The following is a 72,089-nucleotide window of genomic DNA, read 5'->3' as shown; positions in this document are numbered from 1 at the left end:
TGTAACAGTTCCGTGGTAACGCGTCAGTTTACTTAAAGCAACAGCAGCACCTTAGGTGATCTAGGTTCAAAACAGGGGTACCGATAGTTCTCTTCATTCTAAAGCTCAACAGTACTTAACAGCGTTTGAGACAATGCGAAATTTTAGAGCATATTTAGAACAAAATAGAAACACTTTTTCTGTCGTTTTGAAAAAGGTAGCTGACAAAAAAGTTCACAACTAACTGATGGCCCAAGTAAACTAACTTTTTCAAATCCGGCTTAAAAAACAAGCACTAAAACCGCACCGAATTTCTGATTCGTATGCATGTATAAGTGCTAGAAATTTCATTCTCAATATTATCGGAATCAACGATTTTCCTTGATGGACGCGGGGTGGCCGACATAGTCTCGTGTCTCCCCCCAAAAGTCCAGACTGTTTGCTCGTACGTGTCTTCTTGAAAAATTCTTCGTTTTCCTTAAAAGTTTTGATTTTTTATTAGATATTTATAGAATGCACAATGTTCTACTCTTTAAATGGTTAATTCAATGGCAGCATTACCTAGCATTTTTGCAATCAATTGAAAATAACGAGGTCTCTTACCATGGTCCGTCACAGTGGTTATTCAGTGTAAATCGCTAAGCAATTGTATGCTTCGATCTTCAGGTCCTTTTTCGGTAAAACTAAAGATTGCTTCGAATAACCTCGGGATGTAAGATAGGTCTAAGCATCACATATTTTCATGGTACGGTGTCTACTTAGTGATAATATAGAAGTCACACCACAGCAATCCGGTTGGTTTAACAGTTGCATTAAGAAGCAGACCGGCAACAGTTCGCTGTACAGTTTTAAGTCTTAGGAAAATCAAAAGCCGATAAAATTGGACGAGTCCGTTAAGAACGTTTCGTAGGAAGCTGCTATAGTTACTCTTAACAGATGACTCTAGCTACCCCCAGTCGACTAAGTCACTTCACTGCTATGCAGCACTAAGGATATCTTCAACATTAGTAGTTAACATTGAATTAGTCTTTGCCGTACACGCAGACACTGCGCAAAGTTTTCGAAAAATGTTTGTATTTCATAAATTTTCTCAAAAATCTCCGAAATTCCCATATTTCATAGATAACTTCATTATGGATGTCGGTACAAAAACTGGTTTATCATACTTGCTTTGTTAATCGAATTCAGCTTTCAATGAACATATCTTCCTTGTAGTTTTTTCTACCTTTTCCTGGTTTCCTGGTGTTAGAACACTACTTAGTATTAACCTCGTCTCCATTGACTAATAAGGAATAATCTAAAATAGCCAGACATCCCGCCATTGACGACAAGTTATATAAAATAAGTAGGTGTCAAAATTACTATTACTACCAGCTAGCTTTCATCGTTAAATGAGTATGGTGTATTTCGTGATTGTTCAGGCCCCGTCAGAGTTCCTGGCTATAAAATTTTGGCTAAGCAGCTGAACTCATAGCCACGGGTGGCAACTTGTCGACCTCAAAATACTGCAGATCATTAAAAAGAACATATTTCAGTTTCAATATACCACTTGTGTAGTTGCCCTGATGTCACACACATCTAGTTGGCATCTAGTTACTAGATACCAACTGCTAAGTAATAAAAGTTTTATTTAAGACTTAGGTCTAGTGAAATCAGTCAGGCAAGTATAATTTTTCGTAAGCAGAGGCGTCATTGCGCATCCTCCACGTACTAATGAACATTAGATGAGTGCGTTAGTTAAATTGATGATTCATTTGCTTTACTTATTACCAGAGATAAAGTCAACTGCGCGCTTGTTCCGCCTTAAAAACGGTACTAAATTCTAATAGGTCATTATTATTCCTGTCCATTTCACTGCACCGATGTCTATTATTATGAATAATTCAGCAGTCTATTGGCTTATTGGCACTGGGCATTATCGTTAAATATAAAAATATCAAGACATGACCCGCTGATCAGCAATCCACATATTGGCCCATGTCAGGCTTTTCTATGCAGACAAAGTGCTAAATTATAGCCGTGTTTACGACCATCTCGTACTTGAAGAGGTCTCTTAAAAAGCGTAGCGGCGTTGAGACAGGTTTAGGCATTTTATGTATATGTATATGTATATAAATATATATATATATATATATATATACATATACATATACATATACATATACATATATATATATATATATATATATATATATATATATAGAGAGGGGAGGGACAGTGCTAAAGAAAACTCTTTATTTACACGCAACGGATGTGATAAACAATAATGAGATGCTCAAGCCAATTAACACGGTACGCGAACTTTATTGTAAATAATCAGAGAACCAAACAGCGCTCACGTTGACTTGTCCGCTAATTAAAATTCTGACTACTATTACGACAGACCATATCCATTAAGAGAAATTTCAGGTGCCTATACAACCTAACAAACATCAAAAATGCTTTTTTTTAACGTATTTTGCACGCTAAGTATGCTCTGACCGATATCTGGTTAAAGGAAAGCTTCATTTTAACTCAGATCTAGAGAAGAGTCAAACTGTAATTTTACATTTAGAAAAAATTGTCGTCTCGCATTATAATCATCCATGAGGAGCTGATTGTTGGAGAATCACAACAAGACTCGTCATGCGATGTATGCTATCATGACCCGCACATAAAGATTCAAAAACGACTGCAACAACTGGTCAGAGCTCCAGGGTGCAAAAGTGAGTCACGTTCTGACTAGTACATCGTTTACTGCGTTTACTCTACTTTAGAAATTTCGTTGCTGCTATTTATGACGATAAGTACACTTCTCCTAAAGGAGAAGTGTACTTATCGTCTTGGGAAACGATGCCTTTAAAGACCGCAAATGTCGAAGTTCTTTCATTCAGAAACGAATCTAAACGCCTCCAAATTTAGCGCGGAAAGCTTATGCATTATATATTTGACTGACCTATCTCCCCTACGTGTACAGCCTAACATATGTTTACCTTATATCAGACTAATTTGAACGAGTGTTAGGTTAATAATATACTAATTTATGTGACTACTAATAATTTTCGAATGGAAGTTCCCGGGGCAACTACCGTACGAATAGGCAAGGCCAACGGTAATATATGTTTGAGCTCCAAAGAGCATTTGTACGGGAAGTTGCTCTCAATTAGACGCCTGCAACGTCCTGCATTGTCAGGCACATCCGCAAGCAACTTAATCAGCACATCTATGTATGTTCTACTATTTATGAGCATATGACGTCTAGACAACAACACGCTAACGACGCACGTACCTATATGTATGCGCTTATGTTCACATGGATGGTTACTTGAAAATGTTCTATAGATCACAATATTGAAATATATATCAGATCATATTGATGATTGTCTTAATTCTAAAGCATTATTTGGTCCTATGTGAAGGACGCTGAGAAACTGAACCACCTCGAAGTAAAATGAGGACTATGACGTAATCTGCTTCATGTTGCTTCCTGAATTTAAATTTGACTACATATGATCTCTCCAATTACGGCCCCAAAAGCCTTTTCCAAGTATGAAAGACTTACTCAAAAGAGTTTACACAGAACGCTAATTTTCTCCATCTATAAGCCATTTGCTTCTTGCGTAATATCAGAATATAGACTTTGCGATGGCGCAGTGGCAACATATTCTTCTATAAATAGTAGGGCCACAAAGTAGTTTAGGTGCGTATTTGGGCGTAGACCTACTCCGACTCTCAGCGAAAAACTCGACCAACCAGAAAGGCAATGAATATAATAATTTCTTTTCCTGCTTGGCTTTTCCGTATTACTCATACTAAGCTTCCTCCTATGACAAATCTATGAAGCGATATTGAGTAACCGTGCAAAGATTTGTCGTAAAGGGGATATCTAAGTCAGCTAAGGACAAAGAATGTAAAAATTTACACATTTAATGTTCGGTGGATGCTCTCAAAGTTCTTCGGTAAGTCTGCTGCGTCTTATAAAGCGTTCTTACTGATTTGAAGGTGTCGAAGATAAGATTCCAGATAGCATCTCGTCACTGGCTGAAATATTAAAACGCATGCTACTAACGTATCATTGGAATATATAAAAGCAGCAACCTTTAGCGACTGAAATATATGAACATAATAACCTATAACATTTCAAAAACAAAATAGAAACGTTCAGTAGCATTGCAGTTATTTAAGGGTACCAAGACATAAAATCATGTTCTTATTACATCCTAATGTGGTGAAAAGACGTCTGGATGCCATATATATATATATATATATATATATAGTTCTTTAAAGAACGTATTGTAAAAATGACATATGCCTTATTCAACAGCTTCGTTGAACCTCAGAGGCTTCATGTTAACTTTCGTACAACAATTACGCTGTCACTACAAAGATTTCCTAACGCTTAGCATTTGCACTCACAAAAGGAATGGAAATGTATTGTCAGGGGGTCTTAAATCGGTATGGAACAGAGCGAGTGTCGTGAGTTATAAAACGTAATTTGTTACATTCATGCAATGTTTTTTTCTAAACATCGCAAATGTGTCGTATATTGAAGTTCCAGCCATAGGTGTTATGTTCTTTTTTTAGTATATACGTTAGGAAGCTTTCTGTGTTTCGATTCAACGCCAGTTGAAGACTGCAGGGAAATTATACTCCATCGACTAGGTCGAAAAAATCAAAGACATCGGAGACCAAGCTGCCTTAACAAGGTGTCTCTGTATATCTTGGTCATTCCATATTGATCGGGTTGTTATTTAGATTCGTATTGAATTAATCAGCTGCTTTACAATAGAGATCCTAATAATGTTAAATAGCCGACTTGAAAGCCCCATAAGAGTAAATAGTGTGCTAAAACACTTTCAAATTAAAGAGAAATAAGCATCTTTAGATACGTCTATCGCACCTATTTATAAAAGCCCTGAACACTTGCAAAGTGAGTTTCAGCATGCTTCAGCGTTAACAGTGAAGCTTTCTGTTTCCCTATACATATTAATCTAAAATAATACTTTCAGTGCCGGTTACAAATAGCATCATAAATATTAGCCTTATCTTTACGTGTATGTTTCTGTTTACCTCCTTGAAGCAACCAAACCCGTAACTCTGCGATGATGTTATTGTCTAGCTCAAAGTTCGAGCTCCAGTATTTTTCTTGATCATCCGAATCTCAATTTGGCATTGCCCTCAGCTTTTTCGAGAGGCGTTTTCGATCTTTACCTTTTTATTGTTACTCTTAGAGACAAGGGCAATCTTTGACGTTCCGCTCCTCATGCTACCTTATTTTGGACGACAAAGGGTTCTTCACGCTGACATAGCATGCTGGCCTGGACGTACCTTTGATTCTACAAATACCTGCTATATCGCCTATGGGCTTTACGGCTTGTCCTTAACCTTATTAGTGGCTCTGGCCTCACTCTAAGGGTTTCGATCATCAGCCGTTAGCTGACCCGGAAAGAAAAACGCAATCAATGTGCTGACATTTTTTCATTTGCTCTTCCAAAAATGTCAAGTTCGCAGCAATACGATACAGCAGATTATTGCATATATTTATAGCCTAATGCGATAGCTAAGATGAGCACCTCAAACTCTAATCAAATTATATTTTTGATGTAAGTATCTCTACACACAGATTGATGGATGAGAGCTATCAGTTTTTTCAATGAATGCTAGATAAACAAGCCTAGAAACATCCGCAAATAGATCTAAAACATAAACATGTTTGTTGCGCTAGACAATAACATCGTACAAAATGGCACGCGGCGCAACAACATTGCGTGACGCAAAAACATTTCAACGAACCAGTCTATCTTCTGGCCTGTAGCAAGAATAAGCTCGTTTTACTGAGTCTCGTTTTGTTATTGTCGATGAAAGCCGGCTATTGACTTTGATTCAGCCAATTCAGCTCAAATTAGCCATTCCTTCTATTATTCCCTTCAAATCACTATAACTTCGTAGTTGACAATCTTTCTCCAATGCCAATCGATTAAAGCTCTTCTTTCGAGCGGCCTTTAAGAGATGGGCCAAACTGACATACGCACTGTTTGCATACTAATACCAAGAATCACACACAGGTTTCTAGATACATGATTTAGAGTACGATATATGAAGACTTTCATAGACAACCACATTAGCAACACGCTATACAACTCTTTAGATCTGATGTATGAATACTATGTTACAGCTTGCAAATAAACATTACATCATAGTAAAATAATAGCAAAAGCAAAACCGTGAATCGTTCAGCTTTGCCCTTTTGTTCATGCGCTATTTCGTTTTTCTTTAAGGGACCTAATTGTCAACAACAAGGGGTCTAGAAAACGTTGTAAGCATAATTGATAAATCCAATGGTGGCAACCGTAAGTGGGTGAAGCTAAGTGCACTACACGGTATCCTATATTTAAATGAGTTAAAGGTTGTGTAAGCAAAAAAAGTCAACAAACTTAATCCAATATTTGTTTAATGTGTAACACATCCTCGATCGCGTTTCGGTCGTCCACATACAGAAGTAAATGACTTTATACAAATTAATATACACGAAAAGCAGGGTGTAGCACATGGAGAAACTACAAAATAGTTTCAAGTAATCCGCAGGTCTCGTACCTCAACCGCTAAATTAGGCCTTAATAAAATATATTAAAGTATCATCACGTCAGAAAAATTATTGACACTTGCCGTAACCATCTAAAATTCGAGTCTACGCGCACAACAAGACTTTAAACAAGAAATCTCTCATAATGAACGTTATCGGGCGACAAGGATTTGAAAAGTCGAGACCCGTCCACGTGCCGACTCGAATGAATCCTTGGCTCGTTTAGATATTAAAAAAATTAAAGCTGTTCTTATTCAATCCGTTGTTCTTTGCGTATAAAGAAATAATTAGGCAGATGTTTTTAGATTTACGTCCAATGCCTTAAGCAATGTTTAAGCACGAAACGGATCGCGTTTAAACAGTCGGTTTCAAAACCTAGGTGTCGCTAAGTTTAATAGGCAAACACGGTACAATTACGGAAAAGTGTATCTATCTATAACCCGTGCACCAAACGTTCTAATTCATTGCGAATAGCTCGTGATTACCCGAATCTTTTTACAGAATAGACCTTCCGTCTGTGACAACCGTCGTATGACAACCGGTGTTGATTGTAGGCTCTTTTATGCAGCTAAGTCTTCATATGATTTCCACCAATTGACGGAAGCTTATTCGTCAGCTCCATTCAACTTGCAGATACGTCGTGATGGGTCGTAGAGGTAAGGTCAGATCAAATAGGTTCCGGGAAAGCTAGTTCTATTGAATACTATGGTACTCAAAATGGAATTGCCTGCGTGATTAAGACATATAGAGCTCTATTCTTCCCAACTAGTCAGTATAACGTTCCCTGCTTGGGTTTGCTTTTCACAGATAAGCGTGTCACGCAAATTACCCGATAACAGCTGTTTAGACACTACAGTGCCATGGTCATGCAAACGTTATTCGGTGTCGTGTGTCCGCTGATAATGAAAGGCCGATTTTGGTGCTAATGTTGGTAGGACTATTAGTTACTACGGTGTAAAACGTTCAAAGGAACGCTTCTTAAAATTAGCTCCTCAGTTCGTACAGCTGTTCTAATCCTCTAGTATAATATTAATGGCTGCTATGCATTTCAGCCTTATTACAATGGCTTAAATTATCGTAAAACAGTTGATCCGAGGCTTGTGACGGTAATGTCTCACCTTGATTTTGTTATTGGCCATTTGTGATAACGGAGTTGCGTTTCTCATATGTCGCAAACTATACGTGAAGTAGCGGTTACAATGTAACATTATGCAGACGTAACAAGGTTAGTGAGCCATTCGTTTCTAACGTCACTCTATTCTTAATGCTACAGAAATTTTGGAAATAATCGAAATGTCGCAATGGGCTCTGCGCGTACGGTTCCGCAACAACTTCCGTACGCCTACGTATGAACGTATCTAAAAAACTAAGTTCATTTATGACTGGATGCCGTACGTATCGACTGAGCGGAATCGTGACCTGCGTAGGTGTAATCAACACGTACCGATATATATACACGTATTAAATTATAGTCGAATGTCTAATTTATATTCATTTTTGTACATCTTCGTAGGATTGAACATTAGATTGCAAGCACTTATTGCGCCTTTTATGAGATGTCTATGTCAAGATGTTCGTTACTTTCATATCGTCCTTCTTATTATAATTGTTGATAGCACAAACCATCGCTGATCTTGCATGAATCGATCTACAGCGAACGATAAAGTTCCACGATGGCGTTGAGAAAATGACCTGATATGACCAGATTTCCATCGTTCAATAAGCATGCGTACCTAATATATACGGGATAGAGCCTAAAGCGAGATCTTTATCCCCTAACGTTTTATAACATAATAAATGACAAGCGAGGAACACTGAAAACGAGAAGACACAAACATCTGTTTGAATAATATAAGCGTAGATACATACATGATGCGCTCTCAATGTTCAGTATGTTTTACATAATCAATATTTGCTAACTAAGGAGAATAACAGGAATGACTTTGGTGTCCTTGTTTTTTATTCTGTCTGAGGTTGAATACTATGAAGCTAATTTTATCCGTTCATCCGTGGTAAGTTTGCACGAGGCTTGCGTAACGACGCCTCTGCCCGGTCCAACTGAACGCTTTGGGATGCAATTATTGTCGCAGTAGAAATGATTAATCTTGTATAACTCTCTAATGATATCTTTTACTGTGACAGATGCTGTTTTGTATGGCATTCGGAAGCAGAGACCCATTCTTACATAGGTTACGAGACGAGATAAATGCTCCATATTAACATTTCAGAGAACATCATCCATACGAGCGTGTTGGACCTTATACGCATAGATGCAACAACTTATAAATTCGCTATTATAGAGGCCTTCTTTTTACAGAGGAAATAACATGCGTCAACAACTGGCGAAGAGACGTTAAGTTCAATGGATGAGGTGCAGTATCCTTTGAATCGCAAAGGACTAGGGAGACCTAGCACGCGCCAAAAACCTATTTAGTTTCTAAACAGTTCACAGTTCATTTGTTAGCAACAGTGTCTGATGACTATTCTCGGAAGCAGAGTCCAGAAGTTCTTTGTATTGCAGATTCACTGGCGTAGCGCCCACGATTGTCGATTTAGCGATTGTCAACAAAGCAACAAAGGCGAGCTCAAAGCCAATCGTATGCAATGGCCTGCTCGTATTTTAGCTTCATCGCAGCCTATGTCACATCGAAACCGCGTATCCCCAACATAGCATAACCTATCAACCGTTGCGGTCTGTGCGGTCTCGCCAGTGGCGCCGCTGCTCGATATTACCGCTTCTCTGACACTGAGGTCGTTCGCCTAAAGATTCGTGGCGTCCCGCTGATTAGGTTATGATCTGCTATTCCCTGCCTCACCCTCCGCCTCTTACCTTCGTTGTAGCCTTTAGAATCGCCTGATGACAGCCACCCAAAATGTGTGCATCAAATTTAACGAGTCCCAGTGGCACTGTTTTTCGAACGGTCAGTTCTGCTACGCTGTTCAAACATGTGGCTGATATTTCTAAACTAGAATGAGAATTTAATGAAAATCGTACTTAAATATTTACGTTCCATCGCTAAACTAAAATTTAAAAAAAATGATTGTTCTGATAAAGGAAGGATTTGCCAAACTCAATCTACTAGACTGCATCAATCTAGATAACGAATACGTAACAACAAATCGACCCGAAGTTTAAAGAGTAGCGAAATATACTGAGTACTATTTCATCATATCTGTGAAGTGGCCTGCTATCACACCGGCAAAGGAAAATTAAACTCAGAGTACAACATTGAGGCCTTTAAAGATACTGGTTCAATAACATAGATAATTGCCAACGGAACCACCGTGACAGAAAGTTACGCGAGCAAAATACTAACTAAGGTGCCATGTAAAGAGATATCCTGGCTGCTAGCGATATTCATTTCGATAACGAAACATCAAAAAATTACCTAAGTAACTATCCGATAAGATTCGACTTTTTGTCGTCGAGTGTCTTATTGACCGTAACTAAAAGATCAGAAATTGATTACGTTATGCAAAACGTTTAAAGGGTAAACTGTTGTCTTCCCTATGGGAAGCTTTAAACAGAGACGTCACCGATTCTAGCTCCGTAGCGCCCGATGTATTTGCAACTGAATACAGTAATTAAAGATATGTTAGACGATCTTAATAATACGCTAACTATTCTGTCTAAATCCCACAGCTAACATTTTGTCAACACCATCATGTGCAGCAGTAATAACAACTGTTCTGGAGGGGTCGTAATCCATTGCTTTCTAGTCTCTCTCGGCAATTTCCCCGGGTTTGTTATCGGATTTATCGAAATTACTGCCCACTCATAGTTCATACAAATGTTACGACTTTTCAGATTGTCATAACAGCATGAAGCTTTAAGCGACACTCGACCGTGTCGGCGTTTCAAGTCTTCGCTGTGAATCGCAAAACAGCCAAAGTTCTTACAACAGAAATAGTCACATAACAGCCAGCACAACGATGCCGATCCGTATACCGCTCTCGGAGGTCGCTAGAGAGGCACACAGATAGCTGTTGGACAAAACTGCGATCATATTTTGGTCAGCAACAGCCTGTGCGACGCTGTTATGATGTCCAAGGCCGGGCTCACGATTCGCGGCCTTCCCCTTGGGCCCCATTGCTGCGTTATCTTGTTTTTCTTTTTCTTCCCTTGTTCCTTCTCTTCCACTTTACTCAATGCCGGCCTAGCCGTTACGAGAAAGATCAACACGATTAGTGATCTCATAATCGCCTCATCTCAATAGTAATACTATCGTCATTAACCTTTTGCTTTTGCCAATAATAATATAACTGTTTACGGTGGTTGCGTTCTAACAGTCATCTTTCAGCCGTTCCAGCCATTCGTTCCCACGCTTCTGTTCGATTTAAAATTTTTTAAGGTAGCGCAGTTGCAGTTTGTGGTTGCGCGACGTTTGATTCGTTTCGTAGCTACCAAACCACCGTCTCTTTAGACGATTCTATGCGAATGAATGGCTGAAGTGAACAGAAATGCCATGAAAAGGAGCTGATTATTGTTGAGGACGTTCTGTGGAAACGAAACACATTAGACTTGAACGTAGGCGAATTAAAGTCGGTTAATGTACATGGCAAGAGGCAACCAGATGCGGTTATAATACTGACTACGAACGTGTGCGTTTACGTTTCGGTACTCGATTACTGTTGCTCCACGTCAGGTCGCTTACTGGATACATTGCTTACTTCTTTAAATGATTAATTTCCTATCAAGACACTTACGTTTTCGAAAACTACAATTTATTACTCGAGGCGGAATGTAATATACATCATCTTCGCGCTTATCCATGCGCATTGTACAGCGTTTTCCAATATATCTTAAATCATTTATTTCATTGCCATAACGATCGTAACTGTTATAATATATTATGCTTAATTGCTTTACTACACTAGTGCTTATGCGCATAAAACATGTTCGGTGATTTCCGATATGACACTCCGGCAGCTCTCTGCAGAGATCGCTAGCTATCACACCGCTTTTTGGCAATAAGTTCTAATAAAATGTGATTTTGAGATTTAGTATTTCTCTCGATCGCATCGAAACTTAAGCCTTCAGTATTTTTTCAAACTTGAATAACATACGGACGTTGCGTCCGTCATGAATGGCTTAACAATCGGAGTTTAAGATGCAGCTAGAGCGGTGTGTTGCGAGAAGAACTATATCTTCAACATGTTTTGTGTATTTTAAGGTAGCTAACATGCCGATCCCTAAATACGTCGATGGTTTTTTCCTGTTTCTAGGTTAAGCCCGACAGTGTGGAACCTGCATGCCTAAAGTGTAGGAGCTGAACATTTCTCAACTGGTAGTTCCGCGTAGAATTTATTGGTCCGTTTTAAAAACTTTAAAGAAAATATTTTCCAACAGCAACCTATTATCATCTTAGTCGATTCTTGCATATTTTTTCGTCATCTGCATATTTCGCAAATACCAGTAAATTTAATATGTACATTATTAAACCAATACATAAAGTGTGCATAAGAGGTCCTAGAATGGTACCTTAAGAACAACCCGAGCTGGTTCTAACAGTATCTGGGTATTTCCCGTTGACTCTGCCGTGGACAGTACAGTCGCTGAAAAAACCTTGAGTTCGCTTGTCAGTCGATCACAAACCTGATATGTGGAAGCATCTTGAAAAGTTTGCAATGAGTAAACCGTTAGAACACTGCTACGAAGTCCAAGTATCCTACTTCGAAAGTGTGGGGCATGTTGATGAACTCTACCCATTAGAGTTGTGTTTCCACTAGCTGCAGCTTGATAATTCGTGCCGGTCTATAGATGAACTCAGTATGAAATGTCAACCCTTACTCGTTAGAAGTTTCGTATATGGCTGTACAAAGAATGCTTTCTAACATTTTCCATGTCTACTACTGTTAGTCATGCTGGTTGATGATAGGCTCAACCTCTGAGTTCCCGTGATAACTGAAAGGGTAACGTATAGGTCTGCTGATCTTTGGGACACGTTATGGGTCTAGGTTCGAATTCCTGTACTGGGAGCCAGCCGTCTGATGGAATGCGAAATAAAGATACCGAACTTAAAGCTCGAAACATATAGGGTCAACTTTTGATCTCCTGTTGTGCACCGAGCACATTATAGGTGGTCAGAATGGTCTGAGAATTCGTAAGAGAGGAATGCACATTTAGATTCCTAGCCTTTTAAATAAATACGACAGTAGTTTGTTCGGGGTCTTATCTGTTTTGAGCTGCAATTCCCTCAGGTACTCGAATATCTCTATTTGGTTTACGCCCACATCATGAGTACTGAATTAGAAGGAATTTTCATGGAGCAACGGAGGATCCCATTGGCTGACAACGGCAAACATTTGTAGTTCGACGGATATGTAGGTTCGAAGAAAGCAGGAAGTATTTGTACTTTTTTGCGACCATTCGTAGATCACGTCCGAGCGCCTAATCTTCCTATTTTACGCGTTTTGCACTGTTATTCCTTTACGAAGACATCTGTGAATCGCTTTGTGGGTTTACAATACTATGCTCTCTGATCACTCGTTGTCTTCCGGTGACTCTGATTATTTTTTTATAAGCACGCAATCTTTCGCTGATTATATTCTTTTCCTGCATAAACGTAGCAGAGATAAATGTTAATTACCCTACTCTCCGCTTTTGTGAAACGTTCTTAACTAGTCAGGTTAAGTTTTCATACGTACTATTTACATTCTTAGTAGTCTTTAAAAATATTTTCCAGTTTATTTGGTCCAGATTAAATTTTAGTGCAGCATAATTTCCTTTTACATAGTCGAGCCTTTGACGATAATTCTGCTCATCATGTATAAGGCCGGATATGCAGGTCCTCACCACAGAGTGGTCCAAGCCGACGGAATTGAGAAGCATCTTAACGTCTGACATTGAATAGTGTTTACTTGGGACAATATCGAAAAAGCATGTAGTATCTGTGGTGCGTCGGTAGTTATTCGTGTCAAATTGTACCAGACGCATGATCGACATAGAAGTTAAGAAATATCGTTTTCTTGGATTCCGCTGCACTTAATCCTTGTATGCTTAGCGTGTACCAGCTGATACGCGACAGCTTTAAATCAACTGATTTTATTATTGTTTCTAGTTCTTCGATTGGTACCAGCATGCGGTGTACAAAGTCGTTAGCTGTGCTTGTGGTCGATATATAGAGCTACATCACTGTATGTAGGAGTCTAATGCTATAAGTAATAATTTCTTCTAATAAAAACGTTCTTATTTCAATTTCGGAAAGCGATCCTTCATTTTTACAAATCAAACAACTCCTGCACTTCGTGATATCCTATATTTCCGAAATACTTCGAAGGAGCTACTACAGTTTAACCCAGCTTAAGTTTTCTGTCTTTCGGGAAGTCACTTTCGGAAAGTTTTTTTTTTGCTGAAGCGATGTCTACTTTTTTCAACTCTGAGACTGATGGAGAATGTCTATAATTCCACTCTTACGATGCAAAGGCAACCTTTTAAGGAAATTTAATTCAATATACTATGCTCTCAGTTTAGCCTTTAGTCATGTTCAACATAAGTGTGTAATGCCTTTTTACGCGCCACCTTTCAGCATGCAAACGTTCTGTAATTAATGCCGCGTTTCAGTCATTACAATACCAATATGCGTTATAATTATTCAGACAGAAGTCTATTGTGTGGACACAAGATTGTCGCGTGCATTTAGCTCTTTAACCCTAAATCAGTTAAGTCAGGATAACGATGCATTGCAGTCTATGGAATACGCCACATAAAGTAGTTCGTGAACGACCAGCTTTGCGGGTTTTTTCCAAATAAGTTTACTTACACGCCAGTAAAGGGTCGCTCACTAAACCAAAGCGACTATTCCTTAACACCGAATGGTCGTTTACCGTTTATCAATAGACGTAACACGTAGTGGACCTCTTGAATGCAGAAGTGCCGTTAGGTACGAATAACGTTTATGTTTGCGAAGTCTGTTTTTAGACCTAAATTATCGACATACAGGGCAGTCTGTGTCTTAAATTTACAAACATTTTTAAACTCGTAATCGCGTGGTCAAGAGTCAGTTCACACATGACGAATATATGATACTTGAATCTGTATAACGTGTACGTTTCACATTAAGACGCAGATACTCGTTAGAATGGTCGAAAACAGCTGCACTTGAGATCTGATCGCGTTAGCTCTTCAAGTGTAAAACCTTCGTTCACAGTTACCGTCCATGATATAATCTTTGATCCATTTGAACCTGAAGGTCGTCGCGTCTGTTTGTCAACATGTACTTCGTAACAGCTCCAGACAGGCCTATGCTGAAATTATGAAGTTCGGCCGATCAGCAAAAGTCGCCGACGCAAACAAGGCCAACCAGCCCTATTTGCAAATAATTTGATTTTTGGCTACAGCGGTAATCTTTCTTTACGTATAACAATGAGTCAGTTTTATTTAACATGTAAGTAGTAAGGATCATAGTATAGTGGTAGTACTGCGCATGATTTAGGTAAACTCACCCATATTATTTAAATATTTTTATTGTCATTATACGAAACGCGCGTGAGCCGAGATAATGTGGTTTTCACTTAAAGCACGCCAATTATAGCGTTTACGTTTCTGCCAGTTTATGAAATACGAAGATATCTAAAGCTTGGTGTAGTCTAGTTCTTAGAAAACGGAGCTGTCTAATTTTTCTGGATTTCGACTGTCTATGCTGGATCCGGCACTGGCGTAAAGGCTAGTCGACTACGACCGCCAAGCGGACTTCAGTCACAAACAGACTTAAATGGAATAGTGACCTGTTCCCCATGACCTAAGTAGAATTCGAACGTTGGCACCAATATCGCCATTAAAAAAAGTTTATAACATATAAGCATCTGTTGTGGCTTATGTAGGAATGGCTTTCTACCTGACTTCGCACGAAAGCAAACGGGCAAGTTCGCAGTATTAGTTTTAAACTTCCCGACCGAATCCAATCAAAAAACATTTTTACTTTGAGAATACAGATTATGCAAACGACTTAAGCAACTGAATTTTCTTCCCTAATTAGAAATTAGATAATATATTTTTCATTGCAGTTGCTCTTAAACCATAGTCCATACCGACTATGGTTTATTCAGCATAGCCCACCAAATGGAAATAACGAAATGCCTCAGATTACTAGCTTGTCAATTTCAGCTTGCTTACAGAGCGGCTCCAGTCGGGATAAGCTTGGGCAAAAGTGAAAGCTATCATGTCATGACGTCACAGCCCAAACTAATTACACGATAACCTTGGTAAGAAATGCGCGTTTCCCGAAACCTAGTGTCGAGACAATTCCAGTTTAGTTACAAGTTACGATTAGATACAAGCTCAATAAAAAGACATAATCAAAATATAAAATGTTTTTTTTTCCATTCTTTAAAATAGGACTGATTTTTTTTTATTTGATATTGTTTTCGATTGGATGTCCTTGCTTTCCCTTATGCCGGAGTCGTCAGCGATGAGTAATAGGCAAAAAAAACATATTTGTGACTCAAGTTAATATGAGAAACTCTGTTTTTAGGCGCGATTAAAATTTCATTGTGGGTCCGTTCTGAGAACCACTAATGGCACTAAAGCTAAAAAGCGATACAAATTTACGTATGACCCAAAGCCAGCCTAAATTCATTCTAGTTGACCCATGCTTAAGTTAAAGGCAAGAACTGAGATTATAATTATAGAATCTTAACAAAGCTGGACTGCATCGCTGGGTAAGTGATTTGCAGATTTGCCAATATGTTCCGTTTTCACAGAATTTGACTCAGAAAAACCTAGTATCGCCCTGCTATCCTGGCATAGTTAGGTATGCGACAATATTGCAAAGTCATCTACGTTTTACAGTTAAAGAGCAGTTTTCTAATTGATCATCAGGTACAGAATTTTTTTTTCGTAGTTTGGAAGCCAACCAAACAGTGAAGCGATGTAAGCAGTACAAAATCGTAGGTAGCAGCTTTGAACCCGCAAAGCGCTATGCCTTTAATAGCCGCGGACTAGAATTGATTAATTCTGAATGACTGGAAACTTAAGACGACTTACCATTGCTGCGTCTCTTATTTTCGTGATGATGTCCGGACTGGCACTCTTGTCCTGGTCATGATCGACCGCTGTCGCCCCCACAACGCCTGCGGTGCTCAACACGACTCCCCATAGTGCTACCCAAACGAATACGGAATGACTAAAGGAGTACGGCGTCACAATAGTGCGGCATCGGGTCGTTGTCCGTCTTCGCTGATCTAGCAGCAGTTCACATTGCGTCACATCCACTCTTGGTGACGATGATGAAGCCATTGTGAAGATTCGTGTCATTCGCACAGTTAGTCGAGATTTCACAATCAAATTGTCGCGTGACAACGCCAGCGACGGACACATTTCATCCTGTAAAGGACCTAGCCAGCCAATGATCCATTGTTTCACTAAAAATCATTGATTAAGCAGCCTGTTGTCTTATAAAGTTAACGAGACATCTTCGATGATAGTTGCAGAGAGTCCTGCAGTGTCTTTGGTACTGGCAGATCTGTCGACTTCCGATAATTCGCAGGTGGTGACGAATCCGTCGAGATACATCTGCTTGTGCTGGATTGTCCTCCAACTCGTAAACTGTTGGAAGATTGGGAGGGTTCCCGACGGCTTTGAAACCATCGCGAGACATGGTCAGTACAAAAGCGATTAACGAGCTGAGTGCTCTCGATACATCGCAGGATAGAAATCCAAAATCTGCGTTTCGTTACGACAAACATAGAGCTCGCCACGCAAAATAGGCTGAATACATTGGTAATGTACAAGCTTCTTCACACAATTGTATTTCTGAGAGAACCTGAAACAGATATAGAAAGAGCATAAGCATTTGTTAATAGAAAATACTCATAGCATACTTGTAATTTATTGGTACGATGACTTAGTGCTATTTTGAAAATATGCAAAACTCACTGAAATGCACCGAATGAATCTTATCTGTTATTAGAAGCTCCGTCATTGTCTCACAGAGTCAGACTTGACTGTCAGATTCATGATTGTATATATGACAACTGAATTGAAGGACATGAATATATATATGACGAGAAAGACCGAAATCAATGCACTTGCTTATGGCCACACGAAGTCCTGTGAGGCCTAAGTGTAGTCAGTTTTGTTGGCTAGCTATTATTATATGCTAGGATTATTACGCTCTCTATCAGACTATGGATAAGAAATCATTAGATCTTGGGGAAAACTATTAACGAATTCAGAGCAAGTGATTGAAACCAAAAAAAAAAACTTAGCAAATGTAAATTTTGCTTACATAAACAGAGCTTGATGTCCAGCTAATGTTTAGCATACCATGCACAAGGAAGTCAAATTGGTCCTCCGCCATTTGAAAGCTTGGCAGCATTAGTAGGCGACTATATGAGAACTTTTGCCGTTTAAGCCACCATACTGGTCGGGCCTACGTGCGTTTACAGATAAAGGCTGTATGCGCATGTGTGGCATGCCAAATTGTTGTTTGCTCTTTAGAAACCGGCCATAAGATATAGTGACGTTAACATAATAAACACCTAGCATTATCATTATATACTACAAAAAAGATCAAATTTTTTCTATGGAAATTATGTTTTTTGTGCGTACTCCAAATATTCCGCTAGATTATAATTAATGCGGCGACTTTGTTTTTCGGCCTGACTTAATCAAGGCGTTTTTCATAAAACAGAGTGAAAAACAATTGCGTTTGTGTACTGATGGGATGACTCAAGTCCCACAAAAAAAAAGAAATCAAGTTAACACTATACAGCTAAACTGTATAAAAATCTTGAGACGTAGACACGTATGAATGCCAAGAGCTGCCATTATATGAATAATATATTGTGAATATTATGATGCGCATTACCTTGAGGGTGTAATACTTTACGAGTCGGCGATGTACTGACATACCGTTGGTAAGATCTTAAGGAAGCAAATGACGAGGAGGAATCACTCATCTTCGGCTGGGGACCGAAGGTGGCCATTTATACTGGTGAGCTTGTATTCTCCAAGTACGGTTTAATCTTAGTGATTTTCTAAGGTACTTACGGCATATAAAAGCCCATACATATGACCTAGGGGGTACAAGAAGCTTTGGCCCCCAATAAGCAGGTTGAACCAGGCAAACTAAGCAAACCTGCACTACATCTACCATCATATGGTCATGTAAGTCATATAACTGGCATAGTCAATGCAAATTGAAATCGGATCTGTATCCTAAGTTTTAAATTAAATAATGTCTGCGGAGCTGAATCTGCCGCGTCATTATGCCGCATTCTTCGGCTGACTTTTAACTCAGAAAGAAGAGCGAATTTGCGTGAGTTGGCACAATTCAACTGATTATGCGACTGGCGAAAAACACAACTAACTCATCGACACCCCGCCTTAGTAAGATCATATGTATATATATATATACGTCTCGAGCAAAGCTTAGGAAATACCTATATACTAGCGCGTCACATGATAGCTAGAACTACGCTCGGTACGTCTGTTTATAACCAGAGGTGGACATTTTAAATGTAAATAAATGTATTTTTCGTTCTACAAAGGCGTCGCTCTATTCGTGAAGGCAGATTAGTAACCTGAGGGAACGATCATAAGAATACGCAGTGCAAATGGGCAAGGCCTGTACGATTCGCTGGCTACACTCTATAGACTCGTAAAGGATAAGGAATCAACCTGGCCTTCAAGCTGAGTTTGTACGTATTAAATCGTTTCCATTAGAACCCAATGAGATTAATTGAAACTCTTTCTGAAGCAAGTCACACGGGAAGCCATTTCATCGAAAGCCGTCGGGGCAACGTGAGAATAAAAATCTATTTTCTTGGAGCTCATTTCCTTGCATATCTGTATCTTTTAGTAGGAAATACACAATTTACTGATCCCGAAACACGATTACGATTGGTGGTATATTTTTATATTATTAGTACTAAATGTAACGAGTTCTTTTTTATTGAAGGTGTAACGACGTACAGCATCGAATGTTTGTACATAGGCCGGCTGCTGACTCTAGTTCTAAACCCTTATATATAAAAGGTAATGTTACAATGATTATAACCCGTGTAACTTATATATACACAAGCGTTATGGAAACATCCCTTGCTGTTGTGAAAGTGGTGACACTTTAATATAAAGTGTGTTTAATATAATGTGAGTTGACTCTGCAGCGATTAATTATCTAACACTATGAAGTGAACCACTGCAACATAAGTTAGCAGTAAATATCTACAAGCCATCAGAAGGGTTCTTGTCTTGGTTGTACGATGATATAGAGCCTGCCTGTAGAGCTTCCGCAGGGCTCGTCCACCATTGCCCGTAAAAATTTGCCAACGATGAATGCAAGCACTGAATGAACTGATCGTGTAGTTGGCTCCGATATGGCAAAGCAGAATTAAATAAGCCTTGACGTAATACGCAATAGAAGAGAAGCCCTCACACGCCGCTAACAGATCGCAGGCGGTAGGGCAACCGAAGATTAACAAGGGGCTAAAACAATGTGAGGTCGAAAAGACGAGAAGCCGCGTAGTGCATCCCGTAGAATTAAGTATAGTTGACCCCACACAATTGCAAAGACAAAAATTACAATCTGCAGAAGAAATTCTGTGAAGCCACGGAGAAACTTCATCCTTACTAAGTTATTTTATGACGTTCAAGAAAAACTTATGTCAATCTAGCGGTTACAGTCCATTCAGAGGACGTTCTTCTTCTTCTTCTTAAAAAGTCGATATCGACCAATGTGCGAATTTTCACAAGCGAGCTAGTTTGCGCTCCTATAGGTGCAGCGTCTCTGCTTTAAGGGTTACACAACTTTCTGGTTAGATTTGTCAAGATAGATCGAGCTTAATGTCATGCACAAATTTGCATGGCATTCGAGCTTTGTATAAAAAATTTAAGGTAATGCAGGGAAAGTTTAAGATTTGTCTTTCACAGGGCTGTCAAAAGACACATAATTACTTGTGAGTCACAGGGTTACGCTTATTTTTTATGGTTTCATTGCAATAGCGCTTGTTTGCTTTTTGACCGTTGTGTTTCAGTGACCGCCAAGAACATGTAATAAGATTTGCGGTGTTATTTTCAATGCTTCTTAACAAGGAATCAATTCTTGTGTTTTGCGTGATTCACACGGTTCCGCCTTGTCTTGCTACAGTCAACCATTTGGATGGGCAGTTCTTCTGTACCTATCCAGCTCCAAATATTCAAGATCAACTGAGAAAAGAATGTGTATGTGTTGTATCATATTTGAGGGTTACTGCTGGAGTACACCGAAGCTTCAACATTTGGACTCCGCAATCATGCCTCCCAGGTTTTTAGTTGTGAGGCGCTTAATTAGTAAAGTTAGTTGACAAGTTTAATAACCAAGTCTGGGGCGCAATATCTACTTAATTTCTTCACGATAGAACCCATTCAATATGGGGGCTCCTGTGAGTAAAGCTGACCAATTGAACTGAAAATTTAATCCACTCAAAGTTGTATGCGGAAACAGCGTAACACTAAGCAGCATGCTGTTTGATAATTCAAGCATCCAGTTAGCTAGAAATATAACTCAGTAAAAAGTAAACAATATAAATTACGATTTTATTCAGGAAATTTTCGATCGTTTTTCGAAACCTCAATAACGCTGTATAAATGAGTAAGCATACGATTGTTGTTGTTTTAGTTTTCGTCGCTCAGGTTTATTTTCAGTGCATTGGTGACTCATCAATTGTGGAAGTTCCACCTTCTGCTTTGCTGTTTCTCGTAGCCTTCGCATGGCCTGACCTTCGTTCGACCGCATTATGCCAGACGGCCTCGGGAAATTTCCTTTAATCCATTGGTGCCTATCCTGGCACCCTACTCTGAGCTCTTCGCCCCATTGCTTTTTCGAACTAGCCGTTTTGTATAAGTGTGCTTCCCGTGTCCTCGTCCGGTATCTTGTACTGTAAATAGTGCGCATCGTTACGCCTTTAGTGTAGTGTATCTCAGTTCTTTGGTTTAACAACGACGATCTCCAACGTTGAAGTTTATTTGAACTCAAGCATATTGGTCATGCTTTTCGTAGTATCCCCACGAATAAATGTGCAACTATCTGAAGAGAATAAAATAACTATAGAGCTATTGACGTTCTGCATGCCCTCACCTATATTTTTAACACATCAAAATGTGCTTTTGGGACTCGATATCCACTTGAATTGATATTTTTCTCTAGCTAATTGTCTCTTATAGCAGCTAACGCTATTGAACCGCTTAAGCGCCACTGAAGGGTATAGATGAAAAAGATTGCGCTCTAAAACCCATTAGACCCTTTCGCAAGCTGAAACACCGTACAACCATAACTTATGGCATTCGATTAGTCACTTCGATAATAAGATATTTTTGTGTTTTCTATAGCGAATATTTTTTTTTAGAGAAATGAGTATTATTATATTCTAAAATAAAAGTATGTCTAGCGCTTCGATACCATGCTCATGTAATAAAATCTTAATAGTTTAGGGTTCAAAGCCATAAATCCACCGAACATTAAATTAGAGTAAACTCCTAAGAGCAACAACTTTGTCCACCAAGACGGAATGGCTCAGTGACCTTGGTGAGCTCAGGTACCTGGCCTTGTAACGACGATATAAGGAAGCTATTTTGAAACACGCAGTCAGGTTGCCCAATCTGGCGCCATTTCGTCCGTTCCAATGCTCAGTTCAGTAACTCTAGTTAACAATCTTTTTCATACTGTTGTTACCTTATTCACAGTTACAGACGCAATAGTGGTCTAAGCAAAAGCAGGCCGTCCGCTAAGTTATGCACTGCGGAAAAAGTCGCTGGCGTTTTTGTTTTTGTGACCTCGCCCGAGGTTTGAATGCAGCGCATGAATAGAAAAAGACGGTTTAGGACAAACGTTGAGGTGATACTTCGTTTCGTGAGACGTCCACATGTGTTATTTGGTGAGCAGAGACCCTAATTGCACATGGGCACAGATACAAAGAGGATACAATGAACCTAGGTCTTCGTCAAGTTTTGAAAAATCCCCATCGAGATAAGGGTTTGAACGACATTGTCGTACAATGTTGCGCCAACTGCTTCGTTTGTCAAAGATGCTAGGTAACGTGTGGATTCGCTATTGTCAAAGAACAAGTAGGCCACTCTGTAAGTTTATGTATCCGGTAGACTCACTCGAAAATTGGTTTCTCACAATGACGCACAGGTGTTCAAGTTTAATACGCATATGTTATGATTTTATATCGCTTTCAGTTCAAGTATATTGCGAAACATTTCGTACTTGCGAAAGTTGCAATCAATATGGTTAATTTTTTTGCTGATCATTATTTATTATAGTTGATTGTGCCACTAACTACGCACTCGGACTATACACGCCATTGTATAACAAACATATAAAAAAAAACCGTATATATCATGAAACTTTAGCTTGGCACCAATTAGGCAATCTCCAATTGAACAAGTAGTCTTCGCCCACCACTCTTCAAATTGCAAATATAACAGTGGTTTTCATCGTCCTCGTTCAAAAATCATTTTATATAACTTGGAAAAAGTTGGATCTTTAGCAAGTTTACTTTCAACCACCTTTAGAGGAGTGCTCCTGATAGTGAGTTATAAGGTGAAAAACAGAAGTCTCTTAGGCTACAAAAATCCCCTATACCACCTTTTCGATGAAATTTGTAGTTCAATTTAAGAATACCACGGACAAAACTATACATGTCGTTTGACAGATATCGTTTGGCATTAGGAACCAGAAAGGAATCAGGTAGTACCTCATGTTGAAACGAAAATTATATTTGACAACGTACTCTCAGCAATTTAATTGATTAATTCAATTATATGCAATATGCGGCATTAACATTGTCACTACTGCGTGATTTCGCGTAAACAAGAGTAGGATATATGAGATTTCGGGGTCCATTGGTTTAATGATTACTGTGGGTATAGTAATTCAGATAAGTATTTTTCATCAGCTGGGACAAATGTTGTCTTATTACTTCTAATTTGAAACTGTAAACGAGTTAGATAAATATATTGCCATGGCTATATATATATATATATATATATATATATATATATATATATATACATAGGTGTTTTAAAGTACTATTTCGCTTGAATTAAACACACTTCTATCAGTAAACACAACGTTAACTCCTAGTAATATAATTTTGCTCCTTTTTAGTTAAACCGCTATAAAAAACGGTTTTTTTTTGTCTAAGAGACGATTGAGCCGCTAAGTAATGCCAAACCGGACACTAAAATAAAGACGTCAGGTTAGTGTTTAGATTGCCACGATTAAGTTGTTATAGACTCATGTGGCGGTATCATTAAGTTGTTATCCGGTAAGCATTTTCTATAAAATCAATTTAAAATGCGGCATAGATATCGGTTAAGCGCCTGTGTTCACTGAAGTTTTGTCGTGCACAGGTATAGATCGTATTTAAATTAAACATCTTTATGGTTGATGGAAACAGATATTTCCAGTTATAATCGATGCCTTACAACTTTTTTTGTGCTCAAAAGGTCTAAATGTCGATTCTTGGCTGTATTAACAGCCAGGCAAGCTTCAGGTGTTCTTTCCTCCATACGTTGCAAACATTTAATGTTGTTAATACAGGTAATTAAAACACTTTATTTTTGTTGACACATAGACAAAAACCAAGCTGTCATTTCGTATCATAGTAATTCAGATAGAGAGTAAGGTTGAAAGGGTAGTTAAACATTTAAGTGTCGATGAGAGGTAACCACAGATCAAGAGAACTAGGCTCTGATTGTCGCACTCACTGGGTCAAGACGGACAAATATTCTGCGTGACCCCGTTCAGATACTATTACCCCAACCATGCGAGAGATTACTATACTAGCTATATGTATGTATCATGTTTCTCGCTCAAACGAAATGTATGAGAGACATTTACATATAGAGACAAAAATGGCGGCAAGTTTTTCCCGCGTAAGTAATTAAAGTTACGTTTGGACCGTTATGGATCTACATGCCCCATTAACTGTTATTTATTATGCATGACCAACATTGAATCTAACAAAGGTTCTGCTGCGTGAAACCTTATTCGTGAGATACAGGCTAAATGTTTTTCCAAAATACGCGGGATCATTCAAAGGAGATTCAATATCCCCGTCAGGTTCAGGTCTGTTTCGCCATCATTTATGTACATCGCAATATGCCCAAAAAAATTACGACGTTAAAGGTTTCTTTGTGATAAAATGCTGGCCCATAGACAATTTAACGAGGGCAAAACGGAGATCACTATTTGTGAAAAACATATCGCCGAACTCAACAAAACCTGCCAGACACAGCAGATGTATCCGGCAGAGTTCAAGGGAATTTAGCGAATTCATAAGTCAAAATCATCGGCACCGATATTATCGAGCTCGTACTACTGCATATTCGGTGGAAGGCATCGAAATACAAACAACACTAAACGAACAATGTACATGGTCTACTTTTTGGAAAGTATGTATGTATACACGAATCCAATAATATCTACAGCTGCCTGCTACATTTGACATACGGCAATCGATTAGCTGACTTTAAGCTCTCCTCCCACTGAAACGCTCGGGATCAGAGGTAAGACTTCATTGGAACGCCTCCAGATTACTTGCTCAGGGTGGGTAAACCGGATCGGTGTGGTATCAGCGGATCCCTAATGCGATTGTGGTTAGGACTGTTGCCGCGAGAGTAGTACGCCGATGACAAAATATTAACACAAACAAGCGAAGTGAATTACCAACAGGTAGTCTCTTCACTGTTCCCATTGATCTCTTGAATATTTGTTTAGTCAATGTATCTATAACAGTTTAAACTATCTTTCTATATAGTCCAATTAGAGACGGCTTATTAGGCAGAAAAGTCTACTTACTTCGTTTCATTGTAGTTCTGGCTCAGTAAAGATACTATTAGTATATAGCACTTGATGTATGTATATATATATATATATATATATATATATATATCAAATGCTATTACAAGGTTTTGTCACTGTTGGCGATTATTGACTTAGTAAGCATTGAAAATCACTCGCAGACCGATAGGTTTCATTGCATTTGTTATTTATAGGCATCTGTGATAAGTTTATGGCAATAATTTTAGATATTTCAAACATAAATTGTTGTCGAGATTTTGAATTGCGCGTGGTTTTAATCGTACTCCATAACGATCTAATAGTACAGTAAACAAGTACTTTAGTAAGATATTAAATGTATTATTTTGATGCTATTAACAAATCAGCATTAAAGTTGCATCGAGATCAGCATGCCATGGGCAACGAATTGTGAGTTTTAGGGGGAAACTAGTCTTAGAGCGATGCCAATGAACTGGCTTGATAAACGACTGTAACAAAAACAGGTTTTACTTCGACCCATATAAATTGCAGCTTATTACGTTGTAGTAATACGGCAGCATATCGACACCGATATATTCGTAAACATCTCGCAAGGAAAATAATTAACGGAATGTATGTGTCGGAATACATATGTGACGAAGATAGTCAGCTTGTACGGTTATTGCATACATATATATATATATATATATATATGTCCGTTGAAATGTCACTCTAGAAAAATGATCTCTCGGTAGCGAAGGCGAAGAATAAGTATCACTCAAAGAAGAAGTTAAACTACAGATAGTAGGCTTTTTTAAATAGTGTATATTAGCATGATTGGGCTGCTAATGCCTAACAACAGAAAACAAAAATCCCATTTGAATATCCCCTCTTTTCTTAGTACGGGTCGACTGTACCGTGTGCCCGACCCAATCGAGTGATATCGGGACAGTCACAGACGCACACAATCAGTTATCTTTCTGCGTTGGAAGTAACTAATAAGAAAAAACCATCTCACGTTTAGTCATAGTACGTTGGAAAGGTTGACTGTACGTTTTTGACTAATGCACGCCGTGCTATATCGATTTGACATGCGTCATCGTCGTTGGCTACGGTACCTTAGAATATCTTGGTTGGCATCTCACGTTACTATCTGTTTCGTGCATAGCGAAACTTATCTATATGTTCCGCATGGAAAGCCATAAGCCATCCGTATCTACTGACACCGAAGCGACTATTCGATTTGATCAGCTGTGCTAATGGCGATATCTATTCAGCTGTCATTTTAATAACATGCACTAACCAGCAGCGAAAACCGCAAAAATGCGCGGTTGTTAATGGTATCCTCTCCCCGTGGCATCTTTTTCGCATCAACCACGAACTGTGGCCTTTCCATAGCCACAATGTGGTGGCATTTATCTATTGACATTTGATCATTGATAGCAAGTATACAGTAATATGTATATAATAAATGTACGCATGCAGATATAATGTATACTCATTTAATGTTATTCAGTCATCATCTTCTCTACGGAAGTCGATTTGGTGGTGCGCCATTCATACATCACCAGCGCACCATATTGAAATAATAATATTAGAAAGAATTGAATGAGTGGCAAGCTTGGTGCGCCTCAGTTGTACTACGAGGTTTGCTTATGGATCACGCTGCCTTTGGCCACTAGAACAATCAACACGTTGATTCAATCAAGCTGTCGATGCAACGGTAAGATGATGAAATACAACATCTCTTTTCTCTCAAAATAAGACAACAAAGCAATTCGCTTGAAGAGAGCGAAAATATATATCAATAGATAGATAATATAACTTGATAATTTCGAGCAAAGCTTGTTAGATTCCTCGTGACTGAACTCTCAACTTACATACTGAATACCATAGTTCAAGTGCGCCGTACAGTTTCCTGGGCCGATTTGAATGGGTACTTGCAATGTCTGCCTGTGCTACTGTGACATAAGGCTATATCACAACGAGAGTATAATAAATCAGATTTTCAGTCCCCGTACGACGTAGCTATACTCCGTTACTGAAATTCACGCAAGTTACAAATAAATAACTAAAAATGATCATCATTTTTAGTTATCTATTTGAGAAAGAGAGGGGTCATGGTATATAATCGGAAACTGTTCTTTTTATTATTTCAATATCGTACAATAAGGACACGGAATAAAGGCTAAAGTGGTATAAAATAAACAGCGCCATTTCAATGCGTTGACTAACTGTATGGCTACTCAGCTGAATATAACGACCAAGCAAGCCGCTTCGATATTGAGTGTAGTTAAATTCCCACGGTCTTGGACATCGACAAAGCCGATGACTGGTTAATACACTTATCCACCGCACCCCTTTCTGACTCCTGAGGGTTAGCGGAATCTAATCTAGCGATCTCGATCGTTATCCTCTAAATCCAGACCTGATCCCAATCAGAAATCAACGCCACTACGGCCTGACCACCCAACGCAATGGCATATTGCGTAAAGCTTTGTTGTTAACCCCACTACTCCAGTGCACTCTGCTGGTGTCTCGCGGCATCAGTTAACCTTAAGCCTACGTACTAAATCGATTTTACCCCTGAAAGTTGATCCTTTCAGACGACCCCAGATACAAGCGCGCATTTGAATAGTAACTTCACGCTATCAACAGTCATTATTACGTTATATTGAAAACATCTGTATAGGGGCAATAGAGGGTTGCGCAGCTGTCTTGAGTCCCTAAGATAACCTATCGTGTCGTGCAAAACGCAAAAAAGACTTTTCGTTGTTCTATACATCTCATTTGCCCCAACCGCCGTCGTTTAGCGAATCCACCTTCTCCCTCAGCGGAAACAGATGCAAAACGTTGCAAGAAATACATTTGCGATATGGATGTAATTAAAAACGTTGTAACAGCTAAGCTCGACCTGCTGAGATGGGCAAGTCCATTTTGTCCAACATCAGGCAACATGATCCGCTTTTGAGCTGTTGCTGAGCTGCGCGATACAATTCATTGTTTGTTATATGTAATCCTACGCTGATCAGCTAATCGCTATCGATGAAGCTGGGTAGTGCGGCAAAGTTCTGACATGATGGAACTGTTCATGCGATCGAATGCCCCATACCTCAACAGGCAGCTAGTCGTTGTCGGCGGTTAATACCACTTTTTGTTAAAAAAAAAACTTCCTCTACAAGTTATTAAACAACTGGCGGTAAATCCATAGATTTTTAATTAACATTTAAAATGTTTTCAAAGCTGATCGACAAAGATAGTGCCAGATAATGGAATAAATGGAATCCATTCCGAACGCTTCGAACCGGTAACTGGAATCCAACTGATTGCAATTGGTATATGACTAAGCCTTACATAAATTAAATAGAGTTTCCTGAGTTTTGCTTTCTCGAATTAGTGGGTACACAGAAGAGTCTGAGAAATGAATCCTATGGGCAATTTAGAAGAGAGCTCTACATCTTTCCTCACATCCGCTATTCTTTCGGCCCACAAAGGTCGAAGTGAACTATTTTCTCGCACGTCGCTTCCTATCAAGTAATCTCAGCACGCAAAAGCCCACAACAACAAGCGCAAACTCTCCAAATTAGGAATTCAAATTAATCTGTGCAGATCATTGAGCTGTCTACTGTTGCCACAGTTTTAGGTTAAATTCCTGGCTTTAGCAATTGAAGCCTCTGAACGGAACGGGACTTTTTCCCAATAGCTACGTAAGTGGTTTTAGATAAGTAAAGGTCTTCGTGAAAATTTCTTAACTGAATTCTTTATTAGTGTTATTTTTAATGCGAAAGAATATTCGTTCTACTTTATCGATGTACTGCAAGATGGCTTACTGCTAAGGTCTAAAAGGCCCACCGGACCAGGCATAGCGGAATACAATAGTACTAGCCTGTTCCTCTGGCTGTCTTCTAAAATAACGAAAAAGCAACTCATTTTATTTCAGTAGATTTCGTTTTACACAACCGTAACGGATAATACTTGCGTCAATTAAGTCTACGTTCAGTGATTCAATTTTCTATACCTACAACTATAAAACATGAACTTTAAATGATAGGTCCGGTCATGTTACGTTGAACAGATGATTGTTATTATGCGCATCAGACAATTTCATCGATTTTATTTCTCGCACCTGATTGACTTGCTCCCCTGCGGCAATTGTTTTTTGTCTACGAGTAAGATACTTTCGGATCTTGCCAGGTCAACTAATAACCACGTGTGATACAAGTTTATAATAACTAGATGTTAATATGATGTGGTCTCTGTACGGCTCTAGAGTATTATTATGCACTAAACTTGTTTCCGTTTGAAAAAGTGAAACAACAGTTGTAAAACCTTATTTTAATAAAAGATTTAAAGAAGGAAAATGATGAATATATATATACAATGTATATGAGTTGCCCCCTACTTGCACTATTTTCTCAGTCGTTAAGGGTGGGCTTAGCAATGTCACGGTGGCGATCAAAGCCACGAACGTGCGCATCTAATATATTAATTTAAAACAAAAAAGTAACTTGAAAAGGAAACTCATCTTTTAGGATACGCAGTACTTTTACCCAGAATTTATCGATTCAGACAAATCAGTCGCTTCCATCGATTTTATTTAATTGACTTGCATCCTTTTTTGGCGTTCGTGCACCTACGGAATCTTAGCGATTCTTTTTATTGCTACTGGCTGAAAATGGCGGGTGTATCGTTCGTTTAATCCAAGGGTCTCCCAAACTCGTGTCTAGATAGAAATGATAATATTAACGAATGCATATTCATTCAATTTTAGCAGGCACTGATAAAAACAAGGAAAAAAGTTTAATCAATCACGCGAACTCCAAGATGGTGCCGCCATAGGGATCGACGCCGTTACTCGTTCTCAGTAGAGGGTACCACTCACTATGCGATCGTTTGTCAGAGAACGAATATTACTGGTAGTCATTAACTAAGAGCTAATCACACAAAAAGCATAAACACTATACACTATACGTTGATTGCTCGAGAACGGAGAAAAGAACGCGGCTAGAATTTGCATCGAATAGTGACCGTTTTAGCTGGCGAACTTTTACCACAGTCATTCACGTCTATTCAGTGACCCATAAATCACAATTAATTTGACCTATGAAATCGAGTCCACAATAGCGTTTATAGAAACCTACATTTGGATTCAAAAATAGCTAAGGTAATTAGCAGTCCATTCAGTTGAATCTGTGTCAGATTGTTCTATCACCACTTAATACAGTGGCTATTAGAAACCATAAAGAATGCGGAACATTAGTGGCCAATGGTTATCTGCTAGGCAGAGCTGGCGTACGGGACAAAAACCGAAGAAAGATTTGGGTTACCCAAAGATCAGCAGCATCGCCAGAGTCGGCACGACGAGCCACCGTCGTCTCTGTCATGGTATCACCATCACTGAAGCTCGAGCTGACGCTTGATTTAATGCAAGTATAGCAATGTCCGGTAAACTAACAACGAAATGGAAAGGCGGGCACCGGCAGGGCCATCGAGTCGGAGTCTTCTGTAAACTGCCCTTCATAAACCAACATAATCGCTAGCAACATCATCATCATCTAAAAAAAACGATACTATTTTCGCTGCTTGTGTTGCTATTATTGCTAACTGAAGCACACAGATCGCGCTATTAAACACATACATCTCAATGTACAGAAGCGACATAAAGATAGGTCCGTAGAAGATGTTGTGCACGTACAAATCAGCATTGCGTTGATGGAAGGCTAAACGGTAAAGTGGAAAAAGGGCCAAAGACTCCAAAAAAAAGAAAAGGCAACTGCTTTTTAGACAGCTAGCAGCAGCGATACTCGATTACAATATAGAAAGAAATGCATCTCAAACTATCTTCTCGTCATCTTGGTATGCCGCACGACAGCACCGGTGCCTCGTTGAGACTGGCATCCTTAGAGTCTATCCTTTCACCACTGACGTCATTGTTTCGTCAGGAAAATTGGTAAACATAAGATATTTGTACCAAGGATTGTTGTGGACAATCGTTCTCTCAATCAGATACTATCCTTTTTGTTGATAAAGGACAAATCTATGCAACCGAAAGACGAGCTATTGCTTCGATGTTGACTATCGTTACCTACTTCGTTGAAAGTGGAGCAGCGTAACCTAATAAGAACAATATTTGCGAAATAGAATAACGAAATAATGGCGCTTAACCTTATTTCTCCTTGTTTACTGTTAGTGTTTCGTACTACAAAGCCCAACACAGCTCACTGCTATATATATATATAGGCCAAAAGTTTTCTGACAGCTGGGGAGTCATAGTTTCGCATTTACTCAAGTAGCAGAATTATTATGCGATAAGTTTTTAATAGAGATTTTTACCTACCCTCAAATCAACATACACACAACAGGCATCATTTGCTAGCTAAATATACCTGCACACTCAACATAGGAACGTTCTGTACATAAAAATAATGAAGGGAATCGAGGAAACATAATACAACTTACCAATTTTCTCTTAGTACATTACGCAATTCGATTGCTCCTGCATTAGAAAAACGACTGGACAAACTACTTTCAAACGGATTTAACCAGGCTGGACGGTGCCGCGTTCAACGTATCATCATACTGTCAGACATCACATGTACGCGACGATTCCCTACTGTTCAGCTATGTTACATTGTCTCGCCTAAATGCTAATGACTGTGACTGTGATGATTGTAAAAATCATAACTGCATAAAATAAAAGCAACAACAACTGGCACTATCTCAGTGTCAATGATAATATTAAAGAAGAGGACTAGCATGTACTACAATAAGTAACTGCTTCAAAGTTTTTTTCTAGAAGCGAAAAATACACCTATTCTATGATGAAAACTAGTTTTATTGACAATTTTATTCGGTATCATATGTTGCCTGTTGAAAGACCATAAGGATTTATATGGCAGCATTCAACCAAAGTCCAAAAGGAAAATTACAAAAATATCTCTAAAGTAAATTGTATAGGATAATCATTCCGTCCATCGCCTATTTGCGTTTTGATAGTAATGGCTGTATATTGTTTAGATCTTCAGCACCTGCGGAACGGTCCAGCATAGTTCAAGTGACTGCCTCTATGAAGTCAGTGCATAAGTGACATCTAAAATAAATACTGCAATGACCTTAGCATAACTTTTTGGTTCTTTTTCGCAGTATCGTTGTGTGCAGCTTGTTGATGGCAAAACAACTTTAGAAAACTTTTTATGTGGGTATAGTTAATGTCGCCCCAGCCCTATCCAGACCGCGTGAAGCGACCATCGATATATGATCGAGTATGACCTGGATGGTTATTACTACGGAAATCAGGTGCAGTGAAAACTTTCGTAATCGACCACGTTAGCGTTTCTTTGACCGCAAATTTTAGCCTACAGTCGTACATGGGTAGAAGCTACAGGCTCTGTTTTTGCTTGAATCACCATTATTTGTCTCACAGCTTCTGTTGATTTAGCACTAATGATATCTACCCCTGGCTGCCTTGCAAACTTGCAAACCAAATTAAGTGATCTTTTGTTTTAGGAAATGTTTTGAGTCTTTTTTGCTTTTAGATAATGGCTTGATGTAGCATTGAAAACAACAGCGTGCATGTGACTGCAGAGCGACAGACACCAGTCGGGTATACCCACTCAATGGCCCCGTAACGTCATCGCACACTTCGATCCTCGGATTCTGCTCTCTGAACTTTGATCATTAAACTGCAAATGCGGCGAAGCACTATACAATTTGACGGGAAGAGCGCAAGATCAGGTGACGTCGTATGATATGGATATTTATTCCAGACACTCTGCTAACTATATTCAAATTCAAGTAATGCTATTACCATGTTGTCGTCAGTTAAACAAAATGTGGTTCATGTCACTGCACTCTTTTCAACATACAACTACTTTTCTCTATTAGCGGAGGCCACCCCAAATACAGCCACGCTATACACAAGAGAATATCATGCTAAGCCTCGTACAAAGTGAGAAACCCTTATTTTCTTCTAGTGTCTATTAATAGTAGCTGGCTAAAGGGCACTACAGTTCTTGCCTCATAGACACTGCCTTGTTGATACCGTCGAGTTAATCAAAACCTGCCCATGACGTGTCAAAGTTGTGTAGTTGGCCTACGTAGCAAGTGACCGAAGGGCGATCTTATGCGCATCCGACAATTTGTGGTATGACAATTCCTGTTAGCGACTTACTATTCCGAATCACGATTTGTGACGAAACTAGTCATATTGTAGCCTCACCGATAAGCGATGGATAGACACGCATAAATCTCCGGCCAGATTCGCTGCACATACTAATCGTAAGATTTCTCAGCTTTATGTAGTATTAGAAGACGACGATTTCAGGGTCACGATTTACAATGAGACGATGCCGTTAATCACAATATGCTTGCGTCATTTAAGATAAGTCAAATTGTTGTTCATGGTGTGATCTGTGTTAAAATATCTAATACCCGCACCATATTAGAGACATTCAGTCTCTATATTAGCGCACGCGCGCCCTGCGTGATGGCTAAGAGATGCACCGTCATGTACGTAGCACTCGCCTGGCTTCAGCATATACCACGTCTCGTAAATCGATCTCGTAACGATGTAGACTTGCTCAAAATTTTCAGGTTAAGTCACCTTTCTTGAAGCTAACACAAACATAATATCGTTAAACAAAAAATCATTAAACATGTGCGTGCATATTCACTGCACGCATAAACATGTCAAAAATATGGCGTTTGTAAATATGTGTTGATTAATTACTTCTTTGTCATGAGACTAATGATAAAAGTGCATGGAACGTTCGGAAATAGGACCGGTTATTTTTATATGATCTGCCTTTATCCGTGTTCTAAGATTCAACCTAGATAACCAAAAAATCTATTTTTCATTAGCCTTACCGAGTCTATTATAGATACTTGAATAGATACGTGCATTTCTTTAGACGACACAACGTTAGTTATAGAAAATCTGAAACTCAGATTCACCTCCCCTTCCCCTCCCTGATTGATTAGTACATGCAAGAGAAGGATGGCGGAGATTGATCTCGACTTTTTTTTTATTACACGAGCCGATGATTGACGACGTCTGAAGAGAAGCAGACAGAACGTACGTACCGACACATTTTGCACGTTTCGCAGTACATAGGTATCATCACATCCTCTATCCGGCAGTGAGTTTTTACTTGGCTGGTACTATGTGTATCTACAGACGATGCAGTATAACGTGATGCAAATACGACGCGGCGTTATGCGCGTCAGTACCTTTCCTGGATAGCTTCTCCGATCGGACACGCCGAACTTGAGGTTTCAAAAGTTTGATGTGCAGAGGCTTTACTTATTTATAAATTTTGGTGCTTCACAACACACATTTTTAAATTTCAGAGATGGAATTTTGAACTAAAACGTGCACACAACATAATGGTACTTTATAAACATAAACGGAACACGATAGGTTGGGTCAAAAGAGGTGTGCATGCGATGAGAGAATATCAGTGTACTGTTTTTGTTTGTGACGGTTGACTCATATCGCTAGTAATCATAGTAAGAAAGGCTAGTGTCGATCCACACGGAAAAGCCCATAGCAAAGTCGATAAGAGGCTTAACTGTAGCACATTGTCATTATATATATATATATATAATAGCATTATATAACTGTACATAGTCTCTCTCTAGCTAGCAATGACGGAAGAAATCAATTCATTTGCCAGAGGCAGACAGGCGCTAATTAGAAGTAAAGTTAATTTTGTAAATTAGCAAAAAAATTCTAACTTTAATATTGTTTAATTTCCTCTATCTTTATCTAAAGTGTTCAATTTTTAAATCGTTAGGACCGTTGTCGTAAAAATATCATCGGCGATCTTTATGATTATTATACTTTAACCTCAATTACCTAAGTCCAACGTACCATTTCAAGTTGATCAGTGGTTGTTCTCACACACGTACTCGATTAACTCGTAGTTATTCGTAGTAATTAATTGATATATCGATTGAGTAGATATTGTCAGATGCAAATTTGGTATCATCGCTAACATAATGAAAAAGTAATGAATGTATAGATATATATTCTAATATAATGTTTTTATGTTAGGTTGTCAGTGTTACGCAAGCACTATAGATCCTTATATCTTCTATGCCTTTATCGATCGGAAACGAAAACAATAAGAATGTTCTTAAAGTCGTTGACCTTTCTTTGGGAGTATTTTCCCTAGAGTACTACGATTTTCTCTCAGTGAAGGACAAATTGGCTCGCAAACGCCGATCAGAAGCACATTAAATATTATAATGGCGTAAGTTGAAAATTAGATGCTAGAAAAAATACATTTAACTTGATCGCGAACGCTATCATCCTTCAAAAGCAATACTTTTGACATACATATAAGTATTACAAAGGGTGAATGAACGCAAATCGGTCCTACTGACTGAAAGTAACCGCCTCTGTGTATCCCGTAATCTCATATCAGCATCTGGTTTAGCATTACTCCTTATATAGGAAAAAAAATTCTGGTTTCCGTTCTTCCGGTCGATGACTGGGCTACGTCGAATGGTATTCCCTGGATACCTTTCTGATGGTATTGACCTTTGATCGTTTTATGACGACCTATAATCTTGTAAACAGTGAGTTGCTCTGCCCATTCGATTTTCTGTGACGGCATCTCGACAGACAAAGCAGCCTCGATCTGTTCAGCTTCGTCGTCTCCCGCACTGGCTTGCCGCAGCGTATTGCTGTCTTTGCTGTCGCCTGCTGCTTCTACTGCTAGTCCTTGACGCTTTGTCCTGCTAAGGCAGTAAGCGTTTTTTACTACAACTGTTGGCCAATGCAAGCCCTTGTTCGTCTTGCGACGAACGGCCGTCTATCGATGGTTATGTTACCTCTGGGGCTCTGTTATGTCTGGATGGATCAGTTAGCAGCTGTCGTAGCTAGTAAAGTAAGCACTGCTTGCTTATTTAGTGCGGTTGGTGGCCAATACATCGTAATCGTCCCTATTCAGATCAATGGAGGCCCGTCTACCTCTAATCTGCTTAATTAAAACACAACCCTATTTCGCAATTCACTGCTTATCGCCTATCCTTTGGACAAATCCTTCTTTTCAAGATTGCTCTGTATCGCTTCCGGCTACAAATCGTGCTCCCAGAAAATATGGGTGCCATGCCTATTTGTGTAGGCCAATATGTTATCATTATTAAGTTATTATTATTCTTCACATGTCTATGTAGCCGCAATAATTGAACTCTGTTAAGACACCGGTATGGGTGAATACGGCTGAATGCTAACGCCAATTAACAAATAGGCAAATATATTATTAGTTGCATTGGTCAAGTTGATCCGATATTGAAGCCGCTATGTTTTTACGCTTTCTATTTTGTTTGCGTTTGGTTTACCTGAAATTCATTTTTGCGTTCGACTAGAAATTTGGTTATGATATAATCTTTAATAGTTTGTTGTAATCTTGCATGAAGTAATGGGAAGTACTTGACGAGCCGAAGCTCGAACATGTGTTCAACAGGTTTATTAGATTCGAAATGAACAGCTAGAGTACACTTTTGTGGATCATCTTGTAAACGTCTTAGGTAGCCGTATGATGTATGCACATTGTATTCGTAACTAGGAAGACTTTTCTGGCCTTAGCTACTGTATTTAACTGAACTTAGATGTAGCGCCATTGATGATGTTGCTGGACAAGTGGCAACAGCTTCTACGGTGCACCATCGAGGTGATCAGATTAAAAGGACTGCTACTTTGCAATCGTTCTACGCAAAAATCATATTGCGATACTCATATGATCTTAACTAATTGGAACCTAATCATTTTCATCTAAATTCTTAGTAGATAAACGTGTACCGAAACAAGTTATAAGAAATTCTTCTAACGTTCCCATACCATTGGCAACTACTTCTGAGCATCAGAATTTTGTACAAAATTTGCAAATTTTCATAAAGCCTACATTCTTCCTATTTTCTCAGCTTCTAAGGACAAGTACTTACAAGGAACAACAAGAGACATTTACTTATTCTGTTTAAACTTTGACGCGCATTCTGTTCACTCATTATACAAGTCTAAAATTATTTTTTAAGCAATTTTGCCGTTACAACATTCGTTAGGCAAATCTTTTTCTAAACTGCACTATTTAAAGTGCTTTCAAAACCATTATTTTCTAAACGGAACACTGTCGAAGAATTTGTCAAAGGTGTACACGGATAGCTGAAACGCCGCTTAATGAGTAAATAATGATCGTAGTTACAAATAGTACAGCCAATGAACTAAGTACTAACTTAACTTTATTCTGTCACTTCATTTTACTGTTGGAAATACCGAAAACTTCGCCTAAAGTTCATTCCATTCAACACTGAAATGGACACCCATCAAATGCAGTATTAGCTCTTTAGCTCCTCATAGAAAGTTCATTATTTGTAAATCTACTGGACTGATAGTTTCGTCTGGCAGGTACGTCAAAGGCTTTGTCAATTGGCAGTTCAGCCTTGGTGCCTAGCTTTAACGCCGGTTGTACTTACCGTCAACGCTGCAGACCTAGCCTCTCGTTGAGGTCCTCTTAAAGGAACTTCTACTTATTTCAATGGCTCTGTGTTAGACGAATGCTCTTCTGAAATATCAACCAGATCGCGCCTTTTCAGTTTATGCTGAAATTAGTCTTAAAGGGTAGGTTCCTAACAAAAAAAAAACAAATAAACTTGCAATATTTAAAGGGGAAAATAGCTCGATTTCGTTCTCGACGGAAATTAATTTCCATATTGATTTACCCCTGATATTAACATAAACGTTCTAAAATATTATCGAAAAGGCGTGCATGTCTACTCTAAAAACAATTAATGTAATACGCTGAACGGTGCTCTTAATTATCTTAATAAAAATCTTCAATGTTCTCGAACAATAGCCATGTAGATAGATTATCGCATTCTAAACTGTCTAGAGAAGCCTTTCATCAGGTAACGTGATCATCTGAAACCGTGGAAGTATAATTAGTAAATACTTGAATCAATTAGCGTACGGTGCCATCGTGCTAAATGATTAAATACCACCATCGAATAAATGTTCTACACCGATCTCGTATACACTATCAGCTATTGTCATTTTCATGTGAGTTAGGACAAATGCAGCTTGACTTGTTCGTGCAGGCTCAAGGATGATATGTAGTTGGCACTGACAAACTTCACGGTTTTTCAAGCGCCAGCCCAGATATTACCAGTGTTTTTCTCGAGAAAGGGTAGCTCCGAGAAAGGGGTGCTCCGTTTTATTTTTCAAGCATTATACTAAATTTCACCGGCTTCGATGCTATTCCTACTAGGAAGTATCAAGCACGTTAACCTGGCTACGTTTCGATGAAAGGAGTCGACTTCAAATCTCAGTGTTGTTGCCTATGTTAACGGACGTCATAATCCTGCCACAAAATAGTCAGCGCCTACGATTCGCAAGCCCGTTATCAAAAAGCCTTAAAGGAAGACATTATTTGTAAACACAGTATAGAATATTAAGTGTGGAATTTGTGAAAAAAAAAATTAGAAAAAGCGCTGCATTGATGGCTCGTGGTACACACACCTTGGCTTTTTGCTCTTACTATTATAAGATGGTGATGCCAAATTTCATTTCACCCCGCTATTAGATGTCACAATTGGTCGTTTTCCTTCCATTGAGCAGTTTAAAAAAAATCTATATCCATCTTTACCTGGTAACGATATCAAGTTTTCCAGACAGTGGTAGTAGGCTTGTCATCTGGTTAGTCTTAGCTGTAGTTGTAATACTAGTACTAAAAATCGGTGATTGTCATGGAGGCGTTTGTGGTTGGCGTACGCGTGTTGCAACGTCAAGAGACGTCGTCGGCGCTGTTGTTTTGTTCGCCAGTTTTGTGGTTTCATTCGATGTCACCACGCATTGTCGCGACCTACACTAGTCAGCCGTCAAAAGTCCAGCTATGCTATGCCGCAGCGGTTAAGAGGATAGCTACCTATAAGATCGAAGCCGTACGCAGTGTTTGTTGTTGTGATAGAAGCGATAACGATCGAGGGCAGCAATGCAGAAAGTGAGAGCATTCAAGAAGCTAGTGTCCGCATGTTTATAGAAACTCGGCGTCACTTGTTGGACGCTTTGTTATCCTATTGCTTTGCCTTCCGATTTACGGTAGAGTTCCGTTATATGATCGGCGTAGCTATCTCTACAGAATAGTTATTTTCACTTGTTGCCTAGGGATCGTCTTGTAGCCGCTATTTTAGGGGAAAGAGGGCAGAACAGGAATGGGGATTCGAATAGCCAATCCAATGTTGATTACGATTTTGCAATGTAGCATTTTGCCCGTATAATAAATAATAATATTTACAAAGCTGTACGACTAGTAATGCCAGCAATGACTGGCGACGTAATGTAATGAAAATGACATGAACGGCAATAAAAAAAACTGCTTCATAAGACGTCTTCAGCTATTCTCTGACCAGCCATTTGGAAAATAAAGCAGAAAACCACTCACAGTTACAATTTATCCATCATCGTAGAAGAACAGAGACATACACAGTTGTTTGCACCACATACTCTATGTACATATCTATATAATAGATACGCTGCTACTCAAATCAACAGGGTCAATAGTTGTCGCTGCTGCTGTAGCGCCATCGTCGCGCTTGGGCGCCTGGCCCACTTTATATATAAACTAACTCTGCATTGGCAAGTATCTTGTCATTGGCGTTAAGGGAAGATACCCCTAGGTCTTTGCGCATTCGTGGGAGATACCCGTCCCTCAGCACGTGCGTGAATGACACCACGCTAGGCCTCGAGACAGGGAGAGAAGCCGAGATTTACTCTTTGTCTCTCGTGCGAACGACCACTCAAGTGGCATTAAATGAAAGCCAATATTAAACTGCAGCGCGCCTAGCAGGTAGCGTCGGTACGTAAACCAGTTGATTCGTTAGTAACGCACTGATACCTGAAGAGCGACACCTGGAAAGCGGACATTCATCCTGTAGTCAAGCTTGTATCGTCGCCTGATTCAAAGCTCATCAGCCTTTACCACATCGGCGATTTCGCCAAGAGAACTTCGTGTAAAAAGGTTGCGAGTTCTGCTTAAACCGAAAAGGCCTGCGTTAGTCTGTAGTGCACAAGGAATGTCGTACTGCATAAAGTTAGCATCTTGCCAAGTAAGAAAGAGAAGTGTTGTTTATTTGACCGCTGTTTTCTTCTCGCCGTTGGTATGGTGCTTGCCTTTCTACAATTCAGACTGATAATAACAGCTTCTGCCAAAAACATGTACAATTTTTATTAGCTCGGCAGCTAGGTTGATACAAATTAGCACGGTTCTGAAGAAGATGCCTGTGCATCGAAGAAAGGCATAATAAACAGGAACAATTCTCAGAGAATCGAAAGCTTGCGGAAGCCCTTCCGGGCATTCGTAATCCGCCCATCGCAAGTAGAGGCATCGTGCATATTGGCACGTGAACGTATTGCTGGGGTTTATATCGGTTGCAACATTGTAAAAAAGCGGTGCGCAAAGGTTGACCAGTTCTGCGCGGCAGAGGTCGCATGTCGCACCGACTTACTGAAGAGTAGGGTAATCTATCTAGCAGTAGAAAACAACGAGATCATCAAGCAACCATGGCTGTTTCGTAGTAAACAAAATGCAGACCGACCAAGATGAATATACATTCGGAGAATCGGCACACTATACAAATCTATTGCCAACTAATTCTACCCCGAACTAAAAATGTAATATTGAATTTCCATCTGAAAGTTTTAATTTTAAACACTCATTTTATCAGAATTAAAGCCCAGTTCCACTGAGATCGCTCTGTGTTTTTATAAGGATCGATGAGTATAAGAGGTAAAAATCTCATTTTAACAGAACCTTTTGTGGGCTTTTAGTGGCATTAAAATTCTTTTTATTTCTTCAAATTCATTTTATTTCTTCTTTTTCAAAAAAAAATTCTATTTATATCTGAGTAGTTGTAATGTAATAGCCAATTATGCATCTAAGGAATAATGCTGAACGAAGTAAAAGAGACACCTTCTGATTATCGAACGTTTTATCAATTCAAGTTTTTGCTTATTCTTGATCACCGCGTATTTGTATTTGCAAGGAATAAGATATCACTGGTTTCGAGCGAAATAACGATTTGAGCGCGATCCAAATACATCGATCGTACTGTTGGTAATCAATCAAATACACTCAAACTCAATCGAATAGTTTCAACTCTCAAAGCGAATTACGCAGCACTGAAACGAGATATTTTCAAATGTTTTTGGGTTTATGATTTTACTTTACGTCCATGTCTTCCACGTCCATAAAAAAATTGCCGAAAATCTGCAGACGGTTGACAGACGATGTGACCAAGTTGTTAATATCAATACTTTGTGATACCGCCCCTTGCAGCGATAGTTCTCGCCATCCTTTGGAATATGCTCCTTCATTTATGAGTGGTTCGTGTTGCTACGTATTAATGATTGTCTTGGAAAGATCTGGAAAATTTGTTATTTCCGGTCCATGCTGAACTCGTAATTTTACGATTCCCGACATAGTTGCTATAGGATAGAGTTCTGTCGCAGCGGCCTAGCAGACCACGGCGGCGTCTGAACGCCATTGGCAACGAGCATGTTAAAAATATTTCGAGCTTGTGACAAGGTGCCGCATCGTATGTAGGGACGTGGCTCCGTGAGGAAACTATTTCCATACCTGAGACAGCGTTTCGCTCTCAACAAGCTTAGCATATTCTTGCCGACCTAGTATTCTGTAAACTGTATCACCCTAATGCCTTTGCTAACAATTATAGATCATATCATAACGTTAAGTGCTTGATTTTTGGCGCGACGTTGTTTTTTTGGGAAAAACGTTCACTAACATGTCTAAAAGCTCGACGAAAAATTTTTCTGAGAATTTAAAGTAAAGGTTTGTAGAAAAAACGGATTTTCCGCCAATTGTCAACGGTATAACTTGGTTCGTCCGATAGAAACGGGCTCGTTTCATGCGGTCATTAAACCGAGGTCTCTTCGCACCTCTACCACCCTTGAACTCAGCCTCTTTGAATGGACAACAAGGTAATTTTCGACACAGCTAATCTACAGCTAGACGAACCTATATTTCTAAAGTTTGTATATAATTACACGGTTGTGCGGCTTTATAGCAAATCTTTTCCGATTTTTGTTACCGATTTTACGCGATGGCAGCGGGAAGTTTCCCTCAGCTTCCTAGCAACTGCGGTCTGGAAAACATTAAACATTTCAGCCATTTCGCGTTGTGTACACTTGTTTTGACGAAACGGTATGCTATTCAATACTTTCCGCTCGTCAGTAACATCTGTTCCTCTTCCCATTTTGACAACGTTTTTACATACAAAAACATGTAAAGTTGCCAGAAAACGCTCAAGCCAGTCAAACTCACTAAAATACCGCCACTTAGTTACCACATAGCGACGACAACAGCTGTAATGGTCAGGCAGTGAGATAGAACGCGCCAGCTGTATACAGAATGAGGTATTAGCACGAAACGTGCACGCTGAACCAGCTGAAATCCGATTACATCAATCCTTCACGTTTTCTATCGGCGAAATACTATATGCCACTTTTACGTATCCCATCGCTTGCCAGTAGTTTAAGAATATTTATTGTTTTTTTTTTTATCGACATGTAGGGTACCAGTGTAAAGTATAATAATGCCGCTCTCGTACGTCAAGTTCGAAAACGCTTCGTATGTTGAAATGATCAAACTGAGTTTATTTTGGTCTATTTGATAAGCAAATGGATAACCTGTTATGTTGAGAAAGTACAATTGTATGCCAGCGGCATCAATCAGAAATCTATCTTGTGCAACTATGAACGTTTAAAAATAACCTATGTAATTTAACGTTCTAAACGACTCGGAACTTTGAAAAAGCCAAACAGCTTTTAAATTATTAGATCTAGCGGATACTAAAAATAGAAATAACTTTCTCCGCAAGTATTCATTACCATTGGTGGTAACTATGTGGCCATAGGGTCAATTTCTCTCCCAAGGTCTACTTGACGTCCGCAGCAAGCCAACATATTTGTATTTTTACTAGATGTTAGTTGATAGCACGTTTATTCTAATAACGACCAGACAACCAAGTGACCCGACTGGCCGGAGCCGACGCACTGACCCTGTTCTCGAGATAATTCGGTGCGGCCTCGTCGTATCGGTAAAGCTTGTCATATTGGATCTGTAGGTTTGTGCTTGTCTACACAAGCGTTATCTGCGCATACGAATAGCCTGGGATGAACAGGGAGTTTATAATGTGCCATACGCTTGTCTTGAGCACATATGCATTGTATATAATGTGTATTTGAAAATCGTTCGTTTGTCGATATCTAGAGCCATTTCTGTTTGGAAGCTGAAGGCCTACATGCAAATAGGCCGCTTGGAAGCGAATCGACACAATCTGATGGCTTCGATAGCTTGTGCTGTTGCTGCTTTTTGAATAAGTCAAGATCCGTTCAATTGTGGAAAACTGCAGAGCAACTTGTAAACCCAAAGGTCATTCAGAGAGGAGCTTAATTGATTTGTGCCAATTGTGCCTTCCTTATCCCACTTTGTATCTGTGAGATCGAGTTTGCAAAATAAATAAGCTATCTCGGATGTCGCTGAACAAGTAAAACCAATTTAACTGCCGTCAGTAAGGAAGACATAGTTTCTTGCAAGCTGTAAAATATGCCTGCGTCAATTTGGGCGATACGGTTAGAAATTCCATCTAGAAATCTAGCTTTCCAATCTATAAGTACCCGCTCATACCTGACGTATGCATGCGTTTGATGGCAGAAATTACCGTGCAACATTTGACAATAAAAACGGGTGGAAGCCAATTTAGATGGCGGAACATTTCATACCATAGTGATATAACTCCAAGGCTGAGGTCAGTTGCAGATGAATGGTAATGCTGATGAAACAGCATTCAAAAGAACAGAGACACATGTACTCACTTTGACAGTAGTTTTCAGTTACACCTTTTGTGAATACAGTAAGAGCATTAAATGAATCATTGATAAGCGTCACTTTCTTCAGAATTGAGGTTAACCGACACCAGTGATTCATACAAAATAAATATTCAATGTTAGAGTGTCCTTACAAATACAAATACAAGAATTTCGTAACTTTAAATAACATTATACACCAAGAAACGATGCTTCCACTTAAAGTAGTCCATCACTGCTGTACGGATCAACAGCAAGGATAGGAATTCTAAAAAAAACTGCGAAGCTTATCAACACGGCCTTTGTTGATCTGGAAACATGTGGCAGAAATTGGCCTAAGGATAATAAACGTTGGCAATGGCCCGATATTATGATCAGAAACGCTGCACACACATTCCATGGTAGCAAACCGGTTCCTCCAGATCAGATATTTATGAAGGATACGATAAATGTTTTCAATATAACAGTCAAACATTTCTAGCTGTACAAACTGCGCAATAGTATATAGCACAAACAAAGGTGGGTTTATAACACTTTGGTCGCGTCTGGGCATTTGTTTTATAGTAAGTCTTCAATACTTTATAGTAAGTATAGGAGTCTTTCAAATCAATTGTACTCAAAAGTATCATAAAAGTTATTACGGCGGCTAATAGCTGTTTCCTATGGCTAGAAAGAGACTGACGTCTTCCTGATACAATTGTTAGGCTACTTTTGTTTATCGGACGTAGAAAACACTTCAAAGGATGTTGTCAAAGGTCTAGTGGTGTAACCAGCTACAGTTACGACTGGTTGGCTTGTTCTGATTCTATTTTCATCAGTTCTACTGCCAACCGCAAGCACCAGTAATTAATATCCGTTGGCAATGGATGTTTTTTGTGTGTGCGCTTATTATGATGATTTTTGATACGATGACGCAAGCGAATACAAATCTACAAAAGAAAACATTTTCCACCATGAACCGGGCTTGCCTACGATTTCTATAACCTTAATAAAGGTTCTAACGAATCACGAAATCAGTGAGTATACAGCGCACGCCCTCTAGTAACCTAAGCAGGTTAGCAGGAGGCAATATTCTAATGTCAAGGCCACGATGCGGTAGATTCGTCTACGCCGACATCTAAAGTCATCTAATACAAAAAGGCGAATTCCATGTCTTTGGACGAAAGCCATGCCATCGAACAATTGTTTTCGCCTAAATACAACAAAGCTAGCTTTGTAGGACACGATCGTATTTAGAGACTTCGTACATAGTTATGTCTTAGGCGTTTTTACACTTCACTTGAATGCGTCGACCATGCGGCGAATAACTGATTTCATATAACATTAAATGATAGACTTGGTTTCTGATAGTGTTAATAGAAAAAAAGTGTAAGCTTTCAGTGATATAAATCCCATAGTTCTTGTTTTGTTTCCTCGTAGGTATCTTTCCAGATTAAATCCCGCTTTGATGGTTCAAACCTGTCACTGATAGTCAGTAGAACGGCTCATTTAAACTCATTAAAGCCCTTATAGTTACGAAGATTCGCATAGACGAGTCAGAAATATTCAACTCGGGCATCAAGATCTGGGCATACTCTCTAATTAAAACAACGCTTTCGTCAGAAGCTTCTCGATCTAAAAATGGGAAATCGCTTGCTGCAGACAGGACCTACGGAGCAATCAGGACCGCGCTAACAAGTCCCGATCGAAACGGCCTCACTGGCCGTAGAAGAAAATAAATTCCTATTAGAGTCGTGCAGTAAAGGCATATCTTCAGTTAAGTACCTCCGATGACTGTTTCTGCTCAGTAATCTAGCCAAAACGATAACTGGTATTTCCCAAGCTTTCGTCAAGAATGGTATCGTGCCCCATGTCATCAATGTTGTTGGCGAGGGGAGCTAAGCCCACGTTCTGCTTAGTCCGTTTATGGTGAAATACTAGTTTTAGCTGTAAGAGATTGCACCATATTATAGCATGCTAGAACTTTTATTCCATAAAACAAAGGCCAGTTTCTTATGTTCGACGCTACAGCGATTTGTATCCTAGCGCCACCTAAGTGATGCAACAAAAAATGCAGTATACATTGAGTCGATTGTCGAAAGGTTGAACCTGTTCCGCGTAGTGAGAACGAGTTTCAGAACAGAATGTCGCTCTTGAAATCAGCTTTGTGTACGATATGATGGCCAACAGAGTATATTTAGGATCTGTTAGCCAATAAAACATCGTAAGCAATGCAGCGATCCGGTGGTCTTTAATGATCCGAAAATTGAAAAACAAGCGGAAGCTTAGGGGTGGTATTTTTCATTAAATTGGCCTGTTTTACAGAACCTATAACTGTTCTAATTACCTACTAATCTGTATTACCTGTACATAAAAAGAGCAATAAATAATAATGGAAGATATCGCTAAAGCTCGAATGCACTGATGTCACATTGAAGCTTCTAAATACACGTTCAGCCTACGCGCCAAGTCTTTGGGGTTATCTCCCGTGCTAAAAGTGTATCTGGAGACTTCATTTACGTGAGGGCCATTTGCAGCCTAATCTTAGTTGCCAAACAAACGAATATGGTATTTGCCTCAGCTCTGATCGTGGTAGCATTAAGTCTACGACTGCAGACCCGATTACGGCGAGTTTCGGCAAGGATCGAACCTTGGCGAAATGAGAAAAAAAGCTTCCATCATTGTACTCTTTTAACGTGTTTAAAGCATAAACGATACTTATATAAAATAAATTGGTATATGCTGCTGGTAGTAACAAACGTGTTGAGAATCGATTCTAGCGACCCACACTGAATGTGGTGCTCGTTAATTGAAATTATGGATATTCGGTATAAGTTCCGAAAGGCCCACGTATGTCGATGCGTTCGAGTACTTGCAGATTTGTAAGTTAATGTTATTCTCTACGAGCTCATTATTTTTTTTTCGCAAATTAGTTGTAGCAAAATCTAGCTCTCTGAAAGTAATTATACTCAGTTTGTGCAAACTTACGGATATTATGGCCACGTGTGTTAAATCATGAATAGACGAAAAGTATGAACAGCTGACAAAAGCTATTGGCGACGTGTTGGGATCTAAGATTAAGTTAACATGACAACGGTTTCTCAGAGCGTCTAATGTTCGAAAAATGACCGTTCTTTATTCACTGTTATAAAACGCGTCAACTTAGATACGCTGAAATAAGCGAAACTATCTGAACATGCATAAATTTAAGATAGTCCCTTAGCGATTGCTACATTGAATGCGACATCGTCTCTTCCAAAGACTTTCCGAATACCCTGGGGAATATATAGTGAAGGCCGTGCAACGGCGTAGAAATCTTGGCCACAATTTTCATATGCATAGAAATAGAAAGTTCCTCATTTCATTCAAAGGGCACAAAGAGACACATATAGATCTTAAAGTACATCTTTTTTTTTGTTTTCGAAGCGCTGTTAGAGTGGAATTGTTTGTCGTTGATGATGTTCGTTGATAAACTATATTATTATTTGTGGATTTTTACTGCTTGATCGGGCAACCAAATAGAGCGAGTATCGATTTCATCATAATTAGCTTGTTATATAAACTGACACGTATTTGGCAGTTTTCATTATGCATCGCTTATAATACATTTCACATGAATACCTACCATGCTAGTAAATTATAATACTGAATCGAAGGCCGCAATCTGATAGCGGAAAATTTCAAATTTTGCGATTGTTTGATAGATTTTCTCGATAAAAAGTTAAGATGAAAGCATATTGCGCACTAAATAAACATGTTTCCATCCTCCAGAGACCCCATCGCCGATAGCTAATGTAAACTACAAGCATCTTCATAGTATAATGTACACAACCAGACATCCTTTGAATGACATACGGCATAGTGAGTGTTAAAAAACATCTAAGCAACAAGAATCACTGAGTCACGTTTCAACAGTGAAATATCACAGAACTGATATATACAAGCGGTTGTGGTAAAAATGGACAATTTCATCCTTCCGAGACCTATAACCTGAGAAGCACTTAAATGGAGCGAGGTGTGCCTTCAAAGTGAAGCATGAACACGGCTGCGTATGAAAATAAAAAGTAACAGTCGAGGTTTTCTGGAAAAAGTGCAGCATCATAACACTTTCTCCCTGAAACTTGCCGCTGACACATTTAAGTCCTTCAGACGACGACTTCCGGCAGAAAACAATAGATCGAAGCAGAATGCACGGGCTAACTGTCCTGTATAAAACCGGTGCAATGCACTATGTGTATCGGGAATAACGCTACAGAGTGTGCAATGCTGTGAGCCGTGGCTTGATCAAACGCGGTTCGCTCCCTTCACATGAAACATTGTTGGCGAGAACGTAAGTACCACATGTGTTGAGGATCTCCGTTTGGAAATACGTTTGCTATCTCACCACCCCTGTGAATGTCGTATATATAGCCATCATGCGCTGTCCTGTTAAGTGTGCAGAGAGGTGTAGATGCTTCCAGATCAACACGTTCGCCAAAACTCCTAAATTTGCTTACATTATTTGATGGAGATAACCCATAGGTTTATTGGTTTATATTACCGAGATTGGTTTGGCCGAAATTATTAGCGTAGATCAAACCGCCTTACTTACGTCCCCTATAATAGAAGCAAAATATTAGCATTAGGTACCGCCGTCGCTAACATTCTAGTCACTCCGTGTATCAGATTCTGCTTTGCAGAATACGTACTACTTGTTCCGTCCGCTAGCGTTCGAGACCTTAAGTGGACCAAAGGTTAGGATTACAAACGATACCTAAGAAGCTTGAAAGAGCCACTAAATACTTTCGGGTTGGATCCTTCCCGATTGTAACGGCTGTCGATAGATGCCGCACAACGAGACAGCGCAGTGGTCGTTATGTGCACGAGGATCATATAGCGCACTCTCGTAGTACATCTATTCTGCCCTGGGAAGGTATGTATATAATAGACGGCTAATCTTCACAATTATACATTTATATCTCTCTAAAAATTAAAAAGGGATTTTATAATATTACAGTAAACGCATCGAGCTAGACACTGCTTTGACATAGCCTATTATGCCTTTATAACGAAATAGGAATAACGCTCTTATTGCGTCTTATGGCGTTGAGGAAGTAGTAATAATAATAATTATTATATAGGTATGATTATATTTTCGTCTTTTAAGTCACATAAATCGAGTAAATATGAATTTTAAGCCAATACTTTACAGCCAAGATCATGAAAATGTGTGTTTCACCTAACACCACAAAAACGTACAACTTTATGCAACAACGTGCAAACAAAGTCATTTTGAGAACTAATTCTGCGTCTGATATTATAACTAAACGTAGTTGCCAATTTTACCCACATAAATCCTAATGGTTTGAATACTCAAAGTGATTCGTGCCGCCCCTTTCCGTGACATGCACTTAAATTTCTCCGCTGCAGAAACTTTCGTTGATAGCACATACCTTTGTTAAATAATTTGCCGATCACTACCAGGTATCGGCATCCAGAACACTAGATTGTTCCATCAACGTAAGAGATAGAGTCCATAAGGTTCAATGATAAAAGAACCTGCCTCAGTTGTTGTTTAATGCCAATGGTTGATGGCGGAAGCTTCATCCAAAATTGACAAATTGGTTTCCATTTTTTTTTTGCTATCGATAAAGCTTTTCAGCACCTGCACTTGCAATTGGAGTGCCACGGTCACTGGGCATAAATATGCATTGTCAAATTTGTCTAAAGCTTGACCAGGAGCACCTTAGCTACTGTCAAACTAGTTTCAACACTAGAATTATAGTCCTATATAGATGGAACTGTCTGTCTACGTAGGGTTTGTGTAAGATACCAAGTTGTTCGCTAAACTTTCATGATAAACCGCTTTTCCAGTGAAAAATAAGAATGCACACATGTCGCCGCCATCTCTTCGGTACGATCGTAAAAAACAAAGCAGGGGAAGTTCATAAAATTGCCCTCTGTAAAGGTAACAAATAATTTTTCAACGACCATTAGCATACTACTGTTTGTATTCGATATCTAGAAAATTTTAAGGGCTTCACTTGAAAATTTTACACTCGGAATAAACTTACTTCTTCATTTTCTTAAATAGAGCCATTTTATAATCCAGTTTTTGTTACTTTTACCAAAATATGTCATCGTGTTTGATCAGAAAAAAAAGTGCAAGAGAGGCTATTCTGCCTATGTAATATTAATATGGAACCACGTGGCACTCGGTGGCTCTATATGCACATTGCTTGTGCCCTTAATGATGATACGCCAACTCGTTGAGTACGGACTCGCCATACACGGTATAGCGAGAATATTCTACGGCTTCAAAAATCAGCTGATTCAAAGTCAGACTAGCCGGTAAACTGGGAACCCAAAGATCAAGCGAACAATTCGAATGAAACATTTGAGGTAATAGACAGACTTGAATGTTCTTCTGTAATACTAGATGTTTAAAACGGTACAAAGTATTAACATAAAGCTAGTTGTAAACTCGCAATTGACAGGATCTAGATATTAATTAGACCATATGTATGTAATTAGGCAGAACTACCTCATTCTTAAATATATTGAAGTTCGAAATTGTTCAAAGGTGCGTGATGTTATTTACCTTCGAGATTCTGCTAGAGTACAAATGCTGTACGACATCATAGACAGTAAAAAATAACTGTATCGCACATTCTAAGCTAAATTTTCTCAGAGAAAGATTCTATAAGAAAAAGAGGCTTGTAAGTGTCGGTCTCTAGTATGCGGCCAGTGTCCATCTGTGAATGAATAAGGTTATCATGATTCTTATAGGCTAGTCATCTTAAGTATCGCTTTATTTAATATGATTGGTTATTCCAAAATGATAAAGTGCTTGTCTTTTAGTTAAAAAAAAAAACAGTCAAATTGACGGAACTTCCGACTGTCACACCGTTTTTAGGCAAGGAAAGACAAATTTTATATCAACAGATAGGTGTTTAATATGTGTATAGTGCGAAAAAAAGAATGTTACATTTAAGCTCATCTGTGGCTGTATATAGCTCTATTCTAAATGTACGAACGAATCAGATACTGAAAGATAAGGCATTCAACATGCACGGATAATTAAAGAAATTACCACTGTGTTATTTGTTAAAAGGTAGCAGGAAAAAATAGCCATCAAATAATGCAGGCTCTTGTTGTCGCACTATTTTTTTGACCAAACAAAAGGCACTTTTCAGATAATAACGTGCTCTTACGCCGTCTTGCAGCTAGCTAGTAACTGTAATCAAACAAAGCTGTTAGACCTATAGGCCAAAAATAGATTGGAGGGTCTTAAAATACTTTAGATTTCCATATATCTTATCCCGGAAATCAAGTAAAAACAAACTTCCTTAACAGACACTAACTAAGAGCAAGAAAATTCGAAGTCGCTTATGCGTGTTTGCAGAGAGCCTAATATCATCACCATCTTTGATAAGTTACCGAACACCGTTCCACTACTCTGCTTGTCGCCGCCTTGATTCTCCAATTCTCTAACGGGGTCTTAGCATTGGCGACAAATATACTCGTTGTACTGCTGTAGAGGCAAATCTAAAATCTAAAAAATATAAAAAAGTTTTTGCAGTAGCAGGTTCTGCTCTTAGGTATAACTATACAGGAATAAGTAGCTCTGACGATTAAGTCAACAACGGCAGTAGAGTCTGTTTGAAAAGTGGCGCTAGCTTACCGGCTGCAGACAGACGAAATGTAAAGATCCAACGGTGGTATCGCTCTATGCAAGTGCGGGAAATCTTTGTCTGTGGCCACCGACGCCGCCTCCGGCGGCATAAGCAACGACGCGAAGGGCAACGCCGAACGGCGACCGCATATTCAATTGACGCAGCCAACGCAGTTTCTATAGTAATGATACGACACGACAGCTGGATATCCGAGAGTAGGGAACAGGAGTTAGTGAATGACAACAAAGCGGACAGGAGCAAGGGAAGCTCTCGGCTCTTTAGTCCTTTGATGTTGAAGTTTCCCACGTTTCGTATTGAGATGTTACTGCCACAAGGATTCACATTATCGTCTTCGGACCGTATCGCACCACATACGATAAGGGCAGCATCATATATAAAGATCCTTTCGTTTAGTCTAAGTATCATATGTCTCTCAATGTATAAACAAAGCAGGCGAAATTGGCAAAAGTAAAAACTTAATCGATACAGGTCAGGCTAATCAATCATGAGGAGAAACTAATCGATCGCACTCGCAAAATAACAAAGCATTAAAAACATATACGTTATTGTATTACATATGGTTGCGTTGGATTAGTTCGACTAAAAATTAATAATACCAGTGAATAGCGAGCGACCAATTCGATCGGTAGGACAAAAATACCCCCTCCCCTCCTCTTCCTCCTCCCCCACCGACCTTTCATACTAACATTCATACTTTACTGAATATACACTACAATTCTGTTTGCTCCGTCTTCCTTTTTGTATAATTTATTTTAGTTTCTATTTAACTTCGCCTGTCTGTATTTACTAAAACAGATTTAAAGAAAAGTACTATTTTTATTACTAGAAACTTCCCACATGGGCAATTATCTGTACAAATAGCACAATTGTGGAACAACATCCTTAGTTTATACCATAAATGATAAATAATAACAGTAGACATATACGGTGTGTTCCCGCACCGTGTACCCCTTCGTAATTAAGACAGCACTTCACGTGCCAATTGGAAACAACTCATTCATTCATCCTTACCATAGTTTTATTTGTCATTACGTTCACGGGAGTCCACGTGGCAGGTTCAAATTTACGCAAATTACTATCCGTAACCTTTATTCTCATTCAAATCGTACGGCTTAACAGACTTAATGGCGACGCGTACTAAGGACATGGCTCAATGGATGGAAGTTACTTCGTGTACAGGAAATGTGCGTGTTAGCAACATTTTACATCTGCTTTTTGTCTCTTTAACGAAACAAACTTTATTATTACTATAAGCAGACTGCACCGGTGCTTTTTGTCACCGCGTACACATTTTCTCTTCTGTGTGGCCGTACAATGCTTAGTAAAATTGGGTGTTACATGTAACTATAATCATATAAGCTTCATCGGAAGCCTTTGCATCATAATGCATAGTGTAATAAGAAGTTTGGCCTAAAGCAAAAAAAATAAGAACAAACTTGGTTCCCATACGGGAAATCCTCTAAAGCTGATTTACCGCGTGTATGTCTATTCATAGGGTCGGAAGGGAATCAGACGAAACGCGAACGAAACTCCTAGAAATATCACTTCCCTGGGGGGTGAGCAAAACCTTCATACAGGAACACAACATACTATGTCCGCCTCTTAATTCAAACAATCTCAAAGACCTGGTAGATCGCATACATACAATACAAAAAGTTTTCCTTTTAGCAGCATATTACCTCGTCATACATACTAATGTTAAATATACACTATTTACAGACCATCCGGCTCAGAGACTAATTCGCAGACGATCGCGCTTAACTTCGTCAAGTAGGCCTCATATTGAAAAACCTTTTATCTAGCTGGCTCCATTAAGGTACAATATTTAGAATCTCAAAGTATGAAATTGTTAAAGGGAAAAAGGGGTAAAGATGGCGGCAAAGGAAACGGCAGAGGTGTGTGTTGTTCGTACCGCTGCTTGGCTACGTCTACTTTGTGTTTCCTTTGTTTTAGAGTTCTATTACTTATAACAAACATAGCTAGCAGCGTCGCTTTCGCCGCTCTAAATAGTCAATCGCCTTGAGATTTGGAAAACAGTAACGATAAAACATGCTGACATGTCCAGTCAACCTTCACAACACAAATCGATACGATGCGACGAAGCACAATAGAATAGAAGTGAGCATGGTTACACTAAAGCAGTAGGTAATTTTTCCAGGTACTATGTTTTCGAACCGACTACTAGAATGCACTTCCGGATGAAAGCTTGCTCGATATGAGGATTACAAGGCCATAGACACAATCCGGTTCTTGCGTTACGCTCGATCCGTACCAGAAACCACAACACAAACACTGCAGCGACTAGCCTCTACTCGGAGAATACTCCCAGTGAACTCCAAATAGCCGCGCACCTACGTATGTGCTCGCCTACTTGGAGCCAACCCATAAACGCTTCCGCTAGCCCATTAATCAATCAGTAACGCCGCAATGGTTGATAGGCCAATGTTGTTGTCTATATTTACAACACGTACTAACGCGTGAACGGAGAAATCACGTACGAGCTGTACAATTAATGAATAACATTTCAACCATCCTCTAAATTTCCGTACGTACGAATGTCCAAACAAACAATTCCGTATCCAAGTGCTAATACTGTTCCACCATTGCGATGCTTACATCATTCACAACGCCCACTGCCCCTATCCGATCGCGGCTGTCCCACATCGTTCGTTTGTCTTCTATTTCACATCGTATCGTCCGCTCTAGGATTGCCATTGTGTCTACGAAATCTGTCCATTTTCTGCATCGATCGATGGTTGGAATATTACGTACCTAGTAGGGATATAGAGATTGATATAGAAAGCAAAGATATGTGTGTATAGCACCACGACCACTGTCGCTGTAGAGCACCTCTTATGTTAAGCTTTATATTAGCAACTGGTATGTACGTCAACGGATACAACAATTGCCAACAGACAATAAGGCTTCTAAAAGCAGGAGCTAGGTAAGTAGAGACTTTTCTAGTGCTTATATGACTGCACGCAAGTGAGGCCTAAGGATTAGCTCAACAATCGGAGCGTATCTGGTTTATCGACTTGAACTTAGATTTCACTATCGACTACGCAACATAAGTATACCGCTAGCTGTCGGGGTCCCAGATCGGTCTATGTATAGTCTTTGAGTTCGTCACGTTGCTTTCTGTTTTATTGATAATAATGATACTTCTTATAATAAGCTATAGTTTTTCCGTTACAAAGAGCAACAAGTGTTTTGTAGCGGTATTCCCACTACCGAGTTCACGGATGCCAAACCAATAAGAAACGCTAAATGTAATCTAAAAACATATAGTCGCAATTATACATCCAAGAAAACGAGAATTACCTACGTTATGTAAGGTCAGTCCCTTTAGGCTATACTCTCCGACTTATCACAATTACAGAATCGATGGAACGTGTTAGCACACCAATCAGCCCTTACCTCTTCTTACAGCCAAAGTAAGTTTCAACGCATTTTAGCGTCCATGGTGGTGATGAAGAGTTTCTACACTGACGGCATCACTAGAAGTGCTGACATCGTTTCAATTTCAAACATTCCAATTTACTTAACTTAAAGGATCACTACGATGTAAGTTGATCAATTATACGTATAACGATATTAAACACTAAAATATCGTTCTTTTTGTTGTTGACCCCTCGGTATCATATAATTATCACTTTGAAAAAAAACACATTGAGAAAATGCTGTACCGTCGAAAAGTCAAAGATGCTAAAAAATGGAACCAGTTGCTGAACGTAGCAGCGTTTTAGAAAGTGGAATAACTTCATGTTAATTCAAGATAGGTCTAAAATAGTTCAGCATCTGCTAGGCACGTACAGAGCATGACGCATAAATATGTAATGTATGCTTATTGCCTTTAATTATTATATATATCAATGATCATCTCTGATCTGGTTAGCCTCTGGGACACAGTGCTCGATCAAGCCTTTCAGATAAATATCCAAGCATCGTTCCTTGTTTTAAATGCTGTAGAGTTGTGCACGGAACACTTTAACAGCATTGATTGCTCATCTTCCGCAAGTACTAAACGCCGATTCCGTCGCCTTGGTGCTTTCAGCGTCAGATAATCTATTGTCACAACTGAAAATCTCTAGACATCCTGTTTGAAAAACCTTTTTCGTTACTTTACCAAGCTATAAACCAATTCGTTTCGTAACAATGTTCCCATTTTTTTTTCCCACAAAATGAGATCAATGTAATTATTCTTTTGAGATTTTTATTTTTTTTAATTGTTTCGGTTAACATAATCGATAGTCGACGCTCAATATATGATGGTTTTGATGCACGTTTCTTGGTAAACTGACTGACCTTAGGAAATATCTAAAAAAATACATAATTTTTTTTTAAAAAATGACTTAGCCATCATATACTCGAATAAAGACAAAGTTAAAAAATCTTATTAAATGTTTCAGGCCGCTTAATGTAAATAACAGTGTCTTTTCACAGGTTTCGCAAAGTCGGAGACTGGGTTCTAACCAAAAGAGGTCGCGCATAAGTGATGGTGTTAATATCTCAAGGATCATTAGTCCCTCTATACTAAATAAAAATGTCTCAGCTTATTTTACCATTTAATACTGGGTACAACTGCTGCAAAGTCGTACAAGACATGCCTTAAAGTCCTCAAAGATCGCTTTCTTCGTAAATGTGACGCTTCGTTTAGAAAAACCTAGCCAAAGCAACAGCGGGTCTAATAGTTTTACATTTTCCACAGCTAGAAAGAGCCTAATTTTAGGTGTATACATATAAATAAGCTATCTGCGCTTGGCTTGGGAGAACAGACTTTTTATATGCCTTATAAGAAGCTCCCTCCAAACATTCGAAAAATGTAGGCGATTTCTACTTCACAACAATGACCCTGTGTTGACGAGTAAAATTAGCACCGCTCCGTTAAGGGTGCTAAATAGCCTTCCTTCTGTGAACATTACATAGGTACGCGTTTCCCTTGAAAGTTGTATTGTCAACATTGCATGAAAACATAAGATGTTACGAGGTGTTCTAAGCCGCTACAGACTTAACTAATTGCAGTAACTCTACTAAAAACATTATGTTTGCTTGTAGGCCATAAGGAACCTCTCAAATCCAACCGATTTTTTTCATAAATAGCTTGAATGAAATTTAGTTGGAATATTGGCGTCGAAGATCTGACAAAAAGATAACATATTTGAACACAAATGCTAAGAATAGGTGTCGTTATATTAATCAGATTAACTCACCAATAAAAGTGGCCGACCTTTTTAGGCTCCTATCACTCTGAATATTTCCATATCTATTACATATAAGACCTTCCAGACAAATACCAACGATAAAAATAAATGTACTTTTTTGCACTCGTGCACTTCCGAAAGATCGTTTTCACGTACGACTGATATCAATTACTTTGTATATTTGCAAAAATGGCAATTCTTCAAGTATGTTTACTATAAATGAGTACATTTCAGAAACAATCTTTCAAATAAAGGTTCCTGCCCAGCAAATTGTACTAATAAGTAGGAGAACAACGTTCAGTAGTTCTGGTGTAAAATAATGCGGAAAGTAATTTATTGTTTTTTTCACCTGCGTTAACCAGAATGTAATAGCTCCAATGACCTCTAACAAATGTCGATCGGCCAGCTTATTTTACCAGCACCCATATATGCCCAGTATGTTATCATTTTTTTTTCTCAGTTAAGTCAGAACAGATGGAACTTAGGGGGATCTTCAAAGTCTGGTAGAAGGTGCTCGACGGACAGTGACCATTGGCCTGCATTGTTATTGCAAATATTTTTTTTGCGTTTGGTTCAGCCCTTAGCTCTGTCTGTCAACCAGTTGATTTTCATATACTGACAGGAATAGGCTGGCCGAAGTAGGTCGATGTGCGGCAGGCTCTTGCTGCGTATATTACCCTGTGTATGTTACTGTGTATGCGCTAGTTTGCTACGGTAAATGTTGTCATCAACGTTCACCGAACTTACCCTCGATACGTTTGTTTATCCCTCTCGCCCTTACGTTTTCTTGCTCCTTCACTCAATGCATCAAAAAGCACAGCCCAGTCATCATCATTATTTTCACCACATGTAGGTGCCATTAGTACAAACATATGTCCGGTTGTACTGAGTGCACTGAGAAACTGCATGTGGATCTAAACATATACATTTGGTTATATTCTCACACTTTTACACTGCATATGTTAGGGTGTAAGAAACGAACCTTGTTGGCCTCATAATTGAATAATTTCTGAACTATACGCCGCTACCAGACGAAACTCGGTTGGTAAACACTTTAGCTTTCTAAAAATGTGTAAGTAAAAACGATTAACTCCAAAACATGTGAATTCGGAACAAAAAAAACCTCTCTTAACTTCGAAAATCAATTTTCAATGGTAAAGTTTTTGTTTCGTGAAGGCCGTTTACTACGTAAATTCATCAAAGATTTGTGGCGACATTAGATAAAGAGGCTTTAAACAAAAAGATAATGCGTGAATGGTGCAGACATTTCAGAGACGCGTATTGAAGTGTTGAAGGCGAGCGTGGATGTGACCAGATGTCGGGAGCTCAAGGACAAAAACGCATTGCGGTAATCGAGTGGGTTTTTTACGAAAGCAGAGCTTGTAGTTTAGCGACTCTGTCAGCTAAGGTGCGTACCGTCTTATAACCTGCATTATAACCCAAGTACTGAAATCGCGTAAACTGAACAAAAACGGGTCTTCCATAAATTGATCTCAGGCTAATTGAAAATGCATGTCACGTATTTTATAAGCAATTCACGGAACTTCAATAAAGAGGAAAATCGCCTGGAGCTTTGTCATCCTAGACGAGACTCGGTTCAATCTCTACAGCTAACCGGAGAAGGACCAGGCGACAGAATTATATCGCTCTGAAGAAAAATCAGTGTCGAATGCGTTTGGAGATAAGATTATGCTAGTTCTTGTAATGGTCATTAGGGGCACCCGTGTATGTATGAGGTACTCGACAATGAAACAATTTTTGCAGCCCAATATCTCAGATCTTCAAGAGACTCATATATCGTAAGCACAACAATCAAAAGCACGTAATTTAGTTACTTGATGACAACGCCAGGCCTCGTCTCTATGCCTCTATTATTTCCTGGATTGTGCAATGCGGAATCTAAGGTTCGTTTCACCCCGGTTATTTCCCTAATCTAAATTCATGTAATTACGAAGCTTCCCATGCCCGAAAAAAAGCAACTATTAGGTAAGTATATTATTTACTTAAATTACCATAAACAGGGAACACGCGCATGCGAATGGTACGGAACTGCTCAGAAGCCGTCAGGCCGCAAAATGTGTAAAATGTGTTAGAATACCTCTCACACATTAAAAATAATTATGGTAGTTCAATAAGTTCAAAAGTTACTCAATTTCGAAGTTTGTAGATTCGTCTGCATCCAGCCGTCAGAATATATATATATATATATATATATTTTTTTTTTTTTCGTACTCGCAGCGGAATGATTGCCAATCAAGCCGTAAATCATTGCTTTCAGGAACTGCCTATAAACGGAACATGTGTGATGACTGTTCTGAGCTTTTATTTCTGACCCTTTTGCCAATGTTTCACTCTTTGAAAAAATAGCGAGCATGTGCATGTATACGGGCATTATATACATTTCTATGTAAAATTATTAAGGAGAAGGGGTTATCGATCACAAATGATAGTTTCACGAATTAATGGCTTGTCGATTGATTGTTCGTTAGTTAGTGTCGAACTTCAAGACTTTATCAAAGACACATGCCATTCTATTTTGACAAGATTCGGCAGGAACCGATCCTACGACGGAATAGACACTGATTAAATTAGCACATTAATAAAGAAATCAGAAGAGCGTGAATCGAAACGGTAGAGCCAGTTACGTCATGTATCATCACATTAATCACCTATTACCTGCAGTCTTCTGACTAGAAGTGAAGCGACAACATCAATGACAACAATAACACAACATAAATTGATTTGAAAAAACACGGCGTAGTTTGGGTACCTAATGTGCAGCTCCTTGAATATGTTGCCGTAGTAACCATAACTAAGGAGCATACTGCCACGTTAGTTCAGATCATAACGTTGGCAAAAAATTATTACCGAATATCAGTAAGCAGAAAAATAAATCACGAAGGAAAAACAAATAATTAAAAAAAAAATAGGATATTAAGCCATAATGCCATACGTCTAATAAAAACCCATTCCAGGTAGACTGCTAATGAAGGCAAGTCCTTATGCCATACCTAATAGAATGTTATTTCAAGAACTCATTCACACATGAATAATAACTAAAGATCCTGAATAACAAATACAAAAACAACGATGACAGTTTACTTCAATCAGAACTATTATATGTGTGGCTCAAGTATGTGTGATGCAATTGGGCACATGCTACGTGTAGCCATTTATCTTTTTTTATTCACACAAATTGTGTAAAGCACTAACCTCTTCAACCAACAGAGTTCTAGCAGCAGACGTCATATATACAAGTCATAAGAGATTGCTAAGCTATCTTTTCCTTTACAGCCTTTATAGCGATTAAACGTTCGTTGCTTTGCAATAGGTATGTTATACGAGAGTTGACACAAACAATTTTTTGGCATCTTCACTGTTGGTTACTTTTAATTCATTATCATTTGAACGAAATCCATTCTCGCCAATACAGATCTCAGCTCTAGACAGCTATACTGAACGTCCGTGTACATAAAACATTTTTTGCGTAATATCGTAGTGAAATTAGCTACCGCTTACATTCAATCCTTCAGAAATCGATACCTGTACAGTTTAATTAATGCTGATTTTAAAGCATACGTAAACTGCAGAAAGCTGCCTTAAAACTCCGTTGTTACACTTCATCTTCATAATTCATTCGTTTTAGTACAGATAACTCGACTTCGTCGTGCACCTTGCAAACTGATCGGCACTTGATCGTTTTCCTGAACAAGGTTAGATCTGTTAGAATTGCATGTGACAGTCTACCTTTGTTTTTTAAATATTTGCCAATCCTAATCTTGGTCTCCAGCAAACTAAGTGCCTAGGTGCTGTCATATGATTCAAAGAAATACAGAAGATACCTTGCCAGAAGATTTAGTCACCTTCTTGTTTGATCCCGAGAAAATAATCTTTAACGTAGCGACTGTATCGTTATCTATGTCAGCTGAACCAGCATGATTGGAGTAAATATGATTGACATATTGCTTACTTCAAATATAAACAATTAATAGCTCAGTATCAGCTATCAATTTTTGAACGCTTTCTCCTTCAAAGGAAATAACGTATTATTATTACTTGAATCGCACTGAATAAGCTCTCAAATAGAGGTACCGTTGTTACTGAAAATGTGTACTTCTCCATGCTAAATTACTCTGACGTAAACTCAACGAGATTATGTGTTCGCAGATTTACTAATTTTCAAGTACCCGTCGACGTTCTGGGTTGATTTTAAGGTATCAAAGACTTGTTCTATTTTTGCCGTATTGATATAACTTCAGCCACAGAAAACATTAATCATTGTTAATCTCTGGTCAGAAACTAACGTTATTCCTGAATGGGTCAAATAACGTAAAGGCAAGAAGTGATCAGGTACCTAGCGAAATAATTACAGAGAAATGATCTGCTTTCAGAGCACAGAGTTGGTTTATGAAATTATACTGGTTACGCTAATGTTTAGAACGCTGCTCTTTTTCCTTGCAGCTGTTATAACTTGTCATCAACGTATTTCACTGCCCCGCCATAACGCAGCCGCAAACAACGACAACAGCTAACATTTAATGAACAAATTTAGCAACACACATGCTATTACAACACCGACATCTACGGAGGAGCCAGAGTTGCAGTGGAGAAGTAATTTGCCTTTCGATTTCCCCGCATTATGGCTACATAGAGGTAGATAGGAGCGCCGATGGTCAGCGGTGTAGAATCTCGAAACAAAGATCGATTTGTCTGTGTTTCTGAACATATGCGCTTTTAATTATCCCGAAGGACAGCTAACCCGTCGTCACTTTTAGTCGTCTCTGTTCAATGCCACATCGGCACTGGTTCCGCAAATCGACGGTCCTTTTCGGGGACAATGTCACTAGTTCCTCACTGATTCCTTGATATAGTTCAACTAGAATTGATGCAGTCCAAGAAGCCTGTGATTTACAGGGGCAACGATAACAGCAGTATCAAAGGAAACAATAGGAGTGAGGAAATACCATTCACAATAACAAAACGTGCGCACGTTAGCTCTGTGGTTCGACGATCACGTCAACCACTCAAAACGTTAAGCGATCGATCAACGGAGCAGTGGTAGTTGCCGTCGTACGGCAACTCACGGGAGGCGAGCGACGACCCAACGGCGCCAGCCAGTGAATAAAAACAACAACGAGAGCGACAACAGAAGCAGCTGATGTTGCTACAAGATTCGAATGCAAACAGTAAACAGCTCTAAAAATAACTCATTTTTGGATATAATTAAGACGACCTGAATACCTACGTTGTATTTGTTATTGCTACTAGTTTTGCTAGTTTGCTCTCTGGGAAAAGTAGTAGAATAATAATAAAAAATATTACGGATACTAAGTACGTAGGTAGATATTCAAACGCGGTAAACCCGTCTTTTGATCAGCTGAATAATGGCAAGAGCTGACTCGAACGACAAAGTTTGAAAAGGGATAAACCGCTCCATTCACGTCAGTCTAAAACAATTTTACGAACACTTGCCTGCACCCAGTGTCTGTGTTGCTTGAAGGTTAGCGCTATCCTATATAGTTATATATATATTACAAACAAGGCTGGCAATACTTTCTATTTCATATGAGACAAAATAGTGATTCGCTTCTACTACATGTAATAACTTTCTAATCTGTAGGTGTTTTCGGGCAAAACGGACATTACGGCAAATAGCATCAATAGGAACCTAGTTTATGCCCATTCTTCCTTAAAAAAGCATAGCTTTCAAGTTGGAGAAATCTGTATTCATTGGTATTTTTAGTTGAATCGAAATCCCACAAGTCTACTTTCATTTATGTTACAAATACTTCCTCGGTGAGTAAGGTAAATATTTTTTATTTACCTCGCTGTATGAAACTAATCAAGTAATGCGTCAAGCGACGGGGCATCGTTACCGAACGCATATACGTACATCATAGTGACAAAAAGTTCCAGTTGTCGATATCTGAATTGGAGGCCGACTCGCCAATGTCACTATCCTCAGATAAAAGTTGATTACAACGCAGTTGTCACTAAAAACAAAACGATAACCCATGGCCGTTATTTCTGGCTGTCACAGTCATTTAGCAGAGACTACAACGACGAATTAAATAGAGTAAATATAGAATATATTGTACTTTAACTGCCAACGAACGCGGTGAACAGCCAATAACTATCGATGCGACAGTCAAATACTGCGTCTCGGCCGAGCTGCTAACCTTCCCGTCAACTGTTGTTTAATCTGGTTTCGATCAAATTATCGGAAATATAACCTCTCCTTTAAGCTTTTTAGCTGTTGCCCAGCTACAGCCACAATGTCCAGCTATTTGGGTGACAATTGCTCCTCTTTTCTGACTTCTCCATATTGAAGGAAAATGAGGAAGAGAGAACGTGGAAGAATCAAGCTACGTTTAGTCTGTGAGTATCAAAGCAACAAAGCACAGGTAGTGGTTTTACAATTAGTGGCATTATTAGCGTTACGAGGATGTGGCCACCTATAACTGTCACGGCGATAGCTACGCCTACTCTTCTAAACCAACCTCCTACGCTACACCTGTTATTGTAGCTATGACGGTGTCACGGCAATTTTGCCTACAATCAGACTGAAGGTCAAAGAGGCAGACAAATCACAGACAGCAATTGTTTTGTGACCGAGTGCTTGCTTGCCCGCTAAAGCTGACTACGACATCCCAGACGCAATCAGCTGCGTGCCCTGCAGCCGGTGTAGACACGACTGGTGCTACCGCAGCTCTGACGCTGTAGTTGCTGACATCGACGGCGAAAGAGCTCATTCTGTTTTTCTGCTGCCTTGCGTTTTATTATCCTTGCACTTGACGCAGATGCATCGACGCTTTGCTGCGGCTACACCTCCGAACAATTGCAGCATCAAAATGTTCTCTAACCACCCGTCGTCAACATCGACGTTCACAGGGAGCGGGATGAGAACGAAGGAGGACAGATCTTGTTGCTTTTCGACGCTTCTAATGGTCTGTCTCTCGTTAGCCACACAACGGATACCAGTTACAAATCGTTTTACTTCATTATAAACTAATATACAACAACGAATGGGAGGCGTCTGCTCCTTATTGAACCTATATTCGACCGCTCATTCATCATATTGTTATGTTTCTGTACATACTACATTCGATAGACCAAAACGAAAATAGACAAAACGACGCAGTCAGCGCGATTGCTTTAATTACCGCGACGGAGACGAAGCTGCAACATGACTGTTTATTAATATTCTTATTCTCATTATTACTTTAGTAAACGGTACCGGATACGGCGATATCCTAGGTCAATAAGAACAGTTTACACGCAATAACAGTAATAAAATAAACAAATTAGTTATAGTATCAATCAAAATAAGGAAGGCGGCCTGGTACAAACGTGCATAATTTCTAAGTAAGTAAACAGGCCAGACCATAGCTTCAAACTCAGTCTGCTGCGCAAAAACGTAATTCAATTTCCGTTCTGTCCTAACAATGGTGGCCCTCGTGCAATTAATTTGACGTCGGTGTTTGGTTTTGTTTTCCTGTCGATAGTAGTGTACATGTCCTGGTACTCATTTATATTTTTTTGAATAGCTTACTGAGATGATCTGGAAAATACATACACAAACCAGAAAAGAGTACTTAAGCGACAATCAGGAAGTGTTGTGTCTAAGTAGTTAGAATACATTCATGCGTCCGTTTTTAGATCGCATATATGTGATATATTCATCGATTTGTCGGATCGAAATATCTCGGCGAGTTGTAAATAACTTACTCTGTTGTTAGAAACACAGAGTAAATTTTCTCAAAATCTGGCACCCCATGAATATAGTTAATATATATTGTTTTTATTTGACTGGGAAGTTTAATATAAAGAAGGTTTTAACTCGCAGTCCCCAATAGACTTGATCAGGTAGATATGTTTCCTATATCTAAAGCAAATCGAACAACAATAGAAATAACCTTGAAGTTTTTTTAACTGAGATACGACAAATATTTAAAGTAAGCAAACAGAAGTTCTTAGTTGCATCCTGTGTCTTCCTCCCACTGCTCGATTTCAATTTTCGTCGGTCCCAAACTTTTGCTACTTTGGCCGTTTTACGCGCTAAGGTCCTTCGAGTACGCGAGCGGTGTCAGCGTTCCGTTAATTCCAGTACGCGGCATTTTTTATATTAATCATATTCGCAATTGTCACGGATTGATCCGTCACTAACTAACACTGCCGACCGACTAAAAGTAGCTCAGAGTAGGTGAGCCAGAACTAAATACGTTAAGACTAGCAAAGACTTCCACTACCGTTACCGTCTCTAGCAAGCACTCAGCCTGCGAGTACCCTCTCAACCAATAGGCCAGCTTAATCATCTGGCGTTTTTCGCCTCCGTCTGTTGTCGTATGGTGCAACTGCAGCGACAATAACTAAGACAGCCACGGCAGCAGTAGCATCATCAGTAATGCTGAACGAACAACAAGAGCAAAGCAAACCTTGCGGGAGGCCTCCATCCCGAATCCCCATTCGACGTCCCACAAATGAACGCCGGACCACACTGCTGCTTCTGTGCTTATCTGTCCGTCTGCCCGATTGTCTGTATGCTCACTCATTCGCGCGCTACTTCTTAATGACCTCTAACAATGGCCCCAACCTCAATGTTACTAACGTCATCCTGGCACCTCTACGGCACGCTCTAGGAAACGGATGTCAGCTAGCCAGCCGCCTACCGGCTATTAAGCAGGAAGAGCCGCGGCATCGAAGCAATCTGGCCCTGTAGCACCAGTTTCGCTGTCGACACTGCTGTTCCTTGCCTTGTCTTATGTTATACCACTAGTTGTCACGGTTACTGCTTCTAAAACTAAATGTTTCGAGTTTTATACACGCTACTTTAACTAGTAGACATTCCATGAGACGACTGGCTTCCAGCACAAAACAAAAAATGTCCACGCCCGGATTTGAACCCAGACCCACCACCACTATTATAATCACTGTTACTACCACCACGGATGCCGCAACGAGAAAGAAAATGTTCACTAACGACGCTGTCATTATTGCCGTCTTCATCATTATTATTGTGACCTAACTTGCGACTCGTAACGATATTTTGTTGACGTCATGTTTTATTTTGTTGACAATGTGAGGACTCCCCGTAACACGTTACCGTTTGGTCATCTCTATTTATATTGTAGATGTGTGTACATACGAGAACAAACGAAATGGGCATACTTTGTTCTCCATTGCCTGGCCAGTGAAAGCGCGGCACAGGGTCCTGGGTAGCGAATGGCTTAGCTTTGCGCGGTGGGTAGGAAGTCTCCACTACTCTAAGTCAGATTGCACGGCGGCCGCTACTGGTTGGAGGGTCCCTTCAAAGCAGCTTGCCTCACACACTTGGCATCTATGCTGCTGCAGGGCTGTGTTGTGTTTCAAGCCGATGCCCTCACAGTGGCGGCGGTGGCGGAAGCAGCAGCTGCTATGGCAGCGCGATGGTTGGTTGCGGTAGCTATGTAAGTGGCAGAGGCGGCGGATGCCGCGTGGGAGCGGATGGGTTCAGCTTCGCTCCCCTCCGTTTTTCCCTTTCTTTCTCCGCGTCTCTCTTTCTTTCCACCGTTGTGGACTTCGGGAGAAGCTACACCGGATCTTCTCATCCAAGCATCCCACTATCATCGCCTTTCTGCTACTAGCACTGCCAGTAGCAGCAGCGCCAGCAGGGGAAGCTACCCATCCACTGCGGCCGTCGTTGTAGTCGTCGATCCACAAGGGCATGATCGGTCGGCCTCAGCCTCCGCCAAAAACGGCAAGCCCAGGCTAGCCGCTATAGAAGAGACTACAGAGAGGTTAACCCCACGCTATCTGAATTAGCGGCACATGCGCCCCGTCACTGCAGCGCACACAGTTAGTTAGGCAGGCAGACGACAGAATGAAGAGGCACAACGCATAACATGAAACCCACGGCAACAGAAGCTGCCCCACTTTCCCCACAGGAGATAGTACTTCAGCGAGTTGGTGCAAGGAGCACGTCGTCTATATATATATACCGCAACAATGATGACGGTGATGATGCCATGCGACCAGTGCGCTGACGTCCAGTGCGGCCGTTATTTGCCCCAACACATGTGTTTAAAGATATTTTCCAAGTTTAAACGTCACTACGGAAAGTAGTGGGAGCAAATGCGTTTATCTTCAACAACAACAATAAGATGATGTTGAGTGAAATCTGCGGCGTATCGGTGTTTTTTTACTGAAGCCGTTGCTGCCGTCTCTGCTTATAGCAGTGTTCATCTTCAATTTGAATACACAAAAACACTCTTTTTAGAAACAATGCTTATCTCTTCATTTGGCGCGACAAGCCAACCTAAAGCGTTGGGAAAATATAAGTTGTCTGCTTCTTTGGCACCATTGGCCAGAACCATTTTCAACAGCTTTCTTGTTCACTGTTTCACTTTGGAAATACGCACCTTTTGTTGCTTTTGCTGTCGTTAATTAAAAAAAAAAATACTGAGGTCTTTTTTGCAATCAACAGGTAATAACGATGAAGTTAACCACGTATATCCTTGACCTGCTCGTTGTACACCGCGCACTGAAACGCAAAACTACCATAAAACCTGTGATATCACCACAGGACCTGGTTTCTCACTGTTGAAAAAGGCACTATACAGGTAATGTACAATGGCACAGATATACACACGCACGCGCTACGCGTTACACACAATCTTATATCCAGTAGTTACGGAATTTGTTCTTTGCCTGTTTCTAAGGCGGCCTACGACAAACTCAGCGTGAACCCTCACGAAAATGATCAACTGGCCAAGAAGGTTTTTTTTTCCTGGGGATGCAATACCCGTGTTGTCTCATTTCTAGCTGCCCAATTTAGATAGAACGCTATTCATTAGACGTTTTTTTTTTTCGAGACTGCGCCTTTTTCGTCTTTTTCCAGCCTGCCTTGCGTCTCATCCTACATGTATTTGTACTAATCAACGTTATCGTTGGTAGTAATGATTTTCTATGCATAAAGGTGGGCAAAAGCATAGTTCATTTTGCAGCTTTTGACGAGAATTTGGACAGAGAGACTGTCACCAGGCATAGGATACCCACAGAATGAAATAGTACGAACATCTAGTTCAAATGGGTCCGACCTAGGATGTTACTTCAGTACAGCAGGTGTCACAGAAGTTTCGAGACACTGTCGCGATAAATAAACCCAATGCATAGACAGTAGTGAGCTTAGGCTGGGCATTATTGATTAGGTTTACTAGGTGTATGTTCCGGTTTGGTGTACGGCACCTCAAACGCGACTACTCTTGTGGTCGTTGTCACAATTTTTTTCGTTATTTCTAGTAGTGCAAAATGTACCGTATCGAAGCGTAATAATATCGCTCGTCTCATAACATATCCACCGTTTGACGTCGCTCTACTATGGAATCACGATACGGTTCACGATGCACTGCAGCACGCAGACACTCAATCGCTCAGGATTCTGCTGTTAGCAAGACCCATACTATTACCTGGTATCCAGCAGTTGCTCAAGCGACTTCTGTCGATGTTCTTCTGACAGAGTTGGAGCTGAGACCTCTGAACGTGTTGTTGTTGTTGTTGTCGTCGTCGTCGTCGTCGCCGCCGCCGCCGCTGCCACCTAGATTTCGTCGTCGTTGTTCTTGCTGATGCTTTTGTTGGTGTTATCGTCGTTGCCGCCTTGTTTTTAACGTCGTTCAAAACGCGCCTTGTTTTTGGTTGTCGTTGTTATTGCAGCAGTCGGGGCAACTCTCACATGGTCCCCTGCTCAGTTATTCCTCATCCCGCTCGCACTGGGAATCACTACGACTGCCACAGTCGGTACGAACGAGATCTTACGAGCACCACCGCTAGGGCGAAGATATCTCTCCGTTACGGAGGCATTCATCAAAGATGGGTGGATAGACAACTCTTTATCATCTTCGCTTCCCTCGAAGTTGGTCGCCTGGTTCGTTGGGGTCTGTGAGTTGCCTGATGGCTTCGTATCTAATACGCAGGTTCAGTTTCAACAGCATTTAGCTGCTTTGTTTTTGCTAGTCAATAGTAGTAGAAGCAGCAGCAGTAGGAACAGCGAGTCAAACTCTCGCCATCAGTGAGAAAACGCACCGCAACCCGGGTTGGATCGGCCCCAAGCCAGTCAACTTATTGCTCGGCTTTCAATTTAGCTGAACGTACTTTTCTCCGGGTTCAATCATTAGCGCTTAATCTAGTGTAGCTGGCCAGTGGCGCGCTGATTGGTCAGTCGTTGCAGATGCCTTCTTCGTTGTCTAGTTTTCCAGGGCGAATAAATGTAGTCTCTTGGTTGGTTTGCGTGTTACCTTGTTTGCTGCGATGTTCGGCCGTTACTGGAGTAGAAGCGAACACCTTGTTACTCAACTAGCACAAACTATAACAGCAGAACCGCTGTCTTTACAACCAGCACACAACGACGACGCTGACTGTATAGAGAGAGGTGCACAAAGACCCAGCAGAGACGCGACTAAGGGATCAACAGTGGCCGCTGCACCGCGACACTTGGGCCATGGACCACCGCAACATCAGTAGAGGTGGCTCTCCTCTGTCTGTTTCGCTGGCGCTCGCTGCTGCTGCTGCTGGATAGAGGCAGGCAGCAGCCGTCGCCGCAGAGGCAGCAGCGTAGCAGTAGCAGCGCCAGTTGCTCGCGGATGCGATAGCTTCTCTCCCCCATTATAACAACATCAGCACCGTCAACAACGCCATCAGCAGTAGCACAACCCTGGACCTCGGTGTATTCACCTCTATCACACGCCTATGCTCCTTTCCTACTGTACCTCTCTCCACATCAGTGTCCAACCGCGTTGCCCTCTCCCACATCTTCGCTAGCTTCCTTAATAGCGACACATCGCATCCTGTCCTCGGCACGGAGAGGGCATTTTGAACAGCAGATAGGCAACTCACTCGTAGCCATGTCGTCAAATAAGATAGTCAGCAGCGATGTAAATAAATTAAAACAAGCCTCTATATTTCGAGTTTTACGCTCGGTATTGCCGTTAGCCATCCAGCAGATGGCTGGCTCCCAACACGAAACGACCGTGTGTCTGTGACCGGGTTCGAACCTAGACCTTAGGATTAAGCTTGGAACGATACCGCAGACAGGCAGCTTTCCCGTTGAAATGTCATGTTCAGCTACAGGGCTAACGAATGGAACATCTTTCATCATGGGGCATCATCGGTTCCTCTGGCAGACGACCTTACCGATCATATAAATCCCATATGGGAATTGCTTCTCTTTATAGGCTTGACAGTAAGCAAACTAAGGCAAGCAGGTTTTACTTAACGCATTCCGACTAGAATGTGGACTTCCTGTATCCACATTGTTTACTTTTTGTTTCTATAAGTATATTTTATAGAAATATAACGTTATTTCTTTTGTTTGAACTACGCGAGTGTACTTGCAGAAGCGCGAGTCTACAATCCCTGATACAGCCAGTACTGGACCTCAGAGACGAAAAACATTAATTCAATGTGTATCCAATTTATAACATATACGCATATATGTTTTCAACCATTGTTTTTACGTTATTTGTTTGTAGTAGTGAAGCTCCTCGTAAATTCACGAACCGACAGTTAACTCTAAATTACTTTGACTACTATAAAAGTTTGCTAATTTTTCCCTTTTATCTTTATTTAACTATTTTCCCGCTTTTACATTTTATGGAGCCTTCTTGATTATCCGCACTTGTACCACTGCCTTTTTTGTAATTTATTTGATATCAACCTATTCATGAACTTATTTTGAATAATAAAAACGTTTTCCGACGCAGAAATTGTTGTACGGCAACTAGACAGCCAGGTAAATTCTTTCTTTATCCTACCGTCCAGTACCGTCGGCCAGGAGGCCGAAAAGGTACTACCCAGTTCTATGAAACGATTTATGGAATCAAGAGAAGCAGGAAAGATGGCTACTAACACCGTGCTGAATAATTGATAGTGGATGCATAAGCGTCTACATAATACACTTATGCAGTCGTCCAGCGACAGACAAATTCTTTTTTTTTAATCCTGGAAATTGTATATTAATGGGACTACCATTGATGTTTCGTGAGCAGCTGATGTATTGACTATATTGAAAACTTGCAGTTGCGTACAACAATCATTACGAGATATCTCTAATAGAAGTGATGATAGATGTTGTATCATCAAGAAGCGCTATATTTCCGTTTCCAGGCTTGTTCCATGCAAGTTCTAGATGATGAATTCTTATTGGTCGGAGCGAAAAAATACCTGACAACACGATTTTACTCCATTTGAAAATGTTAAACATCACCCCACAACGAACTATAGAAAAAAAGATTGCGTAGATCGTTCTCTGGAAATCGGTTCCGGAAAAGCTATATGATGGACCCCAATGGGAAAGACGGTATGTGAGGGAGCTACTTAGCAGTAACGGCATAAGCTTACAGAACAACGTTAATCCCGTGGCAGCCGATTTGGCTACTGTGAAAGTCAAGTCTAATCCGTTAGTTAGTAAAATTAACAGTAAGAGGCTGTACGACGTACTCACATCGATTTTGATTATATTTGCATACTTCCTTTCAGGATGCAGGAGTCTACTTTCTCATAACCTATTTTCAGAGCATCGTTGACAAACTGATACAGAGACTGGCTTCAGGTAACCATACTACTTGCATCACATCTAAATATCGACTGTTACTCTTGGGTCGCTTCCTTTTAGGAGAAAATGCTTCCTATTGAAACGGCTTGCGTTAGCGGTGTGGGATTGACATACTTCCACGATAGGGTTATCGAGTTCAATTGAAGCTGGCACATTTTATCTATTGCCATGACTCACATTTCTCTCAGTCTCGCTCCATTCAGTCCTTTCAAGAAGGGAACACATCGAAATTCAAGTTACTTCAATGTATATGCATATGTGTATTAAACAGTGAGACCCTCGATGCGAATAGAAAAATAAGCATATTGTTTAATGATGCTTTTAAATATAGACTTGGCTGGCTCTGCCCATTCCGTTGCATATATACACATGCAGGCATACCTACTAAGTTAAGTTGTACTCTTAGATCATTTACTTGTTTTAATTTTTCTGTAAAAGCAACATCATATGCTTAAAATTCAAAATTCTATATAGAT

At 39.7% G+C, this 72,089-nt stretch overlaps 1 protein-coding gene and 1 long non-coding RNA gene across 2 annotated transcripts in view; both read right to left on the bottom strand.

The window, feature by feature from the left end:
* The window catches only part of LOC111269735 (uncharacterized), a 38,213-nt gene extending 21,354 nt beyond the window's left edge, over positions 1-16,859 (bottom strand). The window contains exon 1 of the mRNA XM_086972219.1: positions 16,527-16,859. Coding sequence (XP_086828345.1) covers positions 16,527-16,859 — 333 coding nt within the window. The remainder of the gene's footprint in view (positions 1-16,526) is intronic.
* A 19,868-nt stretch (positions 16,860-36,727) lies between these two features.
* LOC111269737 (uncharacterized) lies at positions 36,728-69,557 on the bottom strand. Its single transcript, XR_015314683.1, has 3 exons — positions 68,474-69,557; positions 37,768-37,856; positions 36,728-37,601 (listed from the first exon to the last, which is right to left on the bottom strand). It is a non-coding gene; the product is annotated as an uncharacterized LOC111269737 (long non-coding RNA).
* Between the last annotated feature and the right edge of the window lie 2,532 nt (positions 69,558-72,089).

Source organism: Varroa jacobsoni, unplaced genomic scaffold (assembly GCF_002532875.2).
Source record: "Varroa jacobsoni isolate VJ856 unplaced genomic scaffold, vjacob_1.0 scaffold_1409, whole genome shotgun sequence".
Classification (NCBI taxonomy): domain Eukaryota; kingdom Metazoa; phylum Arthropoda; class Arachnida; order Mesostigmata; family Varroidae; genus Varroa; species Varroa jacobsoni.
Note: the sequence above shows the minus strand (reverse complement) of the source record. Positions and strands in the feature narration are given on the sequence as shown.